Genomic DNA, 72,089 nt, shown 5'->3' with positions numbered 1-72,089 from the left:
AGTTGATGCCCAAAAGATTTTTCTCCATCCTTTTACCTTTACCCTGTGTGTCTCTACCTGCCTCATGTGTGTTTCTTGTAAACAACATATGGTAGGATTTTTGTTTCTAATCCACTCTGCTATTTGCTTGTGTTTTATGTGTGTGTTCATCACATTCACATTCAGAGGTAAAATTGCCACCTGTGGATTCCCCCACATTTTTAGTTCCTCTCCTAGTCCTGCCCTTTCTTCTTTCAGTATTTCCTTCTACACCAGTGTTTTGTTGTTAATCAGTTCCCCTAATTCTCACCTTTATTTTACTTCCCTTTCTCCCCTTTCCCTTCTTATTCTCCTCTTATTTTCTTTATGGTCTTTTTAAGCCACGCCCAACCTCACCCTCCCTTGTATTATTTCCCTCCACACCAGTCAGTTTGCTACCCTTCTACTTCTCTATACAGCATGAACAAATTCTCTGCCCAAATGGATCTGATTATTCTTCCCTCTTAGAGTCAATTTCAATGCATATAAGAATTAAGTATTTCCTGTCTCCAACCTCTTTACCCTTCCAATGTATTGGTGTTCTCCCCTGCTCCTGATATGCACGTCTTTATGAAATATAAATTTATCCCATTTTGACTCTTTTCCCATTTCTTTTAGTATTAACCTCTTTTTACTAAGTAGTTTTATATATATTTATACATATATACATATATGCATATATATGTGTGTGTGTGTGTATTGACATTTCATCCTATACAGTTCATCACTTTCCCCTATACATATAATTCTTGTAGCTACTGAGGTGCTAATAACAGTTTTTAATAGTTACCAGTATCATCTTTTCTTATATGGTGTAATTTTGGGGGACTTACTCTCCTTAGATGGAGAAATGAGGGCTGAAGGCAGTGAGGAAAGGGTTGATGAAAATGGCTTCCCTCATTACTCCCTCCTGGAGACCCTGAATTACTTGAGGGAGACAAAACGGAGATCTCCCCTCGGTGAAGGTTTGCCCCTTGGTAGCCTTCCTGGCCCTCAAGGGTAGTAAGGAAGTCTTCTCTACAAGGAGAGGTATGAGGGACCTCAATCCAATTATGAGCTGCTTTGGGGAGCTCACAAACGTCCCCCTCATGTGTACTTGAAAACTGGAAACAAGATGGAGTCTACCAATGTACTTACTCTCTACTTGTGAATAAAAAAAAATGAATTTGCTATTTGACTGTTTATTTGATTTAATTGTTGATTGGGTCAAAGGCTAGAGGTTACAGGGGTTGTTGGTGACCTTAAATCTCTTTTAAACAAAAGTAATTGCTGAAATAATATGTTTTCTTGTAAGCAGGGAGAGGTAGAAAAAGGGAAGAGAACAATGCTCACTGATTTGAGTTCAGTATCTCCATAATTCATGGAATGAAAGTCTTTGAAAAAATTAGGTTTCTGGATAGGAACCAGAGTTGTTAGATTTCTCTCAGTGTCAGAAATCCCCAAAGGTGACTTGAATGGTCCCAAGAAATAGTTCCTCCTTCCACTCCTTTCTGCGTTTCAGCACCCATGACAATGCTCCTCAGGAGATTTTCTAGAAGTCCTTGTTCAGTTCCCAAATTCTATTCCTTCTTTATGCTCTATAGGGCTCTCAACTTCCATTTTGCCCCATGGATCTTTTTTTTTTCCTCTCCATCATTACAATGGATGTAAATAATTTAAACTTATTGGGTCCCTTAAAAAAAGTATTTATTTTTTTTTCATTTCTTAATTACCTTTTGGTGATCCTCTTGAGTTCTGTGTTTGGGCATCAAATTTTATGTTTGAGTTCAGTCTTTTCTTTATGAATGCTTGGACATCTTCTATTTTATTAAATGACCATAATTTCACCTGCAAGAACATAGTCAGTTTTGCTGTGTAGTTGATTCTTGATTGTAGAAAGTTCCTTTGCTTTCTGGAATATCATATTCTATGCCTTCCAGTCCTTCAGTGTAGATGCATCCAGATCCTATGTTATCTTAACTGTGGTTCCATCATATCTGAATGACTTCTTCTTAGCAGCTTGTAATATTTTTTTCCTTGGTCTGGTAGTTCATCAAAATTAAATACAGGCAGTGATCTGTGAATTCTTTCAATCTTTACTTTCCCCTCTTGCTCAAGAATGTGTGGGCAGTTTTCTAGGATGATTTCATGTAGAATGATGTCCAGGCTCTTCCTTTTGTCATGCTCTTCTGGTAGTCCAATAATTCTTAAATTATCTCTCCTGGCTCAGTTTTCAAGGTCTGAGGTTTTTTGAATGAGGTGTTTCATATTTTCCTCAATTTTTCATTATTTTGATTATGTTTTATAGATTCTTGCTGCCTTGTGAAGTCATTTGCTCTAGTTGTTGGATTCTAGTTTTTAAAGACTGAATTTCATCCCTGGATTTTTGTTCATTCTTCTCTCCTTTTGATCTTTCATCTTCTTTGCCTCATTTTCAAGCTGGTTAATTTTGGCTTTCAAGACACTATTTTCTGTTTCCAGAAGACTTATTTTGCTTTTAAAGTTCACTTCCCAGTTGTCTTCAGCCTCTCTTAATTGTTTTTTGAATTGCATTTTGAGTTCTTCCAAAGCCTGTGTCCAATATGCTAGAGTTTCTGTGATTTTGCTTGGTGTTCCATGGTCCTCCTCTGTTCCATCTGCCCTTCGTTCATTACCTGGATAGAAGCTGTCGAATGTAATTTCTTTTTTTTCCTGTTGTTTACTCATATTTTTCCCCTTCTTTCCCTCCTGTAATTGGCTATAGTCTTGCTCCTCTCATTATGTGCTGGATATGTGGCTTTGTGCTGTTCTGTCCTGAAGGGGTTTGTTCTCTACTCTGCTGATTGACTAGATTGGGCTGATGGTATTGAAGTGCCCTTAGATCAGATCTTCCCCAACTGGCAGCAGAAGCTAAAAAGGAGCTGGACTTCCCACTCTGTTATGGAGGTTGTAGCCTGTAGTGGTTTCAGTCTCCAACCTTGGCACTATGAAGGCTTCTTATCTTCCCTATTGATAAGATTAAGCCAAGGTGGAATTGATCTACAGAGCAGAATGTGCCCTGAGGCCAAAACCTTGAGAAGGAGGGGAGGGACAAGATCCCAGTGTCTTGGCTGCCATTAGGCTGCCTTCTCTGTGCTTTTCCTCCAGCTGTCCCCCTGGTTCCTTTGTTCAATTCCCTGGGCCTGGCATAGCTGTGTCAGCAAGGTACTCCCTCTGGACTAGCGCCCTTGCCCACCCATAGATTCCAGCCAATGCAAGAGGCTCGGCACTGTAGGTGAGCAAGGGGTCCTGGTACTTTCCTTCTTCCTTCCCCTTAAAGCCCAGTGTTCAAGAAATCAGACTTTTTTTTTGGGGGGGGGCATACCTTTTAAGTTGAGTTCAGCAGAAAGGTTCTCTAGTTCTGTCCTATTGTTAAATTTGGTTTTCAGTCCCTTCTAAGGATTGTGTTTTGGATTGGTGAGGAAGGGTTTTGTGGACATTTGGACTTTGGCTGTCTTTAAGCCATCATCTTGACTCCACCACCCTGTGATTTCCAAGACTGTTTTTTTTAAAGACACTGTCATCTCAGGATTATCATTATAATTCATATTCATGGGAGAAAACAGAAAGCAGAAAAGGCAGTCATGATCCCTTAGGTGCAAACTTATTTTTAATAACTGAGTCTATATTTCAACTATCATTTAATTGTAGAAATCATAATAATAGGATAGGTGATGCTACTTCTAACCTTCTACATGAGAAAACTAGCTAGGGAGAACAATTTTGCTAGTTGAGAGAGTGGAAGGAGACAATTTCTCTCTTTAAGGTAGCCTGAGAAGTCCATTTTTCTTGGCATATTGCTCAATATTATACATTACGACTTTGATGAAATCTCCCTCCACTTTTTGCTTGAATACAATGGAGTAAATCAGGATTAGAAAAGGTTTACTGCCTCATTCCAAAGTGGCAAGATTTGAAGAAATCAACATCGTTAACAAAAAGTGTTGAGGAAAATGTTATCCTTTATTCGTGGAATGTTGTTTACAGACTCATCTTAAGCATGTACCTTGGTGTTCAACTCTTGCTATGGTTATATATTTATATGTTATTTTCTGTAATAAAATGTAAGATACTTGAGGGAAGGGATTATTTCATATTTACCCTTATAAACCCATGCCCTAGGATAATTCCTAGCAAACAATAGACATACAATAAATATTTGCTGATTAATTAAAATATGGCACATATATATATATATATATATATATATATATATATATATATATATATATATATTCTCTCAAGAGTATAGAAAGGCACTTATTTTCCTGTTTCTGTCAACCAAACAAAGCATGACTCTAGAAAGAAGGCAAATTCCAATTGACACCAGACACTGAGGCTTCTCTCTCATACCAGTGACTCTTTGGAATAAACCTAAACCTTTCTTTTCTTGTTTGCCTTTGCATTCCATTGTGTTTGCTTGAGTCTTAAAATTCAGTCATCTCCACTCAACCTGGAATGGTGGAGGATATACTTGTTATTTCTTTGAATTCATTTGTACATTCGCAACACTTGTTTCCTACTCCTATTTTTCCTTCCAGAAATTTTGACTTTAACACTAATTAAGCAATAAGTATTTATTAAATACACTATTCCTAACTCTAGAACTAAAAAGAAGAAAGGAGGAAAAGAGGAAAAGAAATGACCTTTGCCATTAAGGATCTTCTATTCTATAGGACAACATATGCATATATAAAAATATAATGCATACATATGCAAGGTATTACTACAATCTTAAACTTAAATGTTAAATATTCTGTTAAATAAATAAGTCTATATTAACAATAATTAAGAAGTTAATTGGACTTTCACATTAAGGTACTAAGCTATGAAAAAGAAATGAGCAGGTCTCTAAAGAATGACTTTTTAAATGTAATCTAAAGTTCTATGTTATAATGATATCCTTAATTCAGGATCATCATCATTATCATCACAGTCTCAAATGACTCCAATTGTTCCAAAGTTTAAAACAACATAGAAGTGAGAATGTTATACTAGGTGGCTCATTAAAAATATTCAGAGTTCTATCTTAGAAGAAGAAAAATTTCATTTAGCAATACAATTGTTAATACCTCTTTGAGATGAATACAAATCAGTAAAAAATATGTGGAATACAAATCTACATTATTATCCTGAGTAATTTTAAAACTATACTTTGAGGATGTCAATAGTATTGAATATGAGAGATATAAAGTAACATTTAGATTACTTATACAATTAAACATGTAGTTTATTTGGAGTGTGTTTTTAAGATTAAGAGTGAATAATGGCTTTGTTTTAAATATAACTTTTTTGGCTTTGTCTTTGAAATCTCATTTTTATCTCATCATCACCGATTAGCACTCAGAAATTTCAACAATTCAATAATCAGCTATGATATAGCATAAATCTTTACTTCTAAAACTATAAATCCCCCACAAATTGATTTGCCTTTAAAAATTCAGAGGGTATAATTAAAGAAAAGATATTTATTGAAATGAGAACATATATATGAAAAATAATATCTCTCCCATAAAAATAGGGCCCACAATTTATCCCTAAGATGTTCAGCATCAGTATGGAAAAATCAACAGAAAGAGTTTAAAAGCATAGAGGCCTACATTTAGGAAAAATATGGAACTAAGACATATACATTAGAGGAGTAAACATTCTCTCTTTCTGCCTACATGTCCTCTTCTAAAGTATACATGCTCAGTAATCAAGATGCTCTGGATGGGTGTATTATTCTGCTCAACTTACTGGTTCTCCTCTATTCAAGAAATATTTTTCTATTTGTAGTTAATGTTCTATTGCCTGAAAATTCTGGTTAAAACAAAATCAATGAATAAAGTGCCGCTAGGATGTTTAAGATATAAGCTAGCATTCTTGATATACAATAAAAGAAACATAAGATTCCTCCGTTATGCTCTCTTGGAGCCTTAATTTTGAAGCCTGCCTTATCCTTACCAGAATTCCCTGAACTCAGATGTTCCTGGTTCTGAGACTGGCTTTCTATTCTTCATAAGATCATAAAATCAATAGGATTTTATGAGCATTATATATGTATGTATGTATGTATGTATGTATGTATGTAGATAGATAGATAGATAGATAGAATCAAGGACATTCCCTCCAACATATGTCATTTTTCTCTTTTATCATTTTAGTCAATCTGATAGGTATGAGATCATATCACAGAGTTGTTTGATTTGCATTTCTCTAATAAATAATTATTTAGAACAATTTTCATAGAGTTACATAAAGCTATAATTTCTTCATCCAAAAAAGGTTTGTTCATATCTTTCACCAATTTATCATTTGGACAATGGCTCATATTCTTATATATTTGAAAAAGTTTTCTATATATTTTAGATATGAGACCTTTATGCAAGAAATAATTTCTATATTTTCCCCAACATGTTGTTTTACATCTAATCATGACTATAATAGTTTTATTTGTGCAAAACCTTTTCCATTTATTGTATTCAAATTATCTGATTTACATTTCACAATGCTTTCTATCTCTTTTTTATTCTTAAATTTTCTTATCCATAAATCTGATAGGTAATGTATTCCTTATCCTTTTAGTTTGTTTATATCTTTTATTTTAACTGTAATGTATCTATTTTGATCTTATATTGGTAAATGGTTTATGATATTGGTCTATAACTAGTTTCTGCTAAAGTGTTTTCCAAATTTCTCAATAATTTCTACCAAATATTGTAATCTTATTTCAAAAACTTGGAACCTCACATTTGTCAAAATTAAGGATATAATCTTTTATGATTGTTTGTTATATAACTCATCTTCACATTTGAACTCAGGACCTCCCATCTCTTGGCATGTCTATCAATCCACTGAGCCACTAAGCTACCACCAAATAAAACTGCTTTGATTTCATCTTCATTAATGGTTAATTCAACCTCTTCATTTATGATGCTAATGATTTGGTTTGCTCCTCTCTTTTCAAAAAAATCTTATTAACTTAAATTTTTTATGTTTTAATTTTTTATTAATGTTTACTTAGTATTATTTATTAATTCAATGGTTTCTTATATTCTATTTTGTTAATCTTACTTTTAATTGTTATGATTTGAGTTTAGTATTTTATTTGGGATTTTTAATTTGTTCTTTTCCTAATCTTTTAAGTCATATACCAGATTTATTGATCTGTTCTTTTTCTATTTTACTGATATAATCATTTACAGATAGAAATTTCCTCTAATTATTGCTTTTATATTTCATAAGTTTTGGTATGTAGTGTCATTATTATCATATTCTTTAATAAAATTATTGTTTCTATGATATTCTTTAAACTACTTTTTTTAAGATTTAGATATTCCATCTCCAATTAATTTTTATTCTGAGATTCCATGGTCCCTTATAAAATATATTTTTATTATATGAAGATATGAAAAAGACAAATTTAATATTTCTACTTTTCATTATTAAAAGTTTGTTCTTAATATATTGCCAATTTTTCTCCAAATACCATGTATCACTGAGAAAAAGTTATTTTGATTTGTAATGTCTTAGAATTCTCTCTTGATATGTATTATGCTTTATCTTATCCAAGATTTTATTTATCTATTTAACTTCTTTATTTTTATTTAGATTTATCTTGGTCTGAGAGGGAAAGGTTTAAATCCATCACTATCATAATTTTGTTATTTATTTCTGCCCATCCTTCCTTTGTCTTTTCCTTTTAAAAATTGTATGCTATAGCATCTGGTGCATATATTTGTTATTATTAATGCTTCATTATTTGTGGTACCTTTTAACATATTATTATTATTTTAGTAGATCCAGTTTAGTTTTAGCTTCATTTAAGATCTTTATTTCTACCCAGTTTTTTAACAGGTGAAGCATAATATATTCTACTCTACCTCTTTGTTTTTTACTCTACATGTGTCTATCATGTTTAAGTGTATTTCTTGTAAACAATGTATTGTTGGGTTTTGTTTTTTAATCCATTATGCTATATGCATCTGTTTTGAAGACATTTCATTCCATGTTATAATTAATTATGTTATATATTTCTTTCCAATCTTTTTTCTTCACTATTTTTCCTTCTTTGTCTTCCTTTTTATGCAATTCTGCCTCAGAAATCTAATTTTCTTCTGACCATTATCTTCCTAATACCCGCCTCTTCTTTAATTCCACATTTATTTTCCTTCCCTATCACACTAAGGTTCCTTTTCCTTTCACCTTTACTGACCCTCAAAGTTGTTTATGTGCTTTTCTATGGATCCTTCCTTTATTCCTCTCTTTCAGTCTTATTTGTTAATACAAAGAACCACTATAATTACTCCCTCTCTCTTATTTACTTGCCTTTTTTTTCCTCTATGTGCCCTTTTAAGATTCTTTCAATCTTTATCGCTCACTCACTTATATCCATATAGTGATAGTCTCTCAGTGACAGAGAACGACTATTGTCTTTGTGCATTATCATGTATTGATGTACCCTCATGTAGCTTCGAAGTCTAGAGACTGGGGTGCAGAGTTTGTGGCACATGGGGCATGGGACGCCAGTTGTTATGGGAGGGGCGGTTGTGGCCTGGTGTCGGCGTTCCCTTGCAGCGTCACCGACGTTGCTCATCTTCAAAGGTGGTGGAGGCATGGTTAATGTAGGTTTGCCAGCTGCTTCTGACAGAGGCAGCAAGTTCTATTTGCTTTGGTGTAATGCCAGCCCACTTCAAGTTTGACTTTAGCTGATCCTTGAATCTTTCTTTGGTCGGCCTTGTTTCCTGAGTCCAGCTGACAGTTCATCATAGAATACCTGTCTTGGTATTCGCTGTGGGTCCATGCAGATGACGTGTCCAGACCATCGTAGCTGGGTTTTGAGGACCATTACTTCGATGCTGGTAGAGTTGGCTCTGTCGAGGACTTCCTGGTTGGTGATCTGGTCCTGCCATCGGATCTTCATGATTGACCAGAGAGAGTGTTGGTGGAATTGTTCCAGCTGTTTCATGTACTTCCAGTACAGTGTCCATGTCTCCCAACCGTACAGTAGCGAGCTGAGGACCACTGCGTTATACACTTTGAGCTTCGTCGCAGTGCTTACACCGCTGTGTTGGAGGACTTTGCAGCGCAGCCGCCCAAGTGCCTGGCTTGCCTTTTGGATCCTGGCATTAATCTCGTGGTCTAGGGACCCTTCGTTGGCGATGGTGCTGCCCAGGTACTTGAAAGTGTTGACGTTAGAAAGCTGCGTGCCGTCGATTGTAATGCACAGCTGGTTAGTTGGCCTCCCTGGTGCAGGTTGGAATAGCACCTCTGTTTTGCTGAGGCTGATGGTCAGGCCAAACAGTTTTGTTGCGGTGGAGAACCTGTCCACAATGGTTTGGAGATGATTTTCTTGGTGGGCCATGAAAGCACAGTCATCTGCAAAGAGAGCTTCCAGCATGAGTCTCTCTGTTATCTTTGTTTTTGCAGTCAGGTGGTGAAGGTCGAATAGTGATCCATCCAGCCGGTATTTGATGTAGACACCCAGGTCTAGATCAATCACAGCATGTCGTAATACTTGGGTGAAAAATAGGTTGAATAGTACCGGAGTGAGGACACAGCCTTGTTTCTCACCATTGGAGATGTTGAAGCGATCTGAAGTCTCTCCACCAGATAGAACTTCCCCTGTCATGTTGACATGAAAGAGCTGGATCAGTTTGACGAATTTTGCTGAGCAACCAAGATTGCTGAGTATCACCCACAATGTGTCCCTGTTCACTGTGTCAAAAGCCTTTGTCAGGTCTATGAAGACAATGTAGAGACTTAGGTTCTGCTCAAGGTATTTTTCCTGCATTTGCCTCACCGTGAAGACCATGTTGATGGTGCTGCGATCTGGTTGGAAGCCACATTGTGATTCAGGCAGGTTCTGCTCTGAAACAGATGACAGGAGTCTGTTGAGTATAACACAGGCGAGGATCTTTCCAGCAGTGGAAAGTAGTGAGATGCCTCTGTAGTTGTCACAGGCTGCTTGTGAGCCTTTGTTCTTGTATAGGGCTATGATGGAGGCATCTCTGAGTTCTGGGGGCATGTCTTCCTCTTCCCATATGCTGGTCAGCACTATGTGGAATGCCTGGAGTTCCTTTCCATTTAAGACCTTGTACACCTCAGTTGGGATCCCGTCTTTACCGGGTGCCTTGCCTGCACTCATTTGTTGAATGGCTTTTTGGACTTCCTTTATTGAAGGGGGGACGTCAAGTTGTTCAATGGTGAGGTTTTGAGGGATCTGGTCAAGGGTGCTTTGGTCGACTGAAGAAGGTCAGTTGAGAAGCTGACTGAAGTGTTCTTTCCACCTGTTGCTGATGCCTTTTTATCTTTTATGAGAGTGTCAGCATCAGAGGATAGCAAAGGAGTGGTGGTGGGTTTTAATTGCCCATAGACAGTCTTGAGGGCACTGAAAAATTGTTTGTAGTTTTTCGTATCAGCAAAACGCTGGATTTCTTCTGCCTTTTTTTCCCACCATCAGTCTTGCATCTTCCTGATCTCATGCTCTGCTGTGTCTTGGAGAGACTTGAATCTGTCCTTTTTAGGAGCAGAGTTTGGGTTATTTTGCCACTCCATAAAGGCTTTGTTCTTTTTGCTCAAAAGGTCTTCAATAGCAGTGTTGTTCTCGTCGAACCAGTCCTGGTGCTTGCATTGTTTGGGGCCTAGGACTGCCTTTGATATTTCCTTCACTGCATCTCTGAACTGGTTCCATTTCTTGGTTTAGCTTAAAGTGAGTGGTCCCTTGGCAGACAGCCTGTTGTCCAGGCAGGACTGGAATGTTTGCAAATAAGTTGGATCTCTAAGAAGACTCACGTTGTAAAATGCGCGAACTTTCTGTGTGCATTTTGGATGGCGAGGCGCAAGCAGCATTTGAAGAGTCGCTCTAACCAATCAGTGGTCTGTCCAGCATTCAGCTCCTCTCATGGCTCTGGTGATCTTTACATCCTGGATGTCTCGCCGGCATACAATGATGTAGTCAATGAGATGCCACTGTTTTGATCGTGGGTGCATTCACGTTGTTTTATATTTGTTCGCCATTCTGGACACAGTGTTTGTGATGGTGAGTTCAAAATCTGAACATTTGTTGAGTAGCAGTAGGCCATTGTTGTTCATTTTGCCAATGCAGTGTTTGCCGAGCACTCCTTTCCATCTTTCATGATCCTGGCCAACGTGGGCTTTGAAGTCTCCCAGTATTATCAGCTTGTCATTGGTGGGCACTGAGTGCAGGACGGCACTCAGGTCAGAGTAGAACTGCCCGATGGTCTCCTCTGTGCTGGTCACTGTTGGGGCATATGCGCTGAGGATTGTGGCATACCGGTCTTTGCTGAGAGGTAATTGGATCTTCATGAGCCTCTCGCTGATGCCCACAGGCAAGTCTGGCAGCTGTTTGAGCAAACTGGTCTTGCTAGCCAGGCCAACACAGTGGATTCTGTCTTCATTTGTGGCTCTACCTTTCCAGAAGAAGGTGTATCTAGTGGTGGGTTCGCTGAGTGATCCCTCTTCTGGTAAGCGTGTTTCGCTTAAGGCTGCGATGTCGATGTTATATTGAGCCAGTTCTTTACCGGTTAGAGCTGTTCTTCTCTCAGGTCTTGGGGTCTTCTATCTATCAAGTAATTTTCTGATGTTCTATTCTCCTAGTAGGAGTTTCTTTGTATTTTGTTTCTTTTGATTTCGACCTCTTAAAGGGATGACCCGCCAGCCCCGGTGTGCTGACTGGGTGTTTGTAGGGCAGGCAATGTTTGGGACACCTTTTCTAGTCCCCTCTCTTGATTAGGGTGAGCAGTGCTGTCCTAGAGAGGGCTGCTCAGTTGCCCAGGATGCTGCGGAACGTCTCTGCTGCCCTACAGAGCCGAGCGACCACTGGTCCGTGGGTCACCTAAGTGCAGGATCATGACTACAACTGCCAGTGGTCACCTCCACCTGTTGTGTTGCCACTCTCCCATCGCCACAGGTCTTGAAGAGGGTGGACGGGGTTAGGATAGATGAGTGTGCACAAAGACACTTGTGCGTGAAGGAGATTTAAGTGGAATAGTCGATGAACAGAGACAGTCCCACTCTCTCTGCGTTGGAAGCCTGGGTCCAGTGAAACGAAAAATTGTTACGTCTGGAGACTTCCTCAGCTGCATTGGATGGCTGTGTTGTCTTTTGTGCTCCAACATGCCCTAAGCACTCAACAGTGCTTTGCCGCATCGCCATCTCAGCTGTTGAATCTTCTTATTGGTTTCTTCTGCCTGTTCCACCAAAGCAGTCTTCACATGCTGGGTGAGCAAAGCCTTGGTTCACCAGGGGTCGATGTCGACCTGATGGCTATCCTCACAAGGTTTTGCCGGCCTGTCGAAGCCATTGCCTGTGGTGTGGCCGCTGCCACATGCTAGCAGCTACTGGGAGCCACAAGTGAGAGCTGGGTGTCAGGTGAGGGTCAGAGGCTGGAGAGCTGCCCTAGGAGGGCACAACAAGCCCTCCATACCAGAGATACTACCCCTCCCTGAGCATATAAGAACATTTACCCTTCTATATTTATGTAACTGTCCCTCTTTTACCTAGTTTCAGTAATAATAAGATAGGAATATTACCATCCCTTTGTTCTCTTCATTATATTTCTTCCATCCTTGGCTCTTTTAAATGGAATAATTATTCCAATTCATCCCTCCCCATCCAATTTTATTCTATTTTAAATTCATTCTATTGTTTTCTATTTGACCTCAAAGCTTCTATTTATAAATGCTCAGCTTCTCCTCATTCTTGTATATCAGATTTTCCATTCAGTTCTGGTCTCCAAGATTTGTTTTAAGTCCTTAATTTCTTTGTGACCATTTCTTTTCTTCACATTATTTTTCATTATTTCCCTTGATATTTTGACCTTTTCTTCTTCAAAATGAATTTTTAATTACTTTGCTTGTTCTGTAAAATATTTTCTAATGATATTGGTATTTCATTGAATAATTATTTTAATTTAATTGTAGATGTCATTTTAATTATATTAACTCGGCCTACACATTAGTTATCAAAGCTTTTCCAGTTGTTTAGGTTTGACTTTATTTGTGTGAAAAGTTTTTGTAATTGCTTTTATATAGTTTTGGTCTTTCTTCCAACTTTGCTGAAGTTTTCAATTATTTCAAATACCTTTTAATTTGATTCCCTAACAAAGTACTCCATCAAATATTCTGGAGAGTATAAACTTTATATTCTCATTGCTTTCTCCAACTTCTTCAATTTATTTTTCTTCTCTTATTGATATATTGTCAAATTTATTGATATACTGGCATAAAATAGCTAATAATTGCTTTCATTTCATCTTCTTTGGTTGGGAATTCATCCTTTTCATTTTTGATACTGGTAACTTGGCTTATGTATTTCTTATTCAAGATAAAATTTTCCAATGGTTTATTTTATTGTTTCTTTTCATGAAACAGTTTCCTCATTTTTTTTGTTAATTCAATGGCATTCTTACTTTCAAATGAATTCATCTCCTGTTTTAATTTCAGGATTTACAAATCAATGATTGATTGAGGATTTTTCATTTTTTATTTTTCTAGTTATTTTTAAGTGTATGACAAATCCATTGATCTGTTCTTTTTCTATTGAGCAATGTAAGTGATCTGATTCTATGTAATGATGTGAGTTTTTCCTTTATACTGCTTTAACTGTTCTTTGATTTACTCATTCTGAGGATTAGATTATTGAATTTCCAATTAATTTTCAATTCCTTTATTGAAAATAAATTTTAACTTATTATGTTCTGTAAAGGATGCATTTAATATTTCTGGTTTTCTCCCTTTGGTTGTCAGATTTTTATGCCTTAATACATGATCTTCTGTGTGTGTGTGTGTGTGTGTGTGTGTGTGTGTGTGTGTGTGTATGAATATGTTAAAGTGCCATGTGTGATTTTTAGAATTTCTCTATCTTGTTTAGTCTAGTCCCCAGGAATGTATATACCCACACTTCACTGGCATATGCTAGCAAATGACAAATCAGAAACAACTGATTGTCTCCTGGGCTGTCCTAAACCAAGCTTGAGCAACAATTGGCACATGTGAGATGCTGGAAGTGATGTAGAGAACTGCCTTTGGAGTTCTCATCACTTCCTTTGGAGAGGGCTGGGCACCAGTTTGATCCTGGAACTCAGGCCTGGAGGAGCTCCCTCAGACAGGTTTCTTGAGAGAGTCACGTGATGAGTGATAAGACTGACACTATTTTCCCTTGGCCAAGGCCTTGAACTCCTACCTGGCTCAGCCTGAGCCAGAGCAGTTTAATTTAACTCTTCCCCCCTCCCTATCTCTCTTTCTCTCTCTTCTTACTTTCTTCCTCCTATTGTAATTAAGTCACCATAAAGTTCCATTCTGACTTGAGTGTTTCATTTGGGATGTAAGAAATTAAATCCTTGGTTAACAATAATTTTTACATACAGTCTCAACCCTAAATTTACTCCTTATACATGGACAGATGAGAGAAAAGTTAAAAAACATTCTATAACTATTCAATTTTCCTAGAAGTCTATCATATCTAATATTTCTAAAATTTTATTCAACATCTTAACTTCCTTATTTTTTTAGATATATCTAGTTCTGAGAAGGGTTTGAGATCTTTTACTAATAGTTTTATTATATATTTCCTCCCATAACACATTTAATTTTCCTTTAAGAATTAAGATGGTATGTCATTTGTTGCAATATGTTTTGAATTTTACTTCATTGTCTATGGTATTTTTGAGCAAAATGTAATTTCCTTTCTTATCTCTATAATTAGGTGTCTGTATATACATGTATACATACATACATACATACATATATTTTATATATACATATATATGTACTTTTTAAAATGCTTGTTGCTATCCTTCCTTTTTTTTAACTTAAACTGAAGTACAGTAGATTCAACTCTAACCCTTTATTTTTACTCTATGTATCATTCCTTTCCAATTTTGTTTCTAATAAACTATATTTTTGAATTCTGGTTTTAATTCATTGGCTATCTGCTTCCATTTTATAAGTGATTCAATCAAATGTGCATTCCAGTATGGTTATTGCCTTTTTATTTCTTTCCACCCTATTATCTGATATTTATACTATTCTTTCTCTCTTTTTACCCTGTCCCTCCCCAAAAGTGTACTTTGCTTCTAACCACTTTGCTTCTAATTACATCCCTTTACCTGCGCTCCTTTTCATGAGCTCTACTCTTCTTTTCTTATTACCCTCTTCTCCTGATTAAGAGAAAAGTTTATATCAAACTGAGTATATGTTATTCTCTGAGATAATTCCTGTGAAATTAAGGTTAAAGCATTGCCTACCACCCATCCATCTTTTCTTCCTTTTTAAATGCTCTTCCTTTCATAGTTCTTTTATATGAGATAATTTCTGCCATTCTTCCTCTTTGTTTCCTTTTTTGAGGTGCATTCATGTTGTTCTATTTACATTTTTTTTGGTTTAAAATCATCAGAACAGGGTGGAGCCCAAATGGTGGAGTAATCCTCAGCAGCTATGAAACCTCCCCAACAAAGATTAAAATATCTCCACAAAATGAATACAAGAGTAAAAGAATCAACAAGAAAAGAGAGTGAAACAACTTCCAATAAAAGAAAAACACAAAAGGTAGGCAACAATATCTGTTGCACTGGGGTGAGAGGAAAGCAGAACCAGCAAGAAGCTATAGCAAGGAGGGAAGAGCAAGCCAACATCCCCCCAATTTCACATCTGTTGTCTGAAATTTGGGAACCTATGGTCAAGCCAACATCCAGAACCTGTGACCCTGCCTGAGCAAAAAGAGGTAAAAGCAAACCCATAACCATTGAAATTTCAAACTTAGGGAGAATTCTGTAAATCTAACCTAAATCTATTCTGAACTTAAGACAAAGACTTAATTCACATTTTGGTGTGGCTGATAGTACTAAGTACTAAGTACTGATCTTTTGGCCTACAGTTCAGGTCATAGTTCCAAGACAGGACAATAGAGTGGTTGCCTGATTGGATCAAGTACATGGGTTAGACAAAAAACTTGAGCCTAAGTCTGGGGCTGGAATTTGATCAGTTCCTGACCTGATCAAGATTAGAGTGATATCGGGGGCAGCTGGGTAGCTCAGTGGATTGAGAGCCAGGCCTAGAGACGGGAGGTCCTAGGTTCAAATCCGGCCTCAGCCACTTCTTAGCTGTGTGACCCTGGGCAAGTCACTTGACCCCCATTGCCTAGCCCTACCACTCTTCTGGCTCCAAGACAGAAGGTAAGGGTTTTATAAAAAAAAAAAAAAAAGATTAGAGTGATATCAAAAGGTTATACCTCATACTGAGGCAAGCCTTTAAGACACCAGCATTACAAAGGCCAATTGAATCAGCAGGGGAAGGGGGTTATCAGAGTTCTAGGCCCTCAGACCATCACACCCCCTCACCCAAGCCTACCTATAATTAGATAGGGAAAATGAGCAAGCAAAAAAAGCACTTAACCCTAAAGACATTTTATAAAGACAAAGAGCAAAGTACAGACTCAGAAGGGGACACTGAAAGCAAAGGAAACACACCCAAAGTCCAAAAGAAAATTATGAATTGAACACAGAATCTGAAATAACTCTAAAAGGACTTTAAAAAAATTAAGAGACAGAGGGAAAGTGTGAAAGAGAAATGAAAGTGATGCAAGGAGAAATTAAAATGATGCCAGAAGAAAGGAAAATGATGCAGTAAGAAATAGGTCAATTTAAAAAGGAGAATCAAAAACCTGACAGAGGAAAATTATGTCTTAAAATTTAGGATTGACCATCTAGAATATAATAATTTTATGAGAAATCAAGAAACAATAAAGCAGTATCAAAGGAATGACAAAATAGAGGAAACATGAAAAAGCCCAGAGATCCTCAAACAAGAAAATAAAATTAAAATTAAAAGAATTCACAGAGAAACTCCAGAAAGAAATCCTCAAATGACAACTTCAAGGAATATAATAGCTAAATCCCAAAGCCACCAAGCCAAGGAAAAATACTGCATGCAGCCAGAAATAAATCATTAAAATACTGTGGAGTACAATTAGGATCACACAGGACTTGTCAGCTTCTACATTAAAGGATCAAAACCATGAAATATGATATTCAGGAAGGCAAAAGATTTTAGTTTACAACCCAGAGTCACCTATCTAGCAAAGTAGTATATTCTTTCAGGGGAAATGGTTGTTCAATAAAATAGAAGATTTCTAAGCATTCCTGTGGAATAAGCCATACCTAAAAAAAAAAATTTGAAGAGATAAACGTGAGATAAAATGTGAGATAAAAGAGGAGTCCCAAAAGATAAATAAGAAAGTGAAAATGTAAGGGATTCAATAAGATCAAAATGTTTATATGTCTAGATGGAAATAGGATTTCTGTAATTCTCAAAGATTACTCTAATTAGTAGACAAGATAGAAGGAATTCACAGAGAAAGAGGGTGGGAAAGTAAGCTGATTTTGATGATATGATGATATATATAAGGATATTTGATGATATGGTATATATCTAAATGTGATATTGAAAGTTATGCATGTATAAGATATCATATGTATACACATGAATGATTGTAAAAATCAATCAAGGGTTGAAACAGTAGGTTGCACTGAGAGAAAAGAGAAAGGAGAGAAAGAATGGGGTAAATTATATAACATAAAGAGGTGAGAAAAGTCATTATAGAGAGGGCTGGATAAGGGGGGTGAGGGATAATGGTTAAACTTTACTCTCATCATTAAGGGATCAGAGAGATTAATTCAAGTCTACACAGTGGGAAATAGAATTCTATCTTACCCTACTTAGTGGGGTATAGAATTCTATCTTCTCCCACAGAGAAGTAGAAGGGGAATAAGACAAGGGAAGAGGGAGGTAATTGTAAGAAGGGATAATTGGGGGGACGGCAAAAAGCAAAACTCTGGTGAGGAGAGAAAAAGGGATAATATGGTGATGGGCAATATATATATATAATTAGTAATCATAATTCTGAATGTGAAAGGGATGAATTCACCCATTAAATGGAAGTAGATAGCAGAGTAGTTTAAAAACCATTATCCTACTATATGTTGTTTACAAGAAACACATTTGAGGCAGGGTGAAACACACAAATTCAAGGTAAAAGGCTGGAGCAGAATTTATTATGAGTCATCTAAAGTTAAAAAAAGCAGGAGTAACAATCATGATAACAGACGAAGTAAATTACATTTTGCTAAAGGTTACTATAAACAATGAAGTAATGTCATCACTAAACATTTATGCATCAAATGATATAGCATCTAGATTCTAAAGGAAAAATTAAGGGAGATCAAGGAGGAAATAGATAACAAAGCCATACTAGTTGGGGGGGGTGGGCTCAAACTTTCCCTTTCAGAACTAGATAAATAGAAGCAAAAAAAAAATAAAAAAGAAGCAAGGGAAGTGAATGAATTGCTAGAAAAAATAGTTAATAGATATCTGGTGAAAATTGAAAAGAGATAAAAAGAAATATACCTTCTTCTCAGCAGTATAAGGTTTGTATACAAAGATTGACCATGTATTAGGGCATAGAAATATTGCAAACAAATTCAGAAAAACAGAAATAAACAATACAACTTTTTCAGATTATCATGAGATAAAAATAATATTTAAGAAGGGTCCATGGAAAGGCAAATTTAAAAGTAATTGGAAACTAAATAATCTAATTCTTCAGAACTAGTGGATCAAAAAAGAAAACATAGAAACAATTGAGGACTTCATTAAAGAGAATGACAATGAGGAGACATTATATCAAAACCACAGCAGTACTCAGGGGAAAACATATCACTAAGTGAGTATAGTAAGATAATTGAGAGGGAAGAGATCAATGAATTGGATTTGCAACTTAAAAAAAATTATAAAGAAGACAAATTCAAAATTGCCAGATAAAAACTAAATTGGAAATCCTAAAAATTAAAGAATTTAATCAAATCTAAAGTAAAAGAACACTTGAATTAATAAATAAGACTAGGACCTAGTACTCTGAAATAACAAATAAAATAGATAAAGAACTGGTCAGGTCTGAAGATGGGAGCACCTGGCTTCAAATTTGGCCTCAGACACTTGCTAGCTGTGTGACACTGAACAAGTCACTTAACCCCAATTGCCTATCCCTTACCACTCTTTTGCCTTAGAACTGATAATTAATATCTAAGTCAGAACCTGAGGGTTTAAAAAATAAATTGAATTAAAATAAAAGTATCCCTTCATAGTCATTTCACATCCATATTCTCTGTCTATGTGTACTTCTAACTGCCTTCATAATGATAAAGTTCTTAGGAGTCATAAGCATCATCTTATCATTTAGTAATATCAATAGTTTAATTTTACTTGGTCCCTTACAATTCTCCTTAATATTTGACTGCTTTTGATTTTCTTGAGTGTTGTATTTGAAAGTCAAATTTTCTATTGTGTTCTGGTCTTTTCATTGGTAACACTTTAAAGTGTTCTATTTTCATAAATATCCATTTCCCCCTGAAGGCTTATAATTAATTTTTTGTATACTTTTTTTTTGCAGTTCTTTTGACTTCTGGAATATTGTATTCCAAACTCTCTGATTCTTTAGTGTAGAAGTTTCTAAATCTTTTGTCATCCTGACTCTGGCTTCATGTTATTTGAATTGCTTCTTTCTAGTTGCTTGCAGTATTTTCTTTTCAACCTGAGAGGGCTGGAATTTGGTTATAATAGTCCTGGTTTTGTTTTTGTTTTTTTAACATCTATTTCAAGAGGTGAGTTTAGGGTTAAATCAATTTTCTCCCTCTATGGTTCTAGTTTAACAGATCATTTCATTTTTAAGTAATTTATTATAATAAAAGTATTGTGTCAATATTTTAGTCATGGCTATTTGGTAGTCCAATAATTCTTATATTATCTTTCCTTAACCTATTTTCCTGGTCTTCTGTTTTTTCAATGAGATACTTCATATTTTCTTCTTTTTTCATTCCTTTGATTTTATTTTATTGGTTTTGGGTGCCTCATGGAGTTATTAACATCCACTTGCCCAATTCTGTTTCATAGGAAATTATTTTCATTGAGTTTTTGAACCTCTTTGGAAAATTAAAATTTGATCTTTTCTAATTTTTACAATGTTCTTATCTTAAGTCGAGTTTTGTGTCTCTTTTAATCATCTGGCCAATTTTGATTTTTAAAGTGTTATTTTCTTCAGTGCTTTCTGAATCTCTTGTACTAAGTTGTTGACTCTTAGAATTTTTCTTGAATGGCATTTTTTATCACTTTTTACTCTACCTTTCTTTTTGAAATACTTTTGGAGCTTTTATAGGATTTTTTTTTGGAGGCCTATGACTAGTTCACGTTTTCTTCAAATCTTTGCTTCGAACTGTTTTTTTTTTTTTTTACCATCTTGGAATCAATACTGTGTATTGTTTCCAAGGCAGAAGAGTGGTAAGAGCTAGGTAATGGGGATTATGTGACTTCCCCAGGGTCACACAGTTGGAAGTGTCTGAGGCCAGATTTGAACCTAGGACCTCCTGTCTCTGGGACTGGCTCACAATCCACTGAGCCATCCAGCTACTCCCTACTTCTAACTGTTTTGATTTTGAGATTTTGATTTCTTCTGATTTTCTTTCTTGATCATCTTTGCTATCATAGTACAATTTGTCATAATTTTCTTTATGTTGTTGTTTTGTCATTTTTTTTATTTTTAAGTTTATATTAATTCTAGACTCTGCTCCCAAGAGTCAGGCCTTCCCTGCTGCTATTTTCATATTTCTCTCTTTGTTTTATGTTAGATTTTGGTGCCTTTAAGGTGGCATGCCCGATAGAGAGTTATGTTACATATTTCCCAGATTATGCTCTGGTATTTTATCCAAGATTGAATCTTGTGATTTTATAAGCACCACCCTGAGTACTCTTCTGACCCTGGGCCTGTGATCATATTCTCATTTTATAAGAGCTGTAGTTGCCAGTCTGTGGGCTAATAGCTCTGGAAGGTGCTATTTTTCCTTCTTTCTTTCCTTTCCTTCTTAAACCACAAGATTTCTTAAATTGGAAAATAGTTCCAAGCATCTTGTTGTTGTTGTTGTTGTTGTTCTGTTGCTCAAGAATTTGATTAGAAGTAACATTTTAGAGTTGTTTCAAGGGGAATTTGGGAGAGGTCTGATGACTGCTTTTCTTCTCCAAAACCTTGGCTCTGCCTTCAGTAAATGTCCTTAAGGGAAAATATTTGGAAATCTATACTGTACTTGTATACTTCATTATTTTTTTTTATTTTAATGTCATTTTGTACTTTATATTATAAACAGCTCCTATATTAAATGGGATTCTTATGATTCCCTCATACTAACATGAACTAATAACAGAATAACTCATATGCCCTTCTCTGATTTGCATTATTTTAAGATAATATCATTGATACATTATAAACAAATTTAGACACATTGTTGAAATCTGTGACATATTAAGTAAGGTATGAACCTGAGTGCTTCCCTGAACAATTTTATTTCTTATCTTATTTTTATGATAGTTTCTATGGAGTCAGTTATTTTCTAAACAATTGTGTTTCTGAAAATATATTTTCATATAATCAATTAATGGCATCAGGTAGGGAAGCTTGTCAGAGTCATGTATGGAAGTCTGGTGATGAGTGATTGGATCTGAAGACTGTTGCAGCCAAATTTGAGAGAGAGTTAGCCTTCAAGGGAGACTAGGAGCTAGAGAGAGAGAGAGTGAGATAAGGACAGGAAAGGTTGGAGCCAACATGCCTAAAGAGGACCATATGGAAGAATCATGGCATCATGGCTGGGGGCTATGATCTTCATTTATTTTGACAAAGAGAAAGACTTTTATAGAGAGTAAAATATTAAACATTATAACACTTTGAGAGGTGTTACTTTCCCACAGGATAATGTTTATGAAAATGATTTCACACATGAATGTTACCTGGGTTGCTCTTATAGACGTAAGCAAATTGAGAAACAGTGATTGGTAATCTGTTCTTGGGAAAAGCAGGTCTGGTACTTTCAGTCTTGATATTACAAGGACTTCTTTGATCTTCAGAGTGAGAGGAGACGTAGGGATTAATGATGACCTTTGGCTGAGAGCAGCAGTGCCTTCCTATAAGAGACTGGGACCTTGCCAACAATCTTAAGCAAGCATGGCTGCTTTCCTCAATGGGCTTGATCCAACCTGAGCTCTTCCTATAGAAGATTACTAATAAAACTGTGAATTTCTTATGAAAAATACTTTTTTCTTAGTTTCTTCAGCCTCAAGATTTTCAAAACATCAGAATTTTTCTATCACAATTGGGCTTATTGAACCCTGAATTTGACTGAGAGGATATGGATTAAAATCCTGACCCAGCTTCTTAAGATGTATGTGACCTTGGATAACCTAATTCACCCCTAGGGACAACAGTTATCTCATCTATAAAATAAATGCAAGATAAATACTTGTCGTTTTTTTAATCTAAGATAAAATTAGTCTATCTTTTACTTCCAGTGTGGATAAGTATAACTGAAAGATCTAATAATATTGGCATGTTAAAAATTATTTTTGTTCTTTGTAGTGTTTGTTGCTGTTCTTTATGTTTTTTCCCTCTGTTCCTCTTGCTGAGCAACTTTGCCAGAACCACTTCATCTACATTAGGTTTTTACAAACCTTTGAGGTTTTTTTCCTGTTTATTATAGCCAAGGATCTAACTGTGACATGAATTGATGTCAGTCATAAACTGGACTCTATAATATTCCTCTTTCTTGTCATACTTGAAATCAACTCACCTGAACTTGTCATTTATTAGCTATTGACTATCCTTCTGACATCCACCTTCCTACTTATTAAGCCTTGTAGAGATAATTTTGTATTAACCTACCTTGAGCTGTTAGACATGTACAAGAATGAAGTTAGAATTAAGCCATTCTTGCCATTGCACATGAGGATGCTGATGGAACTGTTGATGAATACAAATGTGTCATCTATGACAAGTCCATGTCTTGGAGGCATAAAGCCATTTGAACATCAGCAGCTCTGCATGCTTGATGCCATGTTGGTGCCACACTCTGTTATTAATCTCAAAAGAGATGCTGATCTTTTTGATATGGTTCCTGGTTTTATGTTTATCAGTATGTCATTTGACAATGAGCTGCCTGCCAAGGGAATAGAATTGAATTTTAACTTTAATCTCTGATGTACACTGTCATTGCATTGGGCTTCCCTTTCTATGTCAGTATGTAACTGAGGCTTTTTTAAGTTAAATGTCAATCTGTCACTGTACTAATTTTGCAAAACTGCTCAAATATTTTTATTGGTTTCTTGTTTGTTCACTGTCAGAGGACACATATCCCCTATAATGATTTTTGATTACCAAAATAGCAGTTTGTTTTAGTCAAAAGGAAAGAAGACCTTTAGCCATAAGAAATCAAATCTGGTGCCAGCTCTGCCACTAACTAGGTGTGTGACATTTGTCATGCTACTTAGCCTTTCTGAGTCCCGGGTTCCTCATGTGTAATAAAAGGAAATTATAATCAGTCGTTTCTAATGTCTTTTTCAACCTTAAAATCTGTGACCCTCCACCCAACCCCAATTTTTCAATAGTCATTATATCCCGACAAATGAAAAGAGTTTCTTGGAGGACAGAAAAATCCTTAGCTAAAGTATATAAAATAGAAATGTGCTAATTATCAATCCTTCCTTTCTTTATATTGCTGGGACAGGATGGTTTGGAGAGGATATAATAAGACTCTAGCTAATTTATAGGCTTAAGATTTCAAATATCTATGACAAGCTAAATTTATTTTAGAATCAATACAGTTTAAACCTCTTTCAAGCCTTGATGATGGGAGTCTATATTATGGAAGGGGCACACACAATGTTCTCTTCTCTTCTATAGAACTCTCCAATCATATCCAATTCACATTATTAGCTTTCTAAATGTGAAAGGAACAACATTTATTAAGCCTATGCAAAATGGCTCAAGCTAACTTTTCCTAAGGACCTCCTTGATGGAGGTTAGGCTACCTTTCCCTTTAAAGATGTTGAAACCATTCTCCAGAATTAATTGTATTGAGGGAATAATATTTAGGATATTGATTAACTTTCAGGAAGATAGAATACAATAAAATCAGGGATTTGATCAAACTAAGCTTCTCTCTCTGGTCTCTCTCTGCACACCTCAATGGAACAAAAATAATTAAAAATACATTGAATGGGGGCAGCTCAGTGGATTGAGAGCCAGTCCCAGTGATGGAAGGTCCTAGGTTCAAATCTGACCTGGGACACTTCCAAGCTGTGTGACCCTGGGCAAGTCACTTGAGCCCCATTGCCTAGCCCTTACCACTCTTCTGCCTTGGAATCAATAAATAGTATTGGTTCCAAGACAGAAGGTAACAGTTTATATATTTTAAAAAATACATGGAAGCAATGCTCATCAATCAATGTAGTATTTGTGTTGTGATAGGACCAGCATTTTCCTGAATCTGCTTCCGAGACTGCCCTAGATTTCATGACACAACTTCTTTCTTCATGCAACCTCATTTTTCCTAGTTTCCCCTCTACCTTCTGTGTGTGGAAGCAAGTAGATGAGGCCTTTCAGATTTGGTGGTTACTGAGATCATAGGAGAGAAGTCATCAAACCTTGATGAATTGACCAAACACAGTTACAGATGAAAGGGGACACCAACAGAAGTTAAGAAGAACACATGCCTTCTGTGATTGAGCAAAGTAAAATTCCTTAATTAAATGTTCACTAACTTCTGAATGATTAATTTAATCACAACATTGAACCTTAACTAAGAAGGCATAGAAGTTACAACTGCTTCTATGACATTTATTTAATATCTTTCCTTGCTATAGCTAAGTGAATTTCCTTTTATTAACTGGTAAATAATCAACAAGTATCTAATTTCATTTCAGTCTTAAAAAATGGTTTGCCAAGGCCTTGGCTAAGATTTCTCAGTTAGGGAAAAGAAGAAAATAAAATTAAAAGAAGAAAATTGCTAAGTTGAGTTCAAATAATTTTGATTCAATACAATATGATAAACATTTTCAAGTGCCTAATATGTGCTAGATATTGTGATAAGTGATGGGGATACAAATAAGGAAAGGAAAAACAATTCCTGCCCTAAAAGAGTTTATTCTTTAATTGGGTAAGACAATAAACAAAAGGAATCTGAAAATGTATAAGGGTTGGAGAAGGAAAGACCTTACAAAAAGGCATGATGATAATGGTGTCAAATACAAGCAGTACAGTTCTTGGGAAATAAAAGAGTTGCCTGGCCTTCTGAGCCAACACTATGTGAAAATTTTTGAAGAAACTTTTTATTCTATATTCCAGTCCAATAATCAGAGGGGCATAGGCAAATGAGAGGACTAATGAAATGAATATCATAGCTGATCCAGTCTCTCTGGTGTTGGATAATCTGATTCACAATTATCTAATAGACCATGTGTTTTTTCACTTTTTTGTTGATATTATACCAGTTGTAAAATTGATCCTTAAGGACAGTTGTTCTGAGTTTTATTTAGTCACTCCTTTGCAAGTAAATTTTTAAAAAGGAAAAAAAATGTACAAGTAGATTTCTTATATTTCTTTTTCTTTTTCTTGAATATAAGATTTTTCAACTTCTTGTAGGTGTAAACATTCAGTTGTTGGGAAATATGTGTTTAAAACTCCCAAAATGTTGGTTTACTATGTCTGGATTATGTTATTTTATCATCATATTGTTTGTTCATAGAGTCAGTTATGAAAAACTTCATTGATGAAATATCAGAAATTCTTTAAATTCAAGTTCATATATAATGAAACATACCAAAGTTAGAGACACACACATACACACACACACACACAGAGGGACAGAGAAAGACAGAGAGAGACAGAGAGAGAGAGAAAATAGGTCCAAAAGACTGCCTTGTTGAAAAAAATGAGGATATACAGGGTTTCAAAAATACAGGAAAAAGTTTATATGAGCCAATTTAGAATGAAAAGAGAAAAATGGAAATACATATGCATACAGCTACATATTCACTCACACATACACATACAATCATACATATAAAAATAATTGATATTAGATTGGGAATATACATACATAAATTTACTATGACATTCATATATTTAAATTATTGATGCTAAAATCACTAGTATTAAGAATATGTAATATTATTATAAAAACTGAACAATTTGTAAGGCATTTATAATCTGTTAAATAATCAGATGAACAGAATCAAAAGAAAAATTTATAAAGCAATAGACGTAAAACATAACAAAAAAATTAAGATCTCTGATAAATTCAATGACTATACATGATTCCTAAGGTCTGATAACAAAAAAAAAAATCCCTACCATACCTCCTGACAAAGATAATGGATAGAGTATACAGAAGGCAAAATGAATTTTTTAACAAAGCCAAGAAGTAGAGTTGGGTTTTTTTTTGCTTGAATATGTCTATTTATTGCAAGGAAGTTTTTTTTTTCTTTTTGGAATGGCAATGAAAATGTAAGGAAATAAATTTCTATCAGCTAGATATAAGGTATCCAAAAATTTATGCCATTTAAAATTAATAAGAAATATTTAAACTTTACTGTAGCTTTGGGAGCAAGAGAGAGAGTTGTATATAGAGATATAACTATGGATACATCTCCTAGTGCTTGAGAATGTATTACCCATTAAAAACAAATCCAATGCCAGCTCTGAAAGAGTCAATATAATAAGTTCTAAAACAATACAAGTTTACTGAAGAGTTTTTGAATTCACTGTTGACTAACTGAAAATTGATTTGTGATATACTGGGAAATAAATGTTTTCTCTTAAAAGATTGGATTAAATTCTGAGAGGGGAGAGGGATATGCTGTGCATCAAGAACTGATGAAAGATTTTCAAGAAAAAATCTCAAAGGGGGAAAGAAGGAAAACAAACACAAAAGTTGAAAAACAAAAGAAAATATAAATGTGGCAACTTTGTAATCAAGGCACTGACTGTATTGACAGTTTGGACTGGTACAGTAAGTTATTCTGTAGGAAAGGTTTCTGTCTGACACTTCAGTTAAATATCTCCTAAATAACTGTGTAATATAAAAACTTTTTAAAGTGGCAAAACAAAGCTGTTTGACTTGAATAACTTTATTTTTATCAAAGGTTATAACTACTCTAAAACAGCATGGGGAAAGGGTAAGAAACAGAGAAAAATAAAATAATTAAGATTCAATTAATACTTAAATCAAAATTTTGGTAGTCCTCTACACCATTAGAATAATTTTAAAAATCAATTTCATTATTGTATATCTTTTCTATAGGGTAATGGATATATCATGTGACTATCTAAAAGAACATTTTAGCTTTTATTTTTTCAGTGGAAAATCTTAATAATTTTCTCTGAGTAATTATTTGAAAAAATATTAATCTTCTCTGTTTCCTACTTCTCAAAAATGTGTATTTATGCAGTTAAATGTAGTATTTTCATTATTTTTTTCTCCCCAAGGATTCTTTTATTAGTCATGCCATATACCAATGGGAAAAGTTTGTGTCAGTGCTTGGTTAATGAAACATGTATATAAGAAGATATTTTTAAATGACCTTTATTACATAAAAGTGGTACATGGAATTCAGAAAATGATTTAACAACCTTTTTGTTGTTTTTTGTTGTTTTTCAGATAGACAAACAAAAATAGGGGCTTTTAGAAGTTACTCCATATTAAGACTGTATCTATATCATATTTACCTAATTAGTTGTTTACTAGCTCTCCCAATATAAAATTATTTCCTAGAGGATGGGGTATATATTTTTTGTCTTTTTTTGTTTCCCTATTCATTAACATAATGTTTGGCATACATTAAACCCTTAATTAAATATTATTTGGTAATAATAATGATTAAATACTTTCTGGAAACAATCCTTTGTTTTCCTCCTGATAAAAGCACACACATTTCAGTGTTTTAAATGATGCCTGTATAAAATTTTGCAGAATGTCCATAAAGGTGAAAACAATGATGTGCTCTGTGGTCCAGTTATTAGAAAAGATTCAATGAGACAACATGATGTTGTTTTTGTTGTTCATTAATTTTCAGTCATATCTGATCCATCATGACCCCAATTGGGAATTTCTTGGCAAAGATACCAGAATGGATTTCCAGTCTGTCTCCACTTGATTTTACACATAAGGAAAATGAGGCAAATAGGGTTAAGTGATTGCCTAAAGTCACAGAGCTACCAAGTGTCTCAGGTCAAATTTGAACTAAGGAAGAAGAGTCCTCCTGACTCTGGGACTGGGACAGAACAAACTGTGCCAGCTAGCTACCCTAATCATATTAAAATTATTCTTAATATTCAAGGCCAAGATCATCACCCAAATTTTCCAGATATGTAATGAGTAACTAAATGCTGTTTTTGCCAGTTTAAGTCAATAGATATAACTGGAAATTGGATCAGTGGGTTACTGTAGTGAAATGTTCAGCTTTTTCTCAGAGCCTATGAGTTCAACTGCCTGCTCACTTGCTTACTACCTCTGTGACTTTAGGCAAGTCTTCTTTCAAAGCTTTTTTCTTCATCCAGAAAAGAAAGGTATTAATTAGATAGAATGACTCCTGAAAATCCTTCAATTCTAAATATGTGATGCATTATGAAAAGCTTCAGTATTCATAACCCTTTTTCTATTATAGAAATTATCCTTTTTTTACAAAAGAATATATCTGGGTGGGAAATATTGCTTTCATCATCATGTTTAAATACAATATATTCATTCTAATGTAAGGAAATTTCAAGGGGTATAGTTTTAGCTAATTCTTGGAGAGGCTATTGAGAATTACTTTCTCCTGTCATGGGTTTAAGAGTGAATAGGAGAAACACATATAAATTTGATATCTGTTTAATCTGTCTTTATGTAAGCAGGTAACATTCTTGCATCTTTCTTCATATTTGAATCACTAATAAATTGAATTAATTATCCTCATCTTGTCAACAAATATCATATGGTTAGTTACTGACTGATTTGGAATTAATGTCTAGTTTTCCTAACCTCAGAACAGTGATCTTCCATTATAATCCTTGTCATAGAGACAAATTACAGTAATGAAAGCAATGTGTAAGTTGTGTACATCATAAATAAGAAACTTTGATTTGGTTCCTTTGTGAAGAATTAATGAAGCTCCTATTCTTTCACAAGAGACAAAGAGTTGGCAGAAAAACAAGAGTTTTGTATATTCAGGATAGATCTGTTTAAAGTCCAAGTTTTTCACTGAGCTCTAAAATAAAAATATGTTATCTTTTCATCTTCCAATAAATGTTCTATGTCCCATGTGCATGGATGTGCTAATGTCACTTTTTAGTTTCTAATGGCATATTTCCCCAGGAAATGTCAAAGTTTTGTTTGGCATCAATTTGTAAAAGCATTGTCAACATTGAATATGTGGTTGGATTTCACAGCTCTCCAGCTGGTTCTTCTGACAGAATCAAATGATCTCTGAATCAACACTGTTGGCTCTAGAAACATGTCTATTCCTATGACTGGAAAGAATGTAGATAACATATTCAATTGATGGGTTTTGAACTTCTAAACTGTTTTCCTCTTTGAAATAATTCCATATTATAATGAAACTTAATAATGAATAAATCACCAGGTGATTATAGTTTGATATTTATTTTAATTTAATTTAATTTATTTTAATATTATCATCTTATAATATGTATGGGATGGTAGGAGAGATAAAAAAAAAAAAAGAATTCAAGGATCTATCAGCTTCCACTGAGTAAAATTTCTAACAATATAAAAGACAAGAAGCTTCATCTTAGACAGCTACTTTGGGGGAGAAATGGAATCAGGGAAATATTTAACCAAGGAAATAGGGAACATCTATATATGGATGATGAATTCATCTACCACACTACCAGAATATCCGTCGCATTTAATGCCACATCTCTACTTTTGAGAAAATGCCCCCCCCAACATGCCAACCAAGAACAAAACCAAAATCCCCAGTTTCTTCCCAATGTATTCTCCTCCACATAATTTAATGTTTTCCGTGGCTATGAGAAAGTATGGAATTTAGTGTCTTAGAATCTGAGGTCTAGTCTAAATTTACATCTGTGTGATCATGAAAAGAAAATAACTTTACTATTTTCCTATTTTTAAACCCAAATGTAAACTGAGGATAAAAACATGGGGCCAACTACCTCATAAATGATTGATGATTGGTTAATTATGAAGAATGTACAATTGGGAACAAAAGACCCACAAATAAAATTCTCAAAGTACAGATACTAATTGCTCTGAGTCAGAGACCAAGGAATTTGTCATGCAGTATACATGATTAAACCTTGTTAAAAAGTACTCAACATATTTGCAAATTCTTTTTTTAAAATAAAAATCCTTATCTTCTATATTAGAATCAATACTCTGTATTGGTTCCAAGGCAGAATTGCAGTAAGGACTAGGCAATGGGGGTTAAGCAACTTGCTCAGGGTCACACAGCTAGGAAGTATGTAAGGAAAGATTGGAAAGAACCCAGAACCTATTGTCTTTGAGACCTGGCTTTCAATCTATTGAGCCACCTATCTACTCCCACATATTCTTCTAAGATTGTTTGTTTCTAAGACCTTACCATTTCTTTATGTTATTTTCCTTTTTAATATTTTATTATTTCATCCCCTTATTTCCCATTTGTTGGTTTGTTCTTGTATTTTTATTTCATTTATTGTAAAAATTAGAAACAATTATAAAGTTCAAGATAGACAATCATATTTATTTGATAATAATTCACATTAAATTTGGTTAAATTAAAATGAATCATATTTTTTCAAACATTCTATATGTAGTCATGCAGAATTATCTTTACATAGAATTTCACTTATTTTATTTGCATGATCTTACATATTCTGTTCTCTACTTTTTCTTTTTCTTTTTTTAGCCTTTTAATTTTTATTTCCAGATTCCTTTGTATTAGTTTTATATATAGCTGTCTTAATTGCTTCATAATTAAAAAAAACTTTTTAAAGGATTTATTGTCATGCACCATATTAAGGCTGGAGATACCGAAAAAAAAAAGATACAAAAATGAAAAAAAAAACACCAAAAAATAAATTTCCCTAGAGGCTCTTATAATCTCAAAAGGAAAGACTACACAATAAGGCTAAAAAAGCAAGTCAGAAAAGTTTCCTAATTGGGAGCATGGTGGAGAAATTAAAGAAGTCCTGAAGTTGTAGAGCTAGGTGAAAAATTGCATGTCAGTGATGAACTATCCTTAAATTAAATTATTTATTTATATACACGTATATACATACATAAAAAGATATATACAAATCACACCCAAAGTATGGGAAATTTGGAGCATGGTATGTAAAAATAGAAAGTTAGCTTTGGTGGGGAGCTAAGATGTTAGAGTAAATGATCCTCTAGTCCCCTGATCCCTACACATATATGTACACATGCACACATGCACACACTCATGCTCATGGGACACACTCAAACAGAGGGGAAAAAAATCACCTCAAAATAAAGGAAAACAAAAGGAACCACATCCGGTTGGTTTTGAGGAGGTAATAGTAGATATAACTAGGGATTATTTGGAATAAGAGTATAGCATTTAGTAGTTGGTTTACCCATCAGCTTTCTCTAACTGACTTGGATCTTCATTAAAGAAGGATGTTTGGCCTTCAAGGCTGAAAAAGGATTTTTCAAATACCTGGGATTATTGGTGGTGAAAGGTGATTAGGAATTGGCCTGATTTTGAGAATCTGATGGCAATTACAAAATGTTGAAATAAGCCTCTATGAATTAATGTGAGTTCCCATTCCATTGGCAATATGACAAGCTGTGTTGCAATATTCCCAGTCTCATTCCTTTGACTTTGCCAGTGTCGTCCTTCAATCCTGATTATGGTTCTGCTTATTTATATGTGTTGTTGTGGGTGTATGTGTAGGTGTATTCAGGACAGTAAAATTTTTGGGATGAATTTTCAACCCTTAAGAAAATTAGGAAGCTAATAAACTTGACCTATTTCTACTCCACCATTTACCAGGAAGTCTTCTAATTGAATTTTTCATTGTCTGCTTTCATCTGCCTATGTCACGTCTCACTGCTGCTACCTTATACAGAAGAAGGAATAGATATGCTTTCAATTATCTTCCCCAGAAACCCCCCAAAGGGAATGGGAAAGGAAAGGAAAGGGGGAAAAGTCAAACATACATTGACTAACATGATCTCCCAAACATCCTAATTAAATATTGCCTCAAAAAAACTACCTAGAATTTATTTAGTAAAATGTGAGCCTCTCTGTGGGACAAAAGTTTCTAATATAAGAAATGCAACATGATAGCAAAATTATCCATCCTTTGCATTTCTAAACTATTACATTACTACCTTTGTAAATACATTGCTTGGCACAAGTTGATGCTTGTTTAATTGATACCTGACTCCAAAGCCATATTTCAATATACTATATCAGTGATGGTGAACCTTTTAGAGACCAATTTACCAAACTGAAACCCTCAGACCACATTTGAGCCCCCTGCCTTACCCCCCACAAGGGAAGGAGGAAGCACTCCTATTAGGCTTCTGGGAAGAGGGCTAAGTCATGTGAGAAATGCACTCAGGTGCATGTGGAGAAGGGGAAGGGAATAGTCCCGTCTAGCACAATGTGGCATTTTTGCAATAGGTTCACCAACATGGTTGTACACAATTTCCCCCAAAAGTTGTAGTGTTGTTTTTTTGGAGGGGGCAATTTTATCATTATAAATAATTTTCATATTTTCAGAGGAAAATATTATTTCCCCTGGTGATTATTCTCACTGTATAGCAATGACCAAAGAATGAGGTGATTTGATTCTTAGTTTTAGAGCCGTGATAAGATCTTGATATTTTCTCTCAAAATGCTAATGACTTTTTATTTACTTTGAAGAGGTAATTAATGTTTTTACAAATCAATATTATCTATGGTAAAGCTGTCACTATGAAAATACATTCCCAGAGATGATACAGTATTGCTCTTCCTAACATCATTTACATGTTCAATACAAATTTTTGAAAAACGCCTTTTTAATTTTTTTTTTTCCTGCAGAAGGTAGTATAGCTATCTCCTTAACATGAAATAAGTCCTTTTTTTGCTACTCATCTTTTTTTTTCCATTTGGTGAAATTAGAATAATATTAAGACAGAAAAGTAGCATTATTGAATTCTAAAAACTATACTTCCAGGAATATTTATAATGTTTACAATGGTTGTCCTTATCAAAATAGCTAGTTGCTCTAAATAATTGGAATGCTTCTTTACTTTTTAATTGTTTTATTTTTCCCTATTTTGTGTAAAAATAATTTTAAACATTGTTCCTTTTTAAAGTTTTGAGTTAAAAATTCTCTCCATTCTTATGATCCTCCTTCCCTCTCTGAGACTTTAAGCATTTTGAAATAGATTTTATATGTGAAATCATGTAAAACATTTTCCATATTAGTTATTTTATGAAAGTAATCTAAGTTTTTAAAAAGGAGAAAAAATGAAATATAGTGTGTTTCAATCTTAGACTCCATCAATCCTTTCTTGAAGGGAAGATGGGGTTTTTTGTTATAAGTCTCTGGTATTGTCTTGAATCATGACATTGTTGAAATTAAATAGGTCATTTACAGTTGTTCATTAAGAAATATTTATGTCACTGTGTAAATTATTTTGGTTCTGTTCATTTCACATTGCATCAGTTCAGGTAAGTACAGATTTTTCTGAAATCATCCTGCATGTCATTTCTAGTAGTACAATAGTATCCCGTCACTTTCATATACCACAATTGTTGTTCATCTGTTTCCCACTTGATGGATGCCACCTCAATTCCCAATTCTTTGCTACCAGAAAAACAGCTGCAACAAATATTTTTGTACAAATATATCATTTTCCCTTTATTTGGTCTCTTTGTGATACAGACCTATAAATGATAGATTGAAACAAAGGGTATGCACATTGTTAGAGTCAAAATTGCTCTGCAGGATGGTTGGATCAAATCCAACTCCAACAGTATATTATTAGTGTTCCAATTCTCCCACATTCCCTCCAACATTTATCATTTTCCTTTTCCTTTTCATATTTCATATTCACCTATCTGTAAGGTGTGGAGTTGTACCTCAAACATGTTTTAATTTGTAGATCTCTTATTAAGAATGATTTAGATGGGGGAAGCTGGGTAGCTCAGTGGATTGAGAGCCAGGCCTAGAGATGAGAGGTCCTGGGTTCAAATCTGGCCTCAGACACTTTCCAGCTGTGTGACTCTGGGCAAGTCACTTGACCCCCATTGCCCAGCCCTTACCACTCTTCTGCCTTGGAGCCAAAACACAGTATTGACTCCAAGACAGAAGGTAAGGGTTTTAAAAAAAAGAATGATTTAGATAATTTTTTTATATGACTATAGATGACTTTGAGTTCTTTATATGAAAACTGCCTGTTTATGTCCTTTGAACATTCATCAAGAAAATGACTTTTATTTTATAAATTTGACATCTATATATTTATGAAAATTTTCCTTTATTAAAGATATTTGCTGCAAATTTTTCCCCTAGCTTTCTGCGTTCCTTCTCATCTTGACTGGTTTTGCTTGTACAAAAAAAATTAATATAGTCAAAATCATACATTTTACATTTTATAATGTTCTCTATCCATTGTCTGGTCCAATATTATTCCATTATCTGTAGATATGACAGGTAGACTATTCTATCCTCCAATAATTTGTTTACTATATTACCCTTTATGTTTAGATCACATACAAATGTTGGCCTTATCTTTGTATACTGGGTGATAGATTGGTCTGTTTCCTAGACTCTGCCCTACTATTTTCCAGTTTTCCCAACAGGTCTTGTCAAACAGTGAATTCTTGTCCCAAAAGGGTGGATTTTTTGATTTTTCAAAACAATAAGTTACTATGGTCATTTGTTACAAGATTTTGTGCACCTAATCTATTCTGTTGATCCACCATTCTATTTCTGAGCCAATAACAAACAGTTTTGATATTTACTGCTTATTATTCAGTTTGATATCTGATATTAAAAAACTACCTTCCTTTACATTTTAATTGATTTTTCATTTCACTGATTCCATTGATATTCTTGATTTTATCTTTGTTTTTCCAGATGAATTTTGTTACTATTTTTTCTAGCTCTATAATAATCTATAAACTAATATATGACACTGAGTAATTAGACTGGTTTAGGTAAAATGGCCTTTTCATTATATTTACAATTAATATTTTTCAAGTTATTTTAATCTGACTTTATTGATGTGAAAAGTGTTTTGTATGTAAGATAATACAGTGCTGGGTTTCTTTTGGAAGATAAACTCCTATAACTACTGTTAATTAATATTTTTTTTTTATTTTGGTTTAGAGTCAGAAGTACTTTATTTTTCTTTGAAATGTAATAATGTTTATAGTTCACATTTTAATTTCCTTCTCTAAAAATCCCTCCTCCCATGCCTATTTTTTATAAAACCTTTTTTATTCCAACTTTTCCTCATCTGTCAGTTACAGAGATCTGCTATGCCCCAGGGGTGCCTGGAACTTGGGGTGGACAGGGAGTCAAATCTCAAATGACAAACAGAAACCCAGACTCAGTTTGGGGAGAAAAATATTTTCAACATATGGCCATTTGTTTATATAAAATCCCTATGAAGAAGATGTAGTACATTAACAATTGTCTGCAAGTCAGCTCTTTTGATATTCCTGAAAAGGTCACTGAGAGACAAGCCTACTGGGCAGCTTCATGTTACAGTCACTGGAAGCATTGGGTATGTGCTGGCAGAGCAGCACAGAGAGCTCTTGAAGTTGAACTTTAGTTTCAGTAGTTACTTCAGATTTGCCTGAGCAATATCAGAGACAATGTATTCATTATATAGTAGACAGGTGTCACTCACACCAGATGAAATTCCAATCCCTAAGTGAATTCCCATACCATTAAGAGTGATACCAACCATTGAATCAGCTGTAGTTTTGCCCAAACCTTTGATGCTGTACTTGCCCTTGGGGTAACTTCAGCTCATACATGTTTCCAATGGTAACTTCTCCCAGGAGGATTCATCCTATTGGGTCTCCCTGAGATGTGTGGCAGTAATTGGCACTCTTGGAAACCATGTCAGCAAAGTAGATTCCTTCACCAAATATGTAGTCAGTCACAGGGGCTTCATATGGGGCAATTCACACACCCTGGGAGAGGATGCCAGCATAGTTGGTGGCCCTGGACCCATGCCAGTTATGAAGGCATTTAAAGGGCTTATAACATTGGATTTCCCCATCATGTTCAATCTTAAAGACATCTATAATTTCCAAGTTGTAGGCATGGTGAGTAGTAGTGTGACAAGGAAATCACTTTAAAAGACTGATATATATTAATTTAAGGTCGCCAAGGAATTCAGCTATGTAATTCCTAAATGAAAACTCAAGTCAGCAGTCAACCTTTTTATGGAGTTTAATTACAACAGGAGGAAGAAAGGAATTAGAGAGAGAGAGAGAGAGAAAAGGGAGAGAAGGGAATAGGGCTTAAATACCCCTTCTGTTTAGGCTGGGCCAAAAGGCCCAAGCCCTTAGATAGCTGGGACAAAGAAAAGTGATCAGTCCCTATTACTCATGTGACCAAAATGGAGAAACAGTCTCAGAGGCCCCCACCTTCAGCTTCCTTCAGAGCAAGCTTCTCAGAGCACACTCCAACCACTCAGACAAACTCCTCAACCACCACCCCTGAGTCTTCAGACCCCTCTTTCTTTAAGGAAACCATCCAAGTTCCCTCCCCTCAGTTCTCATATCTACCAATCACTGTCCATCAATTTCCCTGTGCCAATGGAGGCTATAGCTTAACCCAGGACCACCCAGAGGTCTCTGGCTTTGCACATGTCTGTTGAAGGTCATATTTTCAAATAATTAAATCTTTGATCCTTTGCTACAGCCCTTTCTAAATCCTGTTAACCTGAGTAGGGTAGAGATTGGAATAATTAAATTTTGATCTATGCTGCAGCCCTTCCTCAATCCTGTTAGGACTGAGTAGGGTGGAGATTGATTCCAAGTATCTCCATTGTATCAATTCTAAAATCAATCATGACTCAAAGAAATTCCTGTTCTATGATTAAGCATAGGTCAAAGTCCTTTCCGTTGTTCAGCAAAAGGTTTCTGTCCTAAAGTAATCTTAAGAAGGGAGGAGGAGGAAACTCTCATGCCAATGGGGTTCACATTCCAATAGCCAAGACCCACTATCAATAGGAAATTTTTCAAGTATGAAATTTCCCAATGGTGAAATTTTCCAACATTTATAAGTCTAAGAAATTTTGAGGTTTACAGTAGCATGTGTATTTTTGACATATTGCCTAATGATACCAACTTCTTCTGAATTATGGTCAATCACCTTAATATCAGTTTTAAGCTTCCCAGAGTTGACATCAATGGGATCCTGGTTGCCACCTTCAAACCCCCTATGGAGTAGACTATAGGCTAACTTAATGTTTAGTAGATTGTCCAGCAGTTCTACTTTGGATTGCACACAATCAATGTTATTCAGGAGTGGAAGCTTCTTAATTCCAAAGTCATGAGTGATCAGAGTAGAGAAGCAATTGGAGAGATCCAGAATCTGAGAGTCACTGTCACCCTGGGAAACCACTTGTTGTACCTTACTGAGGACTGAGTATGCATTCTGGATCTGCCTCTTGCTCAGCTTTCCCAATATCATCTTCTGAAAGTCAATTTCAAATTCCACCATTGTCTTTTTCATGCTTTTCACAACAAAAATCATTTTGATAAGGTTCTGATCTGGTTTGGGGAGTTTTGACTTGTTACTGGCACTGACACTCAGCTTCTTCATCCTACCCAGTCAATCTCAAGGAGATAGAACTTCTTGGGATATTTGGTGAAGTTGGTAGAATACCAAGAGTTGTCAGTTTTCTCCTCATATAATTTACAAAAGTGATCAATGGCATCTTCTGTGGATGAGATCTGTTCCAGTTTATTGCTGCCAATCACAGTGCCCATTTGGCCTCAAAATCTAAATATCCAATACCTGATTTCTCTATCTTCTTCTAGGAGCTGCAGCTTATAATATGAGTTGGTCCCTTTAACAATGTCCACAAGGCCTAGAGTAGCACTAAGATTTTTCCATTTTTTTCAAGTAAGTTAACTGAGTGCTCCAACTCAGAGTCAGGATCCATAGCTGCTCTGATTTTTTAGTGTTAATTTAACTTTCTTTTCTGATTTGCTGGTCCCTTCCTCCTCCTTGATTTGGTCCTTGCTTTTCTTGGAATAAGGGCCCAACTTCCCTCATGCCTTCACTTCAAAAGGTTCTTGCTTCACTTCAGTGCCACAGGAGGGTAAGATATGCAGAGACAGCAGCTCTTGGAGGCTCTTACCAGAAGCAGAGATATCCTTGCAGAAATCCTACTACAAGCACATTGACTTCTTTGACCTCTTCTATTTTCTTATTCATCTTTTCAACCTCCTTTTTTGTACTAATGCAGAGGGAAGCTTTCTTAGCTGTCTTGGTCAGTTTCCCGTTCTCCCCAACCCCCTCCCCTGGACACACACACACATCAAGTTCCTTTACTTTGTCTTTCATTCCATGCTTCTTCCTGAAAAGCTTCTCCAGAGTCAGATTCTTCATGTTGGACAATGGCTTATCCACCCAGGCAGAGGAGTTCATGGTGGGAGGGGCTGCCACTAAGGAGGGGAGGGGCTTTGAAGGTGGGACATTAGCTTCTGTAAAAAATGTTCATTCCTGCTTTTTACATTTAAAAATTTTGACTTACGATTTCAGGGAAATCTAGTTGAGAGTCTGTGTTTTTGGCCACACACTTGGTCCAGGCAGTAATGTCACCAGACCAGTATTATGTATCACTCTCAAAGACAAACTGTTTCTTCTATTCTTCACAGAGAAGAAGAGCTCCAAAAGCCATCCCATCTGCTACTGGTCCAATATGTCTGAGTCCCCAGAAAGGGCTTCCTGATTGTTGGCCATCAGCAGCTCTTTTAGGTCATTGGTAGGGCATAATTTCTTCAGGTTGTCTTTCATACTCCAAATGAACTCTGTATCTTGAGGAGCTTTTCTAACTTCCTTTCTCTGTCCTTTTCTTTCTTGGGTTTCTTCTTGGCTACACCATCTCCATTCACCTCATTTTCTTTCCTCTTCCCTTCAGTCTTGACTTCTGGAAGCTTGAGGGTCTCCTTTTCCTCTTTCTGCAGCATACTGAATACTTTGAGCTGGTTAGCACTGTATTGAGGCAGGAATCCCAGCTCATCTCTGCATTTGAGAAAGCTGTCTGGGAGAAATCAGCGGTAGATCATTCCCAGATGTGGCTGCTCTAGATCAATCATTTTCTTGGACAACCATATCTGGCCCTTTTCTATTTTCTGCTGACACCCCTTGCAAACACTCCTATTGGACTTGACGTACTGTCCTGTAAAACGGATTAGAGTTTTCTCTCCTTTACCCCCTCCATCTTGACTCCTGCCTTTGCCTCCTGTTCAGCCCTCTGGTCTTGATGGTCATCTTAATTTTCTGCTGGCTGTTCCATTGCAGCTCCAAAAACCCATCCACTTCAAGCTCAGCCTGAGTTGACAAGTACACTTCCAGAAGCAAGGGTGTGATGCCAATTTGGGATCTTCCAATCAAACATCAGTGACTGCACCATGCTGGCCAGGTGGAGCGAGTTCTTGGAGATCCTCTCCCTGCATTTCTTGCAAGAGGTGCTCCAGCTTTTCCCATACTGGGCCTGGTAGGGCTTGTTGGATGACTCTACCTTCTTTCTGCTCCTGGGACAAATGGAAGTGCCACAAGCAATCCACCAAGCTGGGCTGTAATGTGTGTTCTGCTGTTACTTTAAATAGAATTTCTTTTTTCTTACTACTGAGCTTTTCTGGTAGTATACAGACATGTTGAAGACTTTTGGGGGTTTATCTTATACCCTATAACTGCTAATGTTGTTAATTATTTCAACTATTTTCATTTGATTCTCTAGGATTTTCCATGTATACCATCCTGTCATCTGCATAGAGTGATAATTTTATTTCTTTATTACCTATTCTAAGTTCTTCAAATTTTTCTTCTCTTATTGCTCTAGTTAGCATGTCTAGTACAATATTGAATAATGATGGTGATAATGAGCATCTGTGTTTCACTTTTGGTCTTTGTAGGAAGGCTTCTACATTATCTTCATTATAGTAAATGCTTGATGATGGTTTTTGATAGATATTAATTATCAGTTTAAAGATAGTTCCATTTATTCCTATGCTCTCCAGTGTTTTTTTTTAAGCCCTTACCTTCTGTCGTAGAATTCATTTTGTGTATTGGCTTTAAAAGACAGAAGAGCATTAAAGGCTAGGCAATAGGACTTGAGTGACTTGCCCAGGGTCACATTGCTATGAAGTGTCTGAAGCCGAATTTGAACCTAGGAACTTTCATTTCTTGGCTTAGTTTTCAATCCATTCAGCTACTTAGCTGCCCCCCTCTAGTGCTTTTAATCAAAATAGGTATTATATTTTTTTCAAAAACTTTTTCTGCATCTATGGAGATGATCATATAATTTATGCTGAAATTTTTTATTGATAGGCTTAATTAGACATAGTTTTCCTAATATTGAATCAATCCTGAATTACTGATATAACACCCATCTGATCAGTGTCAATGTTCCTTGTATCTCTGTCATCTCCTGGCTAGTATTATATTTAAAAATTTTGTCTCAATATTCATTAGTGAGATTGGTCTATAGGTTTCTTCTTCTGTTTTTGCTCTTCTTTTTTTAAGTATCAGCTATATTTGTGTCATAAAAGGAATGTAGTAGGACTCCATCTTTGACTATTTTCTCAATTAATTTATATAGCATTGTAATTAATTATTCTTTAAATATTTCATAGATTTCCCTTGTGAATCCACCTAACCTTGGGGGTGTTTTCTTAGGGAATTCATTGATAATTTGTTCAATTTCTTTTTCTAAGATAGAATAGTTTAAGAACTCCACTTTCTCTTCTGTTAAGCTAGACAGTTTATCTTTTTGTAAATATTCACCCATTTCACATTGATTATCAAATTTATTGGCATATAATTGGGTAAAGTAAGTCCTATTAATGATTTAATTTCCTTTTCTTTGGTGGTGAATTGCCCTTTTTCATTTTTGATACTGGTAATTTTATTTTATTCTTTCTTTTTTAAATCAAATTCACCCGTCGTTTGTATATTTTAAAGGAGTTTTAAGCAATGACCAGTAGTTCTCTGATTTTCAATAAAACCAGGTTTCAATTTTTAGATAAATGTTTTCTTTTAATTTTATTGGTTTCACCTTTGATTTTCAAGATTTTCAGTATACTGTTTAAATTATGGTTTGATTTCTTCTTTTTCTAACTTTTCTAGTGGCATGCCCAATTTATTGATCTGTTCTTTTTCTAATTTGTTAATGTAAACATTTAGAGGCAACAGTCATATCTTTGTACTTAAGAATTTCAAATTCAAAGCATTTTGATGAGAATAAATTGTCCCAGTGTTCCATGATTGTTTGGCAATCCAATTTCATGGTCTCTTCTCCCCAAATTTCTTTCTTTTGAATTCAAACATCAGGGTTTTCTTTCTGAGCTGGCTCTAGGCATGAGGGGAATTCATGTCAAAACAGACTCTTTGTTCATCTCAGAGATAGACTGGCTAACTTTCCTCCCACAAGTCTTCCAGGCTTTGCAACCCAGAGTGGACCTAAGTCCTAAAAGCATCAGACCAGAGGAGAAGCTAGTACCAGCCTGGAGGCCCCTGAGTAGGTACTTGGTGAGCAGAGGAGTCAGAAACCCAAGCTTGATTTCTCTTCCTCTTTATTGACCAAACAGAAAAATGTGGAGTGATGATGAGAAAATAATGGAAAAAAAGGTGGTTCTGATGCCCAGGACTGGTTAAAGAATTCCTCCCATCACTCTTTCTTCTTGGTTCTCAGACCTTACTTCTGTCTCCACCCCTGCATCCTCACTAGGGGATTCCCTATGCACACAACTTTCCATGGGACCTCCCACTTTCCTTTGACCCTTTCTCATTGGGAACAGTCTCCCATCTCAAAGCTTCTGAGACTTAAAGGCACCCACTTGAGTCAGAGAAAACAAGTGCCCAGAACAAGCCTAGGAATATAGTTTCAATGAGAGCCTATGACACCATAGCCACCTTACTCTAGAGGCCATTTAATAGGGAAGATTCATGCCCCCCCACACATATTAGCAAAAGATATTTTGGTCTAATTAGAGGCCCTTATCCTCAAGCCCTCTTTAATGTCACTTGTTCCTAGTATCACTCATATTTACATTCCTGCCATGGACTGGCAGAAACTTCCAGCCCCCATTAGTACCAGGGTTGTCCAGACAGAACCCCCAGAAGACTTGCCCTAGGCCCAGGCTCCTCTTACCTTAACTCAATTCCCCTGCTCCATCTACTTCTAGCCTCTCTAGACTCCCAACCCTTGTCTTCAGGAGCCTCAATTGACTAACCTCTATGCCTCTTTCTATAGCCCCACTTCCCTCCCCATCCCAGTCTCCCATTTCACTCCACCCCCTTTGATTTATTCCTACCCCTCCTCTCAGCACCCCCAAGGTCCATCTCTCAGATTCAGTCTAAAGCCAGTGCTCCAGTAACTGCCTCTGTGGTCCAGGTGCTTCCCAGGTTAGACTCCTTAGAACCCAGTTGTATCTTGTGTTCAATTTTGTGGGGACTCCTCTTTCAAGCAATAACATTTCTTCTCCCAACCATCCCCTTAGACCAAGAACTCCTCTCAATACAGATAAAATTAAGTTAAAATCATCTAATCTAATCTAATTATTATTTTTAAATTCATGTCAACTTATTATTAATGTTAATTTACTAAAAATAAAATTTCAGTAATGCATAAATTGCCCTGTAAAATCTTGGTTTTCTGTATGTTTGGAATTGATTCATTTAATTTACATTATTCCTTATGAAAAAAATTCATTTGGTACTCAACTCTTTTGGTACTTTACTTGCCTTCTGGAATGAATTGAGGACACATACATAGATATCACTGTTTAAATATTCCCTTAATTGCTAATTTGGCTGTATCCTATAAATTTTGGTATGTTTTTTCATTAGTGTCATGCTCTTCAGTGAAATTACTGATTGTTTCCATGATATGTCTTTTATTTCTACTTATTCATTGTAATTAGTTCATATAGTTTCCAATTAATTTTTAGTTTGTCTTTTATCTGAAACATATACTTAATGCTTCTAATTTTCTGTATTTATTTGGGGAGATTTTGGTCCCTTATACATGGTCATTGTATGTGTGTGTGTGTGTATATATGTATGTATTTATGTAGGTGCCATGTACTGCTGAGTAAAAGAAAGGAATATATATATTCCTGAACTCTGACTCCTGGACTACTTCGTGGGGTGAGTGAAAGGTTGACGCCTTTCCTAGTTTCTGGGGAGACTAGCTTCCATATTGGAGGAGGCTTTGTGGTTACTCACTATGGCTGGCCTTCCTGTTTGAGAGCTAATTAATCTCTGCCTGGATTAAGATAGAAGAGATAAATCTCTCTAACCCCCTCACATTTCTCTTCTTTATTGCTTACTTTCTAGTTGTATATATTTGTAAGGGAATTTCTGACTTGAGATATAATAAATATTGGTGATCACATAATTTCATAAAATTATTGTCCAACCATTAAATTTACCCCTTACATATGAACTCCAGAGTTACATTTTTTGTTGTCTTAAAATGGAATATGAAGAGACCCAAAATAATATGTGGACCTAGGAATCTTTTTTGTTGCTGCTAAAGGAATAATAATAATTAAAAAGAATCCTTTTTGCTGCAGATATTTCAAAGTGTTTATATTATTTTTCATTGTATAATGATTTTATGGTATATGAAATGAATGCTGTATGTATTTAGTTTGAATTATTTAAAAGAGCCATGTGGTTAAAAGCATTGATGATTTCTTTTGTCCATGGGAATAATTCACCAGATTATTTTACTTTCTAGCCATAGATGTAAATAAAACTTTAATGTAATATATGTAATATAATATTATGTAATAAAGTACCATGATATGAGATATTATAGCTCTATAACACAGTATTACATTATATAGTATGTATAGTATAATGATACATGACACAGTATGATACAATGTACTATGCGATATGGCATGATATAGTAAAAGCAGATAAATACATTATACCATGGCATGATATAAGACATAGTAAGATCCATTACATACAATGTGATTTAATATTATATGAAATAATTTAATTTAATATAATGGCACATGAGATCATAGGTCACAAATTTTAAACATCTTCTTTTTAAGAGTTGATAAAATAGCACCATACAGGTCAATTGACTTATCTAAGAGCATAAAAGTATTGTAAATCCTGGAAATCCCAATTCCACAGATACCAGAAATGCTTATAGTTTTGATTCATAAACTGTAGAATAATTAGCTCACTTCCAAAATGGAATGGGTTCCCTTGGTATGGAGTAGGATAGTTCTAGATGGAGATCTTAAAACAAAGGCATATGTCTAACAATAATATTCATTCACCAATGGACACAAAAACACACACAATAAAGCAAAATAACTATAGCTCCATATCTATTGGGCCATAAGTATTTATAGACTGCCAAAAGTGTCTACCAAATACATACATACACATATACATGCATGCTTCAGAAACACTTATCTAGCAGATTGGCAATTCATCATTCATCTGTAGCACACAGTAAGAGGTTCCTGTGGCAATGAGGTGCTAAGTAGTTTATTCATAGCCATACATAGTATGTGTCTGGGGTAAAAGATGAATGAATATCTTAATTACAATGCTATTCCAAATATTCCCTATGCCATGGTGACAACTAAGAAAATAAAATGAGAAACTAATATTTGTATCATTTCTGAATATAGTTTGATATAGGTAGAAGAGGGCAAAAATAATTCAAAATGATAATGCCAGGTATAAACCTGAAAACAACTTCATCATTTAGAGGGTAAACAAGATTATGAAGCCTAATAGATAGGGAGCTGTAGTTATCCTTTTTTTATTGTGTGTGTTTTTATGTCCATTGGTGACAATATTTTTCCCCATACAAGAACACTGAATTCTTTTTAGAAATTAAACATCTTTGAGATCATTGTAATAATTTTAAGCCTAAGGCACATGGAATGCTAAAAAAAGAATAATATTACTATATAATGATAAAGTGTTCAACTAACAGTGGAAATAACCATTGTAAAACATTCCTAGAAATCAGGATAAATATGAAACAGAATTTATTACTCCAAATTACCCTGATGTGCTAACATATATTACTTCTGAATGGTAAGCAACAATGAAATGAAATCCTGTATATTATATTTTCTCAATAAAGCTGTTATTCTAAGACTAAATATAAAATGTTCATACCAGAATCACATTGGGAATAAATTGATGATATTTGTCTTACCATGTGTATGATTATACTGTTCCCCAATTCTCTGTGCATCAGTTTTTGCTGTGCCTTCAAGTTGGGCAGCAAATTACTTGATGAAAAGAAGGGGGATAGACAAAAATATCATTCTCTCTAGAATACAATTTGCCAGCAAAAATGCATTTAGACAACTTGTTATTGTCAGATCATTAGGTTAATATGAGGTTGTGTTAGGAAGGTCACTGCAGAAGATTTAGATACCTAGAAATATTCAAAAGCAATTTGCAACATTCACACACTTTCAACCTATCCTACCTTGAAAACATTTGTAATCCACAAAGTTGGCTGTTAGTTTTTAAACTGGATGTAACAAGTGTGAAGGCAAGCTATATTGTGTTCACTTTGGAGTATATGTATGTGCCTATTATCACTAAATTTAAATAGAATTTCATAGTTGATCTGTTAAATATTTATAAACACTTTCATAAGCTGTCTTCACTTTTTTTTTCTTCACCATGTGAGCCATGCTGATCTTCTCTGCTTTTATATTCAACACAATAAAAAATGTTTTTTGCCTCATCAGTTGCTTTGTGTGACTTTTTTGGGTTGTTCAACCCATCTCCAATTTAAGAGAAACTGATTAGAAATCATGATTACACATAGCTATTTTACTTTAGCTATTATATAGCCTTTGTTTTATACTGAGACTTGAAAGACTTACATCGATATTGATTATGAAAATAGTTCATGACATAAAATGTAAAAGAAAATTTCATAATAGAAAGATTACAGTATGAACTAATGGAGTAGAAGGGACTGGAAAATAAAAAAATAGGTCTAGTAAGGCCTACAGAAGTAAATTGATTTTCTGAAATATATTACTAATTATTTCTCATAAAAATCCCCAAAATGATAAGATCCAAAACCTTTTAGCTTCAGATGATTAAAGCTCTTGTTACAAAAATGTAGATTTTGTGAAAGAAAATGATAAAAGTTCCAAGCAAATGGGAATAGAAGAAAGAGGACAAAATCTCTTTTAAAAAGTATGTTGGATTAAAGTGAAAGGCAACATTTACCAATGTAGAACCTTAAGAGAAGTGATATTATTACCTGTTTGTATAGAAAAAAAGATTAACTGTTAAATATTTCAATAAGAATAATCACAGAATGATATGGTAAAATGGATCTGAGAGATCATATACTCCTTAATCTCTTTCTCAACTTGCTTGACAAATGATCACCAGTTTTAGTTTTATGTTCACCAGTGAGGGTGATCCCATAAATTTATAAGAAAGCCATTTCTACTTGGAGATGATGTTAGAAATTTATTCTTTAACTTAAGCCAATATTTGATTTTTTGTACCTCCTGTGAGAAGGAATTTTTTATCTTAACTTAATCAATTAGATATGTGGAGTGCTCCACTCTTTTAACTTAATCAGTCAGAAACTGGAGCATTCTTTTGATAAAAGTTTACATCCTCAGAGTATAGGAGGTGGATCCCAGAGGCACTGCCCCACGGCCAGAGCCAGGCAAATTAAGAAACTTTGATTCCTGAGATGTAATAGGGAGAGCTAATGGGTGGAGAAAATTTTAAATAAACAGGAACCTCTGAGACCCTCAGGTCAGTCTTTGTGGCTTAGACTCATGGGTGGCTCCCTCTTTTGCAGCTCAGTTTGGTGTGGTTCAGCTTGATTAGGCATTCCATTCTCCATTGGATTCCTTCTGGGTTGGAGCCTTCTGTGTTGGATTAACTCTGGGTTGAAGACTTTCAAGGACTTCCACCTGGAGACTGGAACCTGGAGGCTGAGACTCTCCCATTCTTCAGGCTGGAGATTGGAACTTTGTCTGGGAGGAGCCTCACATGCCCCAGCCACCTGGTATTCCACCTGCTGCTTGCCAGGCCCTGGCAGCCAGCACATGGAGCAGCCCTCCCTCCCCCACCTGGGTCAGGGGGTGGCCATGGCCATTGCTGACGGTGTGGGGCTCCTGGGATGCTCCTGGGTCCCCATGAATGCTGAGATCGCATGCAGCCATGTGTCATCAAAAATGGCTACACCCGTCAGTGCTGACACATATCATAGGTTTGCCATCACAGTCCTATAATATAAACTCATCTCAGTTAACTAAATTCACAAGAATAAATTATTCTCTTCCATTTCTGACTCTTTTTCCATTAAAGTTCTTACCTTCTGCCTTAGAATTGGTACTAAATATTGGTTCCAAAGCAGGAAAGTAGTAAGGGCTAGACAATTGGAGTTAAATGACTTTCCCAGGGTCACACAGCTAGGGACTGTCTGAAGAAAATTTGAATTTAGGGCTTTCTGTTTCCATACCTGAAACTCTATACATTAAGCCACCTACCTGCCCCTTGTATATTTTCTTAAAATGATATTTTTCATCCAAAGTCATTACTGATTTTGTAAAACTTTGTCTATCTCTTTTTCCCCAGTGATATGCAGAGTGAGATCATCTTTCTAGTCACCTAAGTTCACAAGTTAATGTGTTCAAAATTAGCCTTAATTCTTAGCTCCCTCCTAATTTCATGTGAGATTATCTACTCTTCATAAAATTATCTGCAAAACATCAATTGAAACTAGCTCCTTCTCTTGACTCAGAGCATAATTACTAGGCAGTATGTTTAACTTTTACTAGGATTATAGCAAGAACTTCCTAATTAATTTCATTTTTTTAATCTATTGTACATATAGTTGACAAATACTTATCTTACTAGATATATGCTCTCTCTACAAAAAAAAAAAGAAAAATGAATATATAAAGCGTCCATACTTCTGTATTGACTCTGGGATAAAATACAAAACCTTTTATGATTATTTGAAATCATTCTTTATTTCTATGCATTCATCAGAAAACCCTCATAAACTCTATAGTCCATGGCTTTCTTTCTGAATTTCATGTATAACCCCCCTTCTTCTGTCTCTAGGCCACTGCATATGCTGTTCTCTGTTTTCTTTAGTTTGACTTCTCTTCAAATATATGACTCCATTTGAAATTCAACTCCTTCCACTTATAGGAAGCCTTTCTTAATCCCTAATTACCAATATATTTCTTTTTTATTATATATATATGCATGTATATGAATATATTGAATATAAAAATACTGAGAGAATGTACTATTTGATCAATATGCATTTTTATTAAGTACCCTAATATATGTCACTAACAAATATTGTATGCAATTACATGTGGGGAGGGAAGGGAAAATTAAACAAAGCAAGGGAAGGGAAGGGTAGGAAAGGGAATGGAATGAGCTTTGAGGAAGAGGATTGAAAATTGCATCCTGTTTTCAGAAAAATAAAGTATAGTATTATTAATATAGCTTTCATTTTATGACTAAGGGAGAAGGTTTGGAATCCATCATCCAATTGTACTTAGGTAATCCCAGAAGTGAATAATTAAATTTCATATTATACCATTTTCCTGGTATTTTTCTTGGTATTTTCATGTAGAGATGGGTAATAGTCAATTCCTTTTATATTTCAGCATTAAATGGAATGTTTGCTGACAAGTATACATTTTCCTTACTTTATCTTCTCCTTGCCCCAAATCTCACCATCCCCCAAGCAAAACACATACACATACACACACACACATAGAGACAGAAAGACAGACAGACAGACTCACACACACACACACACACACACACACTGTTAACCACTACAGGAAATTTCCTTGTATTCTATATGGTCTGATTAAAATTCCTTTTTCAAACATGGGGGGAATAAAACAGATACTGTATACTTTCTTAGATACTGAGACCTCGGAGTAGACTTACCTCTTGTTACACTATACAATTATGAGTTTATATAGCACTATTCTAGAAGTAAGTTAGTTTGTGAAGAACATTAAGGAACTAATTTGTAGCCCTTGTAGAAGTGATTTTTAAAAGTGCTTATTCTAAAAATGGCTAATAATTCATGGGTTGATTTTTTGCTTTATAAATAAGTATAGAACTCTGAATGAAGATATGTGAAAAAGGAAAGCTTCATACAATTTTTCTTTTATTGGAGAAATTAAGGAATTAAAGAAATGCTTCTGAAGAAATGTTTCTGAAGAAAGGGTTATGACAATGGAAGAATCTTAAGTAAAATGGAATTTATTTTTCAAACTTTAAATTGGCAAAATAAAATTTGAATAAAATGAAGAATTTATGTCATCAGATTGATAATACAAAATATATCCATATTTCATACACAGTACATCAGTATGTAGCTCTATATAATATTTGTGGAAAGATTACTTAGAAGAATAGTTATAACAAAGATTAAAAAATAGAGAATTCAGTTTAAATGATCTCAAAGTGTATGTACTCTATGCTTGGTAGGACTTCAACCTGCAATGGAGAATGAACAATGAATTAGCAAGCAATGTCCAGAGTGTTTTATCTTTTTAACACTCTCACACATGGTTTTTGTTTGTTATCTTTTGTACTCACAGAGTGCCAAAATGATATCACTATCTTGGGATAGTGTGTACAGCTGTGACTCATCAATCCAATAGGTCAGGAATAGATAACATGTATGAACATTTTAAATGGAGATGTCTAAATTTTCATATTTCACTTTTATTTTGAGCTGTTGCTATTTTGCTTTGCTCATTGAGCACAGTGTATTCTTTAATGCAGGCATACTACAATGGATAGTTCTGTGCTAGTGTCTCCCTTGTCTCACAATAGATAACCAAAGATCTTCAGAAAGATCTTTAGTAAGTCTTTGTATCACTTCTAACTTCCTTTTTTAAAATTTTATTTTGTCAATTTAGAACATTATTCCTTGGTTTCAAGAATCATATTTTATCCCTCCCTCCCCTAATCCAACCCTTCCTATAGCTGACAAGAAATTCCACTGGGTATTATATGGGTCCTTGATTAGAATATATTTCCATGTTGTTGGTGTTTGCATTAGGATGTTCATTTAGAGTCTATATCCCCAATAATATTCCCCTCAACCTAGGTAATCAAGCAGTTGTTTTTCTTCAGTGTTTGTACTCCCACAGTTTTTCCTCTGAATGTGGATAGTGTTCTTTCTCATAGATCCCTCCAAATTGTTCGGGATCACTGCATTGTGACTAATGGAGAAGTCCATTACATTTGACTGTACCACAGTGTATCAGTCTCTGTGTATAATGTTCTCCTGGTTCTGCTCCATTCACTCTGCATCAATTCCTGGAGGTCATTCCAGTTCACATGGAATTCCTCCAGTTTATTATTCCTTTGAGCACAATAGTATTCCATAAGCAACATATACCACAATTTGTTCAGCCATTCTCCAATTGGAGGGCATCCCCTCATTTTTCAATTTTTTTTTCCACCACATATGAATATTCTTGTACATGTATTTTTTTTCCTTATTACCTCTTTGGGGTACAAGTCCACCAGTGCTATGACTGGATCAAAGGGCAGGCAGTCTTTTAGTGCCATTTCGGCATAGTTCCAAATTGCCCTCCAGAATGGTTGGATCAATTCACAACTCCACCAACAATACATTAATGTCCCAACTTTGCCACAGCCCCTCCAACATTCATTACTTTCCATTTCTGTCATGTTAGCCAATCTTCTAGGTGTGAGGTGATACATCAGAGTTGTTTTGATTTGCATCTCTCAGATTATTAGAAATTTAGAACACTTTTTCATGTGCTTACTAATAATTATGATTTATTTAACTGAAAATTGCCTACTCATGTCCATTGCCCATTTATCAATTGGGGAACAGCTTGTTTTTTTGTGCAATTGATTTAGCTCTTTATAAATTTGAGTAATTAGACCTTTGTCAGAGGTTTCTGTAATGAAGATTGTTTCCTAATTTGTTGTTTCCCTTCTAATTTTAGTGGCATTGGTTTTGTTTGTACAAAAACTTTTTAATTTGATGTAATCAAAATTATTGATATTACTTTTTTATTTGTTTTCTAGCTATTGCTTGGTTTTAAAATCTTCCCTTTCCCAAAGATCTGACATGTATACTATTCTGTGTTCACCTGATTTGCTTATAGTTTGCTTATAGTCACACATTCTGAGTTTATCTTGGTGTAGGGTATGAGATATTGATCCAAACCTAATTTATCCCATACTGTCTTATCAAATTATGGATTTTGGTCCCAAAACCTGGGAACTTTGGGCTTGTCATAGATGGTCTTGCTGAGGTCACTTACCCCAAGTCTATTCCACTGATCCTTCTTTCTGTCTCTTAGCCAGTACCATATTGTTTTGATTACCACTGCTTTATAGTATAGTTTGAGATCTGGGACTTCAAGGCCATCTTCCTTCACACTTTTTTGATCTTTTGTTCTTCCAAATCAACTTTGTTATGGCTTTTTCTGAGTCAGTAAAAAAAAAAAAAGATTTTTGGTAATTCCATAGGTATGGCACTAAATAAGTAAATAAGTTTGGTTAGGATTGTCATTTTTATTATGTTAGCTCAACCTACCCATGAGCAATTAATGTTTTTGCAATTGTTTATATCTAGTTTTAGTTTTGTGTGGAAAGAACGTAAAACTATGATTGGCCAATTTTGCACTGAGACACATTTAATATGGACTGGAATTATCCCTCTGGTCCTATTTTATCTTAGAATAAGTCCTAGAGGAGACCTACACATCTCACCATTTGAGATGCTTTCTGGACATCCACCTATACAGGCTGTCTTTTGAGGATTGAGATTGTTCTATGAACTCTTTCAATGTTTATTTTTCCCCCTTGTTCAAGAACATCAGGGCAGTTTTCTTGGATAATTTCTTGTACTATGATGTCAAAATTTCTGTTTATTTCTGGAATTTCAGATAGAGCAATTATTCTCATATTTTCACTTCATGATCTGTTTTCCTGATCTGTCATCTTGTCAGTGAGATATTTTGTGTTTTCTTCTATTTTGTCAGTCTTTTGACTTTGCTTTATTAATTCTTGCTGTTTTACAATGTCATTGGCTTCCAATTGCTTAATTCTGGTCTTTAAGGACTTTTCTAACATTATTAATTATTCCTACTACCTTTTTGTTGATTTTCTAGGATTTTTGAATTATTTCATTATATCATCTGCAAAGAGTGATAGCTGAGTTTCTTCATTGCCTCCTTTAATCTCTTCAATTTCTTTTCTTCTCTCATTGCTACTGCTACGATTTCTAGCAAAATATTAAACAATAGAAGTGATATTGGGCATCCTTAACTCACTCCTGATCTTATTGGGAAGACCTCTAACTTATCCCCATTGCAGATGATATTTGCTGATTATTTTAGATAAATACTATTTATTATTTTGAGGAAAGGTCCTTCCCTTCCTATACTTCCTAGTGTTTTTAATAGGAATGGGTGTTATATTTTGTCAAAGGCTTTTTTCTGTATTTATTGAGATAATCATGTGATTCCTGTTAGTTTAGTTATTGCTGGTGACAATTTTGTGGATGGTTTTCCTCACGTTAAACCAGCCTTGCATTCCTGGTATAAATCCCACCTGGCCATAGTGGATAATTCTTGTGATGATTTACCTTAGTCTCTTTGCTAGTATTTTATTTAAGATATTTGCACCTATATTCATTAAGGAAATTGGTCTGTTGCTTTCTTTCTCTGTTTTCGTTCTTCCTGGCTTGGGAATCAGTACCATATTTGTGTCATAAAAAGAATTTGGTAATTTTCCTTCTTTGCTAATTTTGTCAAATAGTTTGTGTAGTTTTGACATTAGTTGTTCTTTGAATTTTTGATAAAAATGACTTGTGAATCTATCTGGCCCTAGGCATTTTTTCTTAGGGAGTTCCTTGATGACTTATTCAATATCTGAACACTCCTTTTCTGCTCTACTGTTGCCAACCATGTGTTGGTTCAGCTTTCCCTCCAAGGCAGCAATAAACTGGGATAGGATAACAACAAGAGTTAATTTGTGCTCTAATATGTTGGCATTAAGTCTTTGGGTAGTTAGCTGTCTTGCCTTGTAGTTATAGCTTTTTTGAATTTGAATGTTTCAGTTGGAAAGGATAATTGTGCAATTGATCCAGAACTGAGTCATACATCACCTTACTCATTCTCACACACTTTCTTTCACTTTTCCTTATGATATAATCTATTAAATGCCAATATTACCTACAGAGTTGCATCCACAAAGTTTTATTGCACTTAGATAAACAGAAGGCAATATTAGTGATTGTAAGGTTGTGAGATACAGAAGTATTCAGTATTGACAATTGCTATTTCTTTTTTCACCTTCATTCCTCCAAAGGACTCCCTGCCACTTTTTATAGCCTTTGCATGCTCTGTTATATGTGAAATTAAGATAAGAATATAATACATTATTCAGAACATGTACATTAAGAAAAAACTCCAAGTCATCTATGAAGGGAAACCACATGGCCACCTAAAGCCTGATGTGGCATGGTTAAGTGACTGGGTATTAGAACACATGACCAGATTGCCCAATCAAGAAAGCCAAATAGGTGTAATGTCATTAACCATATAAGAGATGGGACAAATGGGAGCTCAGGGTCTTTTCTTGGTATCATGAGTGAGACCTCTCCTTATTCTGCCCAGCAAACTCTCACCTTATCTTTCCCATGTCAATGATTGTAAATGAGCTGAATCCAGGGTTGAAAAGGCAGTGTGACTGGAAGGCAATGGTTGTTAAAAGACAAACTGGTAATCTTTTTCCTTCTCTTTTGTTCTCTTTTTTTGACTAATAAATTACTATAAATCTAATGCGTCTCCAGGATTAATATAACATTTATTAAAGTCACCCAGAATTATAACCTTGTTCTCATTGAACATGCTGATGATGAGAGTCTCTAGGTATTCATAAATTGTGTTTTTGAACTCTACAGGGTTCATTATGATGGGAATATATGAAGTCATGATGGTAACATGGCACTTTTGTGCAAATGGCAAATGACCTCCACAAGCCAGTCAATTACTCCTTTTCAGAGTAATTGTTACCTAGATTAGATTAGATTTTGAAATGCCAGCTTCTTGGAACTTTTAATCATGGTGAACATTCCAGAAAAATGTGTATCCAACTTGGACTTCACTAAGCTTACCTTCATATGACAGTCTTTCACTCAGATCTGCGAGTTGGATGTGATACCTACAGAGCTCTCTCACAAGAGGTATTTGTTTTACAAGTCTATTGGCTTTCATGTTGTTCAAAAGCATGCTCATGTTCCATGTGCCAATGGTGAGCAGAATCATTCCCCCCCCCCAAATTTGCATATTTCACAAACATTCACAGCACATAGAAAGGATGCTTTGAATTCCACTGCTGCTTCCTATGAGACCTATGAGAAAATGACTATGCCTTTGGCCATATGTGTACAGGGTAGTGATAGTTCCCAGAGTATCAGTATCTGCTCCATTGTCACTGCCCATTGATGCAGGACGTTGAAGTAGGGGTAAAATAACAAAATAGGAAAATGGCAAATGGCAAATGGTAATATGATGTGGTTGATGTCTTTGGATTCAGACATAAATAGGATTTAAGAGTCAGAGTTTCACAAAATCACTAGTCTCACTCCATCATTCAGAGTCATCATCATAGTCCATTGGCAAGACAAAAGACAAGGCAACTGGCAATAGTTCAAGATCCAGTGACTTACCTTGGTATTGTCAGGGTCTGATCAACCTCTCAATGCTCCACAATGCCTACTTCACCTGTTTTCCTAGCCATTAGAACAAATTGTTCCCATCTGCCCATTTTCCCAGGGAAGTCTAAACATGCTTGATGTAGACATCCTCCTAGCTCACCAAAAGATTTGAGGCCTGCAAGTTAGATTATTCTGGTTTAGTCTGTCTGCTAAGATGGTTTAACTAGAGTGTGGTCAATGCATAAGCTACAGGCTCTTGGAGTCACAGGAGAGAGCTGGGTGACAGGTAGACAACAAAGGTGGCAAGCATACCTGAAAAAAAATGGATTAGCAGCCCTCACCATAGGTTCTAGTTTTCCCTAAAAACTCTACAACCACCTTACATGTACACATATATAGATATATACATACATATATATATATATATATACACACATGTCTATATATAATATTGTATATTTATATATATATATATTTATGTAGACATATACATGTATGTAGGTATATGTATATTTTTAGTCCTTAAATAGAGTATCCCTTAAATTAAAAAAAAATGGGATGGTTTTTAAGGAGTTTCCTTATTCCTACTGCTTTTCTTTTTTTCTATTGAATTTATATATTCCTTTACTAAATTTTCCTATCATCCTTCCCCTACTCTTTTTTTCAAATATGTAATTTAACTTTATGTTTTCATTGTTTATTTTTTATATTTATTCCTTCACAGAATACTTCTTTCCATCCAATAAGAGTATTTTATTCATTTACCTTTCCACACTACTCCTTTTTGCTACATTCAGGTTAATAAGCCATTTTTTCCATCATTTAGAATGCTCCATTTGGAAGCCAAGGATATGGTTCAAATACTGGCTTTGCCACTTCTGATATTCATCCTGGATTCTTCAATTAAACTTCCTAGAATTTAGTTTCTCAAACCAAAAATTTGGAACATAGGAGGGGAGGAGTGGGAAGTTGGAATGAATGACTCCAAATGTCTTTTGCATTTTAAAATCCATGAAACTGATTTTTAAAAAAAATTTTAAATAGTCATTTGTCTTTATCTTTTTATTTATTAAAATAAGATGTGTAAATAAAGCTAAAACACTAAGTCATAATCCATTAAAAATAACTTTAACTTCTGTCTTAGCAATACTATGTATTGGTACCAAGGCAGAAATTTTTTAAGACCTAGGCAATGGGGATTAAGCGATTTATCCTGAGTCACACATCTAGGAAGTAACTAGATCCAGATTTGAAACCAGAGCAACCGATATCTAGGTACAGCTCTCAATACACTAAGACACACAGTTCTCTCCATAATTCATTTTGAAGAGAAAAAAAAAAGCTATGGCAAATAACTTTTTCAAGTATATATGATACAGTAGAATTAAAATAGGGAAGGAAATTAAAATTTCTATTCCCTTTGCGATGTTGCTGCTTTAATCTAAAGCTATTCCTGTCTAGCTGAAAATAATAGAATTAAGTACTAGTTTATCTTGGCATAACATTTGGAAGATTTAATAATCCTTAAAGAACTACCAGGTTTTGTTTCAGAATTGTAGTTCTATGTATTTTTCTGATGCAAAAGATTATGTATGTTGGTGTGGGTATATGTGTAGCTTCCACCTCAGAGGAGTTTAAAGTAATTTACATGCCTTAAGTCTAATTAATCTTCACAATATCCTAGGGAGTAAGATAGGCAGCAGGTAGTGTTATCCTCAATTTGTAAAAGGGTGTATAGAGGGAAAAGAGGTTAAGGATTCACTGAGGCTTAAATTTACACATCAAATGTGCAAAGGTAATGGGATCAGAACTGAAGTCACACACTACTCCATTGCAGTGCGATTTCTCTTCATAAGAATATATTCCAATGATTCATCAAATCCTAGACTTAAAAGACATTGTCAAAGTCACAGTCTCATCTAAAAAATGCCTCTTTACAACATCCCCTCCAGGTAGATTTCTTGCTTCTTTTTCAATAATGGTACTGAATAGGATTTTAGCATTTCACAAATAAACTACTTAATTTTCACAAAATGTCTAATTACTTTAAAATCTTATATAAAACTGAGAAAGTTTTCAAAATGTGCTTATTAAATGGCTTTTTGTGCATTTTCTTCATTTAGTATATCAGTAATTTTTTTCATTACAACCCTAGGCCAAAAGAAATTTGTCATAATTATGCTTATTAAGTATTTAGGTCCAAAGATATGGATAGCCATTTGAAAGAATAATATACATTTTTTAAAAGAAAATAATAGTTTATTTCATTCTAAAACAATTACAATTATTAAGGGAGATGTGCATATGTCATTGCTCAACTTCTCAAACCATAGAATCAGATTGTATGCCGCCACTCTTATTTCCACATTTATATTTATGAATTACTTGTTTCAATTTTTAATGGAACCAGTTTCTTCTGAAAACTTAGCTCTACAAAGATATGGGTACTGCAGACAAAAAAAAATACACAAACAAAAATTAGAGTTTCAGACATGGATGGAAGTATGTGGAAGGAAAAATATATCTCAAACATTAAACAAGGTCTTTAAGAAAAAAATATTCTTTTCTAATAAGTAAATTGTAAACTAAATTGATTTATTACTTGGAGGTATCCAAAACAGTTTGTGTATCATTTTATTGCCCTCAACATATAAAACTTATCGTTGCATTTTTAGGTTTTGTCAGACACTATGGCATACAATTTCAGAACTATTGGTGTGGTATGGACAAACATTAGCCATAGTTCTTTAGAGTGTCCTGGATTCTTGCATTGTGGATAAATTGCAATTCATAGGCGATATTCATTAATAATTCTTTTTCTGTGTACAATATCCTCCTGGTTCTGCTCACTTCACTTTTCATCATTTCATATGACTTTTTCCAAGGTTTTTGTGATCATTTTGTTTGTCATTTTTTATGTCACAGTGGTATTCCATTACAAAGACATAACAAATATGTTTAGCCATTTTCCAATTGATGGACTTCCCTCTGGTTTCCAGTTTTTTGCCAACAACAAAAAAAGAGATGCTTGAAATATTTTTGTACAGGTATGATCTTTTTGCTTATATTTAGTTTCTATGGGATATAGTATTGATATTGCTAGGTCAAAAGGTATTCACAGTTTGAAGCCCCTTTGAGCATGGTTATAGATTGCTCTACAGACTAGTTGTATCAGTTCACAGCTCCACCAACAGGATATTAGTGCCCCAATATCCCCATATCCTCTCCAACATTTATCATCTTCCCTTTTTTCCCATTTCAGTTGTCAATTATTTTGTAATTTGTTTTTCCATGGCACCTTATTGATTTTAAATTTTGTTACCTTATGATCAGGAATGAGTATATTTATTATTTATGCTCTTCCACACTTTGTTGTGAAGTTTTTTTTTTTAATTCCCTGTGCCATGTACTGCTGAGAAGGTGAATTTCTTTTCATTCCCTCCAATTTACTTCAGAGAGCTGTTAAATAGAACTTTTTTTCTAAAATTCCATTTGCTTCCTCAAAATTTTAACTGTTTTTTTTTAGATTTATCTAGTTTTGAAAGGGAAAGTTGAGGTCCCCTTCTAGTACAGTTTTACTATCTATTTTGTCTTTTAGTTCATTTAAGTTCTCCTTTAAAAATTGGTTATATTTTTTTGCAAATGTTTAGAAGTGATAATTGTTTCATTGTCTATAGTACCTTTTCTCAAGATGTAATTTTTTCTTTATCTTTTAAAATTATCTTTTTTTTTTTTGCTTTGGCTGTGTCCAAGATCATGATTACTAACCTTGCTTCTTTAAATTCAGTTGAATCATAATATATTATGCTCCAACTTTTTGTCTTTATTTTCTGTGTGTCTCCCTGCTTCAAATGTTTGTCTTATAAACAGCATATAACATTCTGATTTTCTTTTATTCATTATTCTATCTGCTTCCATTTTATGTTACTTCATCCCATTTGTATTCAAAGTTATGAGTACTAATTGTTTATTTTCCTCTGTTCTATTTCCCCCTTTTTTCTGGTCTGAGTCACTTCCAATGAGAGTAAGATTTTCACATTGCCAGCCACGGCTATCATCCTCCCCTCTTTTATAATAGTTTTTTTTTTTTCACACTTCTTATCCCATTCTCCCTTCTTTCTTCTCTAAGTGTAATCTTTTCATTACTTGGATTTTTTTTAATATCATGCCATCCTAGTCAACTTACTCCAATTTCATCTAAGCATATTCCTAAATCTCTTGATAATTATAAATTTTTAAGAGTTTTAGATATCATCTCACCATATAGGAATGTAAACAGTTTGACTTTTTTGAATATGAATTATTTCTTACATTTTGTTTTAGTGTTTTTTAATGTCTCATAAAATCATTAGCTTCTATTTGCCCAATTTTTACTTTAATGAATTATTTTCTTCAATGAACTTTTGAACTTCCTTTTCCATTTAGCCAATCCTACTTTTTAAAGAATTCTTTACTTTATTGTTTAACTTTATTTTTTGGCTAATTCTGTTTTTTAAGGTGTTATTTTTTTAAATTATGTCCTCCTTCACCAACTTGTTTACTCTTTATCACTTTTATTTCTTTTTTTGGAATATTTCTTTTTCAGTTCTTCCAGAGCATGAGATAAATTCTCATTTATCTTTGAAGTTTTACATGCTTTGATTCTATTGCCCCCCTTCTGAGTGTTCTTTTTCTCTATAATAATGTTTTATGGTTAGGGTTTTTTCATGTTTTCTTATTTTTTTTTTAACCTAAAGATAAGTTCTTTTCTCAGGATAGAGGGGAAAATGTTAAACTTCAGTTTTTCCTCATACCCAAGATCTCATTATGGGTTTCTGCAAATTTTAGTTTTTCCAAGGTTGTATGATGGCCGATGAACTAAGAGATTTGGAACCTGCCTCCTGCTAACAATTCAGTTTCCCCAATATGTCCTATTGGTTTGCAGGGCCAGTGTCACTGTGAACTACCTTGTGCTAGAGTTTTGGGTTCCTGTATTGGGCTTCACACTGACCTCTGGGCCTCACCTTGGGTTTATACAAGCTAGGCACAGTGCACACTGCCTTGCACAGGGCCATTAAGACTCACTTTGTGCTTTTCCTGACCAGATACATTGCATATTCCCTTATGATAGGTTGTGGGGCCTCACTTTTGGCTTTAAATTAACCTAGGGATTTCAAGGGGTGGGCAGAAAAGTGTCTGCGGCTCGCGTATGCAGGCTCTCAATGTTGACTTGAGCCTAGGCTCAGAATCTCAAGCAATCTAGGGGGTCTTGGTGTTGGCTTTTGCCAGTACTTGATGTGGAATTGCAATGAGCTTTTCTCCCCTTTCACAACAGTGAAATAAACACTCTGCCTATCATTCACATTTTCTTCTTCAGAAAATTTGCCTCTCTCTGTTCACTTGTATATTCTGCCATGCCAGTATTCATTTTGAAGCAACATTTTAAGGTTGGTTGGATAGGACTCTCAGGGAGGATTAAGTTTTTCATGCTTCTACTTTTCCACCTTTTATCATCTTTTGCTTAATTCACTCTAAATTTGTATTGTCATTTTGACCACTGTACTACACAATTCAGTTAAAATCATTTTTATAGTAAAAAAAAACAAAAAGCTTTTATTTTTTGTTTAAATAAGGCTGGGTAACCATATTTATGGCAGTGTAGCTGCTTTTTTTATCCAAAGAAAGAATTTTTTTTAATTTTTTTAATTTCATTTTTCTATATTTTTGCCTCAGCATTTTAGATGATCAAAACCATCCTAGATATTGTCAATTTGTCAGTCAATTTCTTAATTTTCCACCTTATATTTGTGTTACCAGTTTTTGCCTTTCTATTCTTTCCCATTGCCACTTTTTCAGATCATTCTTACACCAAGCCTAATTTATAATCAGCATTATCACCATCATCATTAATGTTCTTTTTTATTGAGCACTGGATGTCCCTCTGGCACTAAGGATAAAAGTGCAGCATAGTCATGGACTAAGTACTATTAATGATTGGCATGAAAGTATTGACCTGCTCTGTTTCAGACTTAAACCATTTCGTCCCTGCCTTGTCAACTGAGCCTCACTACCAGGGGCTCAACATATTGTTCATGGGAACACTTCATTGACTCAATATTCTACAGCTCAGAATTCCTGAGCTCAAGTGATGTAAACAGCCATTCAGTAATTTAAACATTTAACAAGCTCCTATTATGAACATGACATGGGATAAAAAAAAAAGAGGAAAAAGACTCTACCTGTTTTCAATAATATCATATAAAATTTAATGTAGGAAACAAGAAACTAAGCTATATTTACAAATAGGCACTACACAAATAGGAAATAGTTAAGAGAAGACATCCCCACAAAAATCTTAAAATATCACTTTCCTGATGGTACTATGCTCAAAAACTTACTGTATTTCTCCCATTTAGTACCACATGGGCATTAAGGCCCACACTTCTCTGTTTCCTATCCCCTTTCTTACTTCACTTGAACTTGACTGTGGAGGAGCTCTGGCTGAGGACTGCTTCTATTCAGACTACCATGTGGGTGAATGGGAAAAGTTGCCTACTTTCCCTGGTTTGTTCTTAGAGGTACTAGCCTCTGCTAAAACTTCTCTAACTGAGGACCTTGGGCTGCTTCTATTTTCCCTTAGAACTACCTCATGGATGAGTGAAAAATACTGACACTCTTCCCTGACTTTCTTGGAGGTACTAGCCTCTGGAGTGGCTCCTCATCTGAGAGGAAGCCTCATGCCTAAAACCTTTGTTAATTGACCCTTAGGCCCTCTGGCTGGGCATTCTGGAGCCCTACTGGAGTAAAGCCAGGGCTTAAGCCAATAGTCTAACTCATTAGGCTAGATTTCTTACTCTGCCCTCTTTCTCATTTCTCTACTTTCACACTTTCCCTGTATTTTATAAATAAATTGCTAAAAACCATTTACAATTGATTAATTCCTGGTGACCATATGCTTAAATAATCTAGTCCAACCCCTTACATTCTTACATGGACCAATTGCAGCTAAAGCTTTGTTTAGGATTGCCCAAGGGGCAGTTAGTAGGTTCTGATTCATCACCTACTATTACACATGTGGGTCACAGACCTCCCACATTAAGGATAAGTAGGGTGTATATGCTTCTGATTTTATTAAATCTAAAAATGGGCAGGGGAGAGTTAATCCCATCTTCACAATCCCCTCCATGATCACTGGGGAGACTAGTATCCCTAATTGATCATTTGACATAATCATCTTGTACCCCTAAAATTTTTCTAACTACAGGTGCCTACAATATTGTACCCTTTTTCAGGAAACTACAATAGTTAGATATATGAGGGAAATAGAAGAGAGAGAAAGCAAAACCAATGTTTTCTATGCACATTGACAAAAAGCCAATTAGGCAGCAGTCCCCTTTGACATAACAGTGTACATTCAAAATAAATGTTTGACTCTCTTCAGTTCAATCAATTGCACCCAGAAGTTCATTCTGGATCTTCTTGATGCAGTGCAGATTTCTGCAGGCATCTTTCTCCAAACAGTTCATTCTCTGGATTTAAGGAGTTAGCAAGTTTCTTTCCCTGAAATTTTTCTAGAACAAAACTTTAAATCTTGGATTTTTTTGAAAATAAAAAATAATTACTTATTTAGCCAAAATAACTTACTTCATTATTCAACCAAATTTCCCTAATGTTTTTATGTTTTTTTCCCCACTACTATAACTTTATTACTTCTCTCTGTCTTTTCCTTCTACTCTAATCTTCATCTTTTGTAATATAACCCATCCTTAAAACCATAGATATATTTTCACTGAATTACTAAAATCTCAAAGGTTATCTTCCCATAAAAGTCTCTCACTATTTTGAGAAATTAGGGATGGGATCTGGAAGAGTGAAGATAGGCACAAAATGTTAAAAAAATAAAAGGTTATTAAAAAGAGAAAATACCTGACTCAGTTTGGCATATAAAGAATCCCATTTAGAGGCCCAAATCATAACAGTGCAAAATGTTACATAAATCACTATTTGTATTTGGAAAACTCAATTTTGCCTAGGTGACCTAAACATATGAAATAGTGCGGAATTTAGAATTTTATTGTATTAGCAAAGAAATTAGGATAGTATTTAATATAATGACTTGGGCATTTTTCTATGTCTTGCTTTTTTACATATCTTTGAAAATGAATAATTTATACAAGTGAAACAATTACACATTAATTTTGCTAATGCTATTTTATATGCATTTCCTTTGTATGCATTTTGGTAATGCCTTTCTTTGTATTTAACCTTTATTTGTGTGGTTCCCTGTAGGCATTTGACTTTAGAAATCAGTAACAATGTTTTAAATTAATTTCTTTATTACAGGGATTTAGAATTTATTCTCAATGCAGTGCTTTTGGGGACTTAGGGAATTGCATTGTAAGGCAGTAATTCCATCATCTATTGTGTGTTGTTGAAAACACAGGCCGTGTTTAAACAATGAGAAATGCCAGATCAAGAAATGGTCACTGCAGTGTTTTAAGCTGTGTTAATGATTACATGCCTAGTTGGATCATGATAAAGAAAGCAGCTATTAATATGATCAAAATAGAAGTGAACTGAAAAAGAATTATTGTACAATCACTTTGCTTTGTAATAGATAAGGAAATATATGTTTCAGAAGTCAAGAAGAAATTACCAACAATGAATAACATACCATTTTGTTCAATGCTGTATTTTATTTCAGATATGCTTGAGAGTTCCAAAATATTCTAGTCTGATTATTTGAAGAGCACATGTAAATGTTATTGTTTTGGATACTTTTTAATTCTTTTTTTAAATGCACCTACCAAAATAATCTTCTTAAAGCACTGCCACCTCTGAACTGTAATATTTATTGGGAAAGGAAATGGAAGATTGGAAAGATGGGGAATAATGGGAGGTTTAGGGAATATTGCTCAGTGAAGCAAAGGAGAGAGATGCCCCCTGCTGAGAGGAAGCAGCAGGGGTCCAATAAGGACTGTTTGTCATTGAATGACTGAACTTAAGTTCAGCTCCCTCTATGACCAGAAAAGAAGTCCAATTATCTGACTGCGAATTCAAATAATATAAACTTTAATAACCTGTTGGGATTGGAGTTTTTTTTCCTCAGCATAAGAGTTGAGGCCATGCCCAGAGGCTGGAGGAGGGTTCTCCCACTCTCGTCTACTCTATATGTCAGTCCTGCTTTGTCTAATTCAGAATCTTAGCAGTAGACAGAAAGCAAACAAGAACAGTTCTGAAGAGATTTTTCAAAATTTTTCAGAACAGTTTTAGAAGAGATTGGGCCTGAATCTTTGGGCTGAACCAAGAAGAGGCACACCACACCAGACTGGGTTGAACAAGCTCCTCTCTCCTCCAACACCCTGAAGCAAATCCAACGGGGCAGGAAGGAAGTGCACAAGACCCAACTGCCACTCCCAATTGCCCCTTCCCCCACCAACTGTCAGTCTTGTTTCCTTTCCATACAACTTAATAACTTGTAGCATTTTCTGTTGACTGTAGCTTAAGATTAAACCTTATTAGCTTGTAATTTAAAAGCTTGAATTGTTTCCTGTTCTAAAATATTATTAATTTTGATATATTTAAAATTCCAAATTGAGTTTTTGCCACATCTTAAATTTAATATTCTGTATATTCTTGAGCTCAGATTGTGTCCTTTGCCTGGAATGTGTTCTTTGTGCCCTTTTCTCAATTTCCCTTTACAACTTTACTTAAGTTTAGAATTTATCATATGTGTTACATCCTTTGAAAGTTTTTCTTGATATTCCTTGTTTTTGTCAGATACCTTTGTTTAAATAACCATAAACAAAAGGTCAAGAATATGAAAGTAAATGTGGAAATAAATGTTAAGGAAAGAGATCCAGCAGAACCAGAATTTAAATGAGAATTAAGAAACATTAATTATCAAAACTATTGTTACTGGCCTAAAGATAGAAACATAGAACAGTGGAAAAGAATAGGCATACAATGAGAAGTCATCAAAAGTTTATAGTAACCTTTTGTTTGACTCGGGCAATGTTCTAAACTTAGAATAGGAATTCAATATTTGATAAAAAAATTGTTGGGAAAACAGGAAAGCAATTTGTCAGAAACTAGATATAACCCAATATTCTTCACCATTTGCTAAGAAAAGATCAAAATAGTATGTGACCTAAGTATAAAGGGAGATATAAATAAATTAAAATAATAGGGAATGTATTACATATATGATTTATGAAACAAAATATAGAACATATTGTAAAATATAAAATGGATAGTTTAATGAAAAGTTGTTTTGCTTTTTACAAATAAAATTTGATGTAGCCAAGATTAGAAGGAAAAAAAAAACTGGGGAAAGTTTTATAAATAGTTTTTCAGATAGAGGTGTCATTTCTAAAATGTATAGGGAAAATTATCAAATATATAAGTTATATGAGTAATTCCCCAGTTGATAAATATTCAAAAGATATGAACAAATGGTTTTTGGATGAATAAAGCAATGTTTTATATAACAATATGAAAAATCACCTAAACAATTTTTGGTTAGAGATACAAATCAAAACAACTCCGAAATATCATCTCATACCTATTAAATTGGATAAAATGACAAAAGTGCAAAATGCCAAATTGTAGAGTTGATATAGGAAATAGGAATACTAATGCATTGTCCATAGAACTGTGAACCGATACAGATGTTTTGCAGAGCAATCTGGAATTCTACTCAGTCATAAAACAATGTATACATTTTGAAGTAGCAACAAAATTATTAGGTTTATTTTCCAAAATGATCAGGGAAAAAGGATAAAAAGATATATGTTTTATGATATTGATAATAGTTCATGCTTTAAATGTTAAACTAATTACATCTATGTATTTGTATTTTTGTTTTCACATTGACAAGGTGCTATGGGAAATTAAAATAACACAAAATTAGAAAAAATAAAGCTGATTTAAAAACAAAACAAAACAAAAAATAGTTCTTTTGTGGTTGCAAAAATGGAATTGGAAGGGATGTTCATCAATTGCTAAACAGTTATGCTAGTTGTGGTACATTTGTAATGGAATCAATTTTTGCCATATGAGATGACAAACAAGATGATCCAAAAAATCCTGTAAAGATTTATATAAAGTGATACAATGTGAAATGAGCAGAACCAGAACACTGTACATAGAAATATCAGTAATGTATGATGATAAACTATGAATGACTTGACTATTATCAGCAAGGAAAGAATCCAGAACAACTCCAAGAAACTAAGTTAAAAAGATATCCTCCACCCCAGAAATAGCAGAAGGAGTCCAAATGCAGATGTCAAAATACTATTCTTCATTTTATTTCCTTTATGAATTTTTCTATAGTCTAAGCAATATCTGTCTCCCTTCACATTATGATGAATAGGAAATTATCTATTATATGCTAATATATGTAAAACTTATATTATATTTCCTGCCTTTTGAGAGAGGAGAGAGATATATAAAGGCAGGGGGAAAAGGAGACAGGTTTTTGGATATAGATAATGTGAGAATTTGTTTCTCTTGGATAAGCATATTTATTATAACTTATTACAAATTTATGAAAACCCATTATATTCGTCTTATGTTATATATAAAGTAAAATGAATAATAACTCTTCAAAGAGATAATCATAATTATAACACAGAGTAAATTATTTGAGGTCAGCATCAGTGACTTTTCTGTCTTGCTTTTGTATGCCCTTACTGACAGAAATTGTTTCATTGTAGATGAAAATATGTGTTCTGAGACAGGAAGATCTGTGTTTCAAGTCTGTATTCTTAGATAGATAGATAGGTAGATAGAGTTAGAGAAAGAGATAGAGATAGAGATAGAGATAGAGATAGAGATAGAGATAGAGATAGAGATAGATAGATTATATAGATTGGCAGTGTGAACCAGGGCAAATAGCCTCATGATACTATATGTGATTCTCCAAGATGATAAATTATAAATTTTAGAGGAACCTGCATAAACAGCAGTTAATTCCACATCTGAGACTTTTCTCTGTCAATATGTTCCAGTACCTATACAGTTCATTTCTATCTTCTTACAAATTATTATGTAATATGTTCATTTCTTAGATGATAAATATATTATTAGAGAATTATAAAACAAAGTGAAATATAAGGTGGGGTTTAATATACATTATATCAATAGAAAGTCAGAAAATACCTATGCAGAAAGATGTATTAGAGTTGGATTTTTTAGAAATGGATAAGAATTTAATAGACATAGAAAAGAAAGTGTATTTCACCTATAGAAAAATATTTAATAAGAGTCATAGCAATGAGATCATGAAGAAGTTTCTGAGAACAACCAGGTACATAATTTTCATGAATGTAGAATGCTTACCATGGAAAAATAGAATGTAAGTTTGAAAAGTCCTAATCCTAGTGCCTCCAGATGGTGAATGTGAATGTGAATCTCATCAGTCCACGAGAGTGTCTCCAGTCAGGCATTCCAACAACCAGGAACCAACGCTGAAGAGGCTGATCCACAAAGGGAGTCTCTCACAACAAGGAGGCAAGAGTCTCACTCGAGTAAGCATCTCTCTCTTCAGCCTGAGTCTCCAATGTAGGAAGCCAAATATTCACCAGAATCCAAAATCCAGATCAGGAAACCGAAATTCAAAGAGCCAAAAGACACTTAAAACTGCTGAGAACCTTCAATTCAGTCTAGGCCAAGACCACCAGGAATGAAGAACTCATAGTTTGAGGCTAAGAGCCCAAAGGAATGAAGGGAGCAAATTTCTCTCAGGCTGAAAAAGTGGTAGTGTTAAGGAGAATCTTTGAGTTTCTAGTGTTATTAGAAAATGCAACGCCTGGGGGCAGCTGGGCAGCTCAGTAGATTGAGAGCCAGGACTAGAGATGGGAGGTCCAAGACCTCAGCCACTACCTAGCTGTGTGATCCTGGGGAAGTCACTTGACCCCCATTGCCTAGCCCTTACCACTCTTCTGCCTTGGAGCCAATACACAGTATTGACTCCAAGACAAAAGTTAAGGATTAAAAAAAAAAAGAAAATGCAACTATTTTTTTTTCATAGAAAAAATTGAGGTTAAAATTATAGAGCTTTAAAAGAAACTTTGAGTGAAGCTAAATAATTGAATATCAGCTACATAGAAGTAAAACAGAAGTAAATTTAGTGAATGAGTTTGACAGTAGAGAGAGCACAAAGAAAGAACAGAACTGAGGACAGAAATTTGAGAAAGAATCATATTTATTAATTATTCAGAAGATGAAGGAAAAAATCTTTTGTATATCCAAGTAAGAGAGAAAAGAGTGGCCTACAGGATAGATTGGTCAACAGTGGCAACATTCAAATGAAAGTGATGAATTAGCACTGAATAAAGATGAAATCCAGTGTTTTGTCAGTCATTGTGATCTTACCCAAAAGTTCCATCTAAGTGAAATAGTGAAATTGTAAGCCCAATTAATTAGAGAAGTCACATTAGGTATGAATGACTTTTACAAGAAGTTTATTCATGAAGGAGAGAAAGGAGCCAGGATAGTAGCTATTCTTGCTTGTCCTTCATTTTCCAAGAAGACCAGTGATATCTTTGGATATTGTATTGATTTGTATGTGAATTTCATTTCAGTGGAGGAGAGTTGTCCAAAGTCATCAGCCTCTCTTTTCCAGTCATCAAAGTTCAATCTAAGATAAAAATCAGAACAACTGGAGGTAGCCTGAGATTCAGCGACCTGCCTTATAATAGCTTAAAATCTAGTCAAGCTGCTGACTAGAACATATTTAGGTCTACAAAATAGGATATAGAGAAAACCTTTATATTTTAAGTTTAGGAAGTTATACATTTAAGTAGACCTATGGAAGAGAATCACTAGGAAAATAGATATAAATGTTATGAGATGTCTTTTAGAACAAGATTAAGGACAGAATTTAATCAAAAGTACATATAGAGAGATTACATTTACATGAATTAATCAATACATTTGTCAATCAGCAGCTATTTATTATGTGACTACTCTATGCAATTCTAGAGGTGACAAGGCATTGTAGACAGGGAGCTGACTTTGCAACCAGGAAGACTTGGACTAACAACCTGCTTCTGAGACTTATAAGTTCTCTGACCCAGGACAAGTCATCCTTGTGCTTTAAGTGACTTTTTAGATCTACCAAATACAGATAAATTAGAAATCAACTTTTCTTCATTGGTAGACTGAATTTCCCTTCTAGAAATTTCTTTACAATAATAAAATTATATATTATACTATGTTAGTAGATGTTTTTTCAAAGAGAAAGAATTTACATTCAATTCCTATAAATTTCCAAAAACAGTAGTAAGTTAGATGTTATGAATGGATGTTTTTGAAATGGAGCTTTTTCTTTCAATTATTTCTTTTTTATCATTTCTTTTTTTAATTAAAAATGCATATTTATTCAATTTTTTAATAATCATTTTCTGACTTTTTGTGATTCATGTTCTCTGTCTTCCTCCCTTCCCTGCCTCTCACTGAGATAATAGGTGATATAGTATAGATTACACATGTTATCATGCAATTAATATGTATATTATTTTATATATATTTATATATAAATAAATATATGTATATATATTATAATATATATGAAGGAGATAAAATGGAAAATGGTATGCTTCAATCTTCATTCAGACTCCTCAGTTCACTCTCTGGTGATAGCTTTTGTTGTCATGAATCTACTGGATTTATCTTGGATCCTTGCATTGCAAATAATAATAAAGTTAATTCACAGTTGATTACTATATCAACTATATCTTATATGTGCATTTTAAACTTCTAATCATTGCTATCTTTTCTCAAGTCCACATAGTTCTTTCAAAACAAATTCTTCTTAATTCTATTATCAGATAAAGCAAAGGGTGCCTAAACTAGGGTGCATAAAATATATTTTAGATAGATATAAAATACTATTTTTAATATAAATGATATCCATTGTTCTTTTAATTTGAGTAATTTATATATTTTAAAACAGTATTCTGTGAAAGCATCAATCAGATTCAGCAGTCCAAAAAAAGAGTTAATGATACGCAAATAAAGTATAGAAATTCCTGTCCTAGAGAAATTCTCTCTCTCTTACATTGAAATAAGACCTTGACTCAATAAGGGATTTGATCATGGTCTCATACAGCTAGAAAAAAATGTATGAACAAAAAACAAATAAAACTCACTTGAGTCAATTAAAAAAGTATTTAGAATTATAAATAACATGTTTTATGTTCAGTTTCCTATAGGAATTCCATGCTATGCATTCCAACTCCCTATGCATTGAGAAAAGAAGTATTACTTTGCCATATGTTTGGTTTCCCAGAAGTGACTTTCAAAAGTCACTCTTTAGTTATCAAAAACATAGAAGGTGTGTATGAGTAGGGATGGGAGGTAGAAATCTTTCCCCACTTCATAAGAGAGTAATTGATGTGGATCAACTATTTTTTCACCTTTGCTTTGTTCCATAATTTCCTATAGAAACCAGGATGCTGATCCAGCGACATAAAACAGAATTGATGAATAAGGAGTATTCAATCTTGCCTTCCATTCTGAAAAGTTACTAGTGAAGCATCATGACCTGGCCATGTTTTATTTGTCTCTACAGGTAAAGTGAGTTTCAATTTTTACTCCACAGCAGGCCAAATTTCAGAACTGGACATTTCCTTTCCTACTTACTACATATATTATTTGTCTATTTAAAAAAAAACAAACAAACATGAGCACAGGCATTGGGGAGTGGGGTTGGTGTTGAATCAGCAGCAAAGGATTCTTGAGCTCTCAGCTGTAGTTGGTAAGAGGATTCAATAACTGATCAGAAAGCAGATTAGAGGGATCCCTTTACAGGCTTTAGGTGCAAAACGCTGTTGCATTGCCAATATGGAGATCCAGGTCACATTTTTAAGTAGCAGTGCCAGGACAAGAAAGAGCAATAGCATGTAGCAGCACTTATGGCTAACAGGGGAGGAGAGGATTTTGGTCACAGGTTCAGGGTAGAAAAGACTGTTTGTGGTTGCCCATAGATGAGAATATAAGCTGGCAGAATATTAAACATATCTCTCCTTAGATCATATTGCCTTGAAAGAACTTAAAATTTATATATCCTCAGAGCTAGCTGGGAAGACAGATGTAAAAACAACCTGAATATTTGAATAGCGCCCCCTGCACCATAGCAATAGAGCCCCTCTGTAACAGGTTTTACTTTTTTAAATTAATTGTCAAGAAATATGTTGGAAATGAACAAATCACAAAAAAAGTAAATTCAACATAAAAAGTTGTTTTGATGAAATTTTAGATCAAACACACACTCAGAAGACAAAAGACAAATCTTCTGCATCCAAAGCCTCCAAGGAAAATATGAATTGACTTAAAAACCTAAAAGAATTACCAGAGTAGTTCATAAAGGATTTCAAAAATCAAATAAGAAAAGTAGAGGAAAAATTGGTAAAGGAAATGAGTGATGCAATAAAGTCGTGAAAAGTGTTACCAGTTTGGTAAACCCTAAATCCAAGATTAAAAAGAGTCATAAAAGGGTAAACAAGAAAGAGAAATCAAAATATATTCAATAAGATTAAATTGTGCATATCCCTATATGGGGAGATGATTCCTATTATGTCAAAGAACATTGTCATTATTAGGGCAGTTATAAGGAGTATACATAGACAGAAGGAGAGGGCATGAATTGAATATGATGGGATCATATGATAGATGAAATAAAATTAAGGCATGAAAGGGAAGAATGCATTGAGAGGAAGAGAAAGGGAAAATAGAATGGGGCAAATTATTACACATAAAACAGTCATGACACAGTCATTCATGGAGGGGAATCTAGGGGTGTTGAGGAATTATGTTAATCTTATCCACATCAGAATTGGATCAATGAAGGAAGAACATCCACAATCAATGGGGTATAGAAAGCTACCTATATAAAAATAGAAGGGGAAGGAATAAGAAAAAGAAGGTTGGGCTGACAGAAAAGGGCAAATTGGGAAGATAGACATCAGAAATTAAACAAGATGAAAAATAATGCAGAGTATTCAAAACGGTGCAAATTTTTCACATTATTTTCTAGTAAAGGACTCATTTCTCAAACATATTGATTAATGAGTTGAATATAAAATTTATAAGAATATAATTTATTTCCCAATTGATAAGTGGTTAAAGGATATGAATAGGTGGTTCTAACAAAGTAATTAAAACTCTTGATATTCATTAAAAATGCTATTAATTGGGGAAATTGAAATTAAAACAGCTCTTAGGTACCACCCCACACATATCAGATTGGCTATTA

At 34.6% G+C, this 72,089-nt stretch overlaps 1 pseudogene; it reads right to left on the bottom strand.

The window, feature by feature from the left end:
* Nucleotides 1–35,617: 35,617 nt before the first annotated feature.
* On the bottom strand, nucleotides 35,618–47,312 carry LOC100618707 (poly [ADP-ribose] polymerase 1-like; annotated as a pseudogene).
* Nucleotides 47,313–72,089: the final 24,777 nt, after the last annotated feature.

The sequence above is a fragment of the Monodelphis domestica genome, chromosome 8, assembly GCF_027887165.1.
Source record: "Monodelphis domestica isolate mMonDom1 chromosome 8, mMonDom1.pri, whole genome shotgun sequence".
NCBI classification, from domain to species: Eukaryota; Metazoa; Chordata; class Mammalia; order Didelphimorphia; family Didelphidae; genus Monodelphis; species Monodelphis domestica.
This window is presented reverse-complemented; position numbering and strand designations above follow the sequence as displayed.